The following is a 58,520-nucleotide window of genomic DNA, read 5'->3' as shown; positions in this document are numbered from 1 at the left end:
ATCGGGGCCGGGGGGGAAGAACGTGGGGGAGGGGCAGGGTCTGGGGGCAGCGATCGGGGTCTTTCTGGGGGGGAAGTGGAGGGAGGGCAGGGTCGGGGGGCGGAGAGAGCGGGGCCGGGGGGGAAGCTGGGGGAGGGGCGGGTTGGGGGCGGAGAGCGGGGCTGGGGGGGAAGCTGGGGGAGGGGCAGGGTCGGGGGGCGGAGATCGGGGCCTGGGGGGAAGCGGGGGGAGGGGCAGGGCTGGGGGCGGAGAGCGGGGCCTGGGGGGGAAGCTGGGGGAGGGGCAGGGTCTGGGGGGCGGAGAGCGGGGCCTGGGGGGGACGCTGGGGGAGGGGAGGGTCTGGGGGACGGGGGCCTGGGGGGGAAGCTGGGGGAGGGGCAGGGTCTGGGGGCGGAGAGCGGGGCCTGAGGGGGAAGCTGGGGGAGGGGCAGGGTCTGGGGGCGGAGAGCGGGGCCTGGGGGGAAGCTGGGGGAGGGGCAGGGTCTGGGGGCGGAGAGCGGGGCCGGGGGGGGAAGCTGGGGGAGGGGCAGGGTCTGGGGGCGGAGAGCGGGGCCTGGGGGGAAGCTGGGGGAGGGGCAGGGTCTGGGGGCGGAGAGCGGGGCCTGGGGGAAAGCTGGGGGAGGGGCAGGGTCTGGGGGCGGAGATCGGGGTCTGGGGGGAAGCGGGGGGAGGGGCAGGGTCTGGGGTCAGAGATCGGGGTCTGGGGGGAAGCTGGGGGAGGGGCAGGGTCTGGGGGCGGAGATCGGGGTCTGGTGGGAAGCTGGGGGAGGGGCAGGGTCTGCGGGCGGGAGATGGGGCCCTGGGGGGGAAGCTGGGGCAGGGGCAGGGTCTGGGGGCGGAGAGCGGGGCCTGGGGGGGAAGCTGGGGGAGGGGCAGCGGTCTGGGGGCGGAGATCGGGGAGGGGGGGGAAGCTGGGGGAGGGGCAGGGTCTGGGGGCGGAGATCGGGGCCTGGGGGGCAGCGGGGGGGAGGGGGGCAGGGTCTGGGGGCGGGAGAGCGGGCCTGGGGGGAAGCTTGGGGAGGGGCAGGGTCCTGGGGGCGGAGATCGGGCCTGGGGGGGAAGGTGGGGGAGGGGCAGGGTCTGGGGCGGAGATCGGGGTCTGGGGGGGAGCTGGGGGAGGGAGGGCAGGGTCTGGGGGCGGAGATCGGGGTCTGGGGGGAAGCTGGGGGAGGGGCAGGGTCTGGGGGTCAGAGATCGGGGTCTGGGGGGAAGCTGGGGGAGGGGCAGGGTCTGGGGGCGGAGATCGGGGACTGGGGGGGAAGCTGGGGGAGGGGCAGGGTCTGGGGGCGGAGATCGGGGCCCTGGGGGGGGACGCTGGGGGAGGGGCAGGGTCTGGGGGCGGAGAGGGAGAGCGGGGCCTGGGGGGAAGCTGGGGAGGGGCAGGGTCTGGGGGGCATGGAGTCGGGGCCTGGGGGGGAAGCTGGGGGAGGGGCAGGGTCTGGGGGCGGGAGATCGGGGCTGGGGGGGGAAGCTGGGGGAGGGCAGGGTCTGGGGGCGGAGAGCGGGGCTGGGGGAAGCTGGGGGAGGGGCAGGGTCTGGGGGCGGAGATCGGGGTCTGGGGGGAAGCTGGGGGAGGGGCAGGGTCTGGGGTCAGAGATCGGGGTCTGGGGGGGAAGCTGGGGGAGGGGCAGGGTCTGGGGGCGGAGATCGGGGCCTGGGGGGGAAGGTGGGGGAGGGGCAGGGTCTGGGGGCGGAGAGAGGGGCCTGGGGGGGAAGCTGGGGGAGGGGCAGGGTCTGGGGGCGGAGATCGGGGCCTGGGGGGAAGCTGGGGGAGGGGCAGGGTCTGGGGGCGGAGATCGGGGCCTGGGGGGAAGCTGGGGGAGGGGCAGGGTCTGGGGGCGGAGATCGGGGCCTGGGGGGAAGCTGGGGGAGGGGCAGGGTCTGGGGGCGGAGATCGGGGTCCTGGGGGGAAGCTGGGGGAGGGGCAGGGTCTGGGGGCGGAGATCGGGGCCTGGGGGGGAAGCTGGGGGAGGGGCAGGGTCTGGGGGCGGAGAGCGGGGCCTGGGGGGGGAAGCTGGGGGAGGGGCAGGGTCTGGGGCGGAGAGCGGGGCCTGGGGGAAGCTGGGGGAGGGGCAGGGTCTGGGGGCGGAGATCGGGGCCTGGGGGGAAGCTGGGGGAGGGGCAGGGTCTGGGGGCGGAGATCGGGTCTGGGGGGAAGCTGGGGGAGGGGCAGGGTCTGGGGGCAGAGATCTGGGCCTGGGGGGGAAGCTGGGGGAGGGGCAGGGTCTGGGGGCGGAGATCGGGTCCTGGGGGGAAGCTGGGGGAGGGGCAGGGTCTGGGGGCGGAGATCGGGTCCTGGGGGGGAAGCTGGGGGAGGGGCAGGGTCTGGGGGCAGAGATCTGGGCCTGGGGGGGAAGCTGGGGGAGGGGCAGGGTCTGGGGGCGGAGAGCGGGGCCTGGGGGGAAGCTGGGGGAGGGGCAGGGTCTGGGGGCGGAGAGCGGGGCCGGGGGGAAGATGGGGGAGGGGCAGGGTCTGGGGGCGGAGAGCGGGGATGGGGGGGAAGTGGGGGGGGGCAGGGTATGGGGGCGGGAGGCGGGGCCTGGGGGGAAGCTGGGGGAGGGGCAGGGTGGGGGGCAGAGAGCGGGGCCCGCGTGGGGGGAAGGGTGGGGGAGGGGCAGGGTCTGGGGGCGGAGATCGGGGCCTGGGGGGGAAGCTGGGGGAGGAGCAGGGTCTGGGGGCAGAGATCGGGGACCTGGGGGGAAGCTGGGGGAGGGGCAGGGTCTGGTGGGCAGAGATCGGGGCTGGGGGGAAGCTGGGGGAGGGGCAGGGCTGGGGGACGGAGATCGGGGCCTGGGGGGGAAGCTGGGGGAGGGGGCAGGGTCTGGGGGGCAGAGATCGGGGCCTGGGGGGGAAGCGGGGGAGGGGCAGGGTCTGGGGGGTGGAGAGCGGGGGGGCAGGGTCTGGGGGCGGAGATCAGGGCCTGGGGGGGAAGCTGGGGGAGGGGCAGGGTCTGGGGGCGGAGATCGGGGCCTGGGGGGAAGCTGGGGGAGGGGCAGGGTCTGGGGGCAGAGATCGGGGCCTGGGGGGAAGCTGGGGGAGGGGCAGGGTCTGGGGGCAGAGATCGGGGTCTGGGGGGGAAGCTGGGGGAGGGGCAGGGTTTGGGGGCAGAGAGCGGGGCCTGGGGGGGAAGCTGGGGGAGGGGCAGGGTCTGGGGGCGGGAGATGGGTCTGGGGGAAGCTGGGGGAGGGGCAGGTCTGGGGGCGGAGATCGGGTCCTGGGGGGAAGCTGGGGGGAGGGGCAGGGTTCTGGGGGGGAGATCGGGGCTGGGGGGAAGCTGGGGGAGGGGGAGGGTCTGGGGGCGGAGATCGGGGCCTGGGGGGGAAAGGGGGGGAGGGGGGGTCTGGGGGCGGAGATCGGGGCCTGGGGGAAGCTGGGGGGGGGCAGGGTCTGGGGGCGGAGATCGGGGCCTGGGGGGAAGCTGGGGGAGGGGCAGGGTCTGGGGGAGGAGATCGGGGCCTGGGGGGGAAGGTGGGGAGGGGCAGGGTCTGGGGGCGGAGATCGGGGCCTGGGGGGGAAGCGGGGGAGGGGCAGGGTCTGGGGGCGGAGATCGGGGCCTGGGGGGGAAGCTGGTGGAGGGGCAGGGTCTGGGGGCGGAGAGGGGCCGGGGGGGAAGGGGGGAGGGGCAGGGTCTGGGGGCGGAGAGCGGGGCCTGGGGGGAAGCTGGGGGAGGGGCAGGGTCTGGGGGCGGAGATCGGGGCCTGGGGGGAAGCTGGGGGAGGGGCAGGGTCTTGGGGGCGGAGATCGGGGCCTGGGGGGGAAGCTGGGGGCGGAGATCGGGGTCTGGGGGGAAGCTGGGGGAGGGGCAGGGTCTGGGGGCGGAGAGCGGGGCCTGGGGGGGGAAGCTGGGGGAGGGGCAGGGTCTGGGGGCGGAGGAGCGGGGCGTGGGGGGGAAGCTGGGGGAGGGGCAGGGTCTGGGGGCGGAGATCGGGGCTCTGGGGGGAAGCTGGGGGAGGGGCAGGGTCTGGGGGGAGAGATCGGGGCCTGGGGGGGAAGCTGGGGGAGGGGCAGGGTCTGGGGGCGGAGAGCGGGGCCTGGGGGGGAGCTGGGGGAGGGGCAGGGTCTGGGGGCGGAGATCGGGGCCTGGGGGGGAAGCTGGGGGCAGGGGCAGGGTCTGGGGGCGGAGAGCGGGGGCTGAGGGGGAAGCTGGGGGAGGGGCAGGGTCTGGGGGGCGGAGAGCGGGCCTGGGGGGAAGCTGGGGGAGGGGCAGGGTCTGGGGGCGGAGATGGGGGCTGGGGGGGAAGCTGGGGGAGGGGCAGGGTCTGGGGGCGGATGACGGGGCCTGGGGGGGAAGCTGGGGGAGGGGCAGGGGTCTGGGGGGGTAGAGATCGGGGCCTGGGGGAAGCTGGGGGAGGGGCAGGGTCTGGGGGCGGAGATCGGGGTCTGGGGGGAAGCTGGGGGAGGGGCAGGGTCTGGGGTCAGAGATCGGGGTCTGGGGGGAAGCTGGGGGAGGGGCAGGGTCTGGGGGCGGAGATCGGGGCCTGGGGGGGAAGCTGGGGGAGGGGCAGGGTCTGCGGGCGGGAGATCGGGGCTGGGGGGGAGCTGGGGGAGGGGCAGGGTCTGGGGGCGGGGAGAGCGGGGCCTGGGGGGGAAGCTGGGGGAGGGGCACGGTCTGGGGGCGGAGAGCGGGGGCCTGGGGGGAAGCTGGGGAGGGGCAGGGTCTGGGGGCGGAGATCGGGGACCTGGGGGGGGGAAGCTGGGGGAGGGGCAGGGTCTGGGGGGCGGAGAGCGGGGCCTGGGGGGGAAGCTGGGGAGGGGCAGGGTCTGGGGCGGAGATCGGGGCCTGGGGGGGAAGGTGGGGAGGGGCAGGGTCTGGGGGCGGAGATCGGGGCCTGGGGGGGAAGCTGGGGGAGGGGCAGGGTCTGGGGGCGGAGATCGGGGTCTGGGGGGAAGCTGGGGGAGGGGCAGGGTCTGGGGTCAGAGATCGGGGTCTGGGGGGAAGCTGGGGGAGGGGCAGGGTCTGGGGGCGGAGATCGGGGTCTGGGGGGAAGCTGGGGGAGGGGCAGGGTCTGGGGGCGGAGATCGGGGCCTGGGGGGAAGCTGGGGGAGGGGCAGGGTCTGGGGGCGGAGAGCGGGGCCTGGGGGGGAAGCTGGGGGAGGGGCAGGGTCTGGGGGCGGAGATCGGGGCCTGGGGGGAAGCTGGGAGGGGCAGCTGGGGCGGGAGCCGGGGCCTGGGGGGAAGCTGGGGGAGGGCAGGGTCTGGGGCGGAGAGCGGGGCCTGGGGAAAGCTGGGGGAGGGGCAGGGTCTGGGGGCGGAGATCGGGGTCTGGGGGGGGAAGCTGGGGGAGGGGCAGGGTCTGGGGTCAGAGATCGGGGTCTGGGGGGAAGCTGGGGGAGGGGCAGGGTCTGGGGGCGGAGAGCGGGGCCTGGGGGGGAAGGTGGGGGAGGGGCAGGGTCTGGGGGCGGAGAGCGGGGCCTGGGGGGAAGCTGGGGGAGGGGCAGGGTCTGGGGGCGGAGATCGGGGCCTGGGGGGGAAGCTGGGGGAGGGGCAGGGTCTGGGGGCGGAGATCGGGGCCTGGGGGGGAAGCTGGGGGAGGGGCAGGGTCTGGGGGCGGAGAGCGGGGCCTGAGGGGGAAGCTGGGGGAGGGGCAGGGTCTGGGGGCGGAGAGCGGGGGGCGGGGTCTGGGGGGGCGGAGACCAGCGCGCGGCGGCCGGGCCGCTCCGCCCCGAGCCCGGCGCTGGCGGCCTCCGTAAGCGACTCGCTAAGTTTGTCCTTCGGCGCAGCCCGTCCTGCGCGTCGCCCTCACCCGGTCCGTCCGCGGGGCGTTGCTTAGCGACAGGGCCCGCCCCTGGCCCAGCGCCGACGCTCGTTGGCTCCGCGCGTTTCGCCGGCGAGGCCGCGGGGACCGGAGCATGGAGTGCGGAGGCGACCGGAAGGTGCGAGCCCCTCCCCCCCCGCTCCCGCCCGGGAGCCGCGGCCCGTGACGTGACCTTGTGTCTCCCCGCAGAGGCCGCGCGAGGAGCCGGCGGAGGGGTCGGGCCCGTCCGGGGAGGACGATGACGGATACGTGCCCTACGTGCCGGTCAAGCAGCGGAAGCAGGAGATGGTGACGGGGGGAAGGGCCGGGCGGGAGTGTGGGGCTGGGGTCTGGGGCGGGTGTGGGGAGGGGGGGTTGGGGTTGGGGCGGGGGGCCGGGTTGGGGCGGGGGTCTGGGGCAGGTGTGGGGAGGGGGGGTTGGGGCGGGTGTGGGGAGGGGGGGCCGGGTTGGGGCGGGGGTCTGGGGCGGGTGTGGGGAGGGGGGGCCGGGTTGGGGCGGGGGTCTGGGGCAGGTGTGGGGAGGGGGGGTTGGGGCGGGGGTCTGGGGCGGGTGTGGGGAGGGGGGGCCGGGTTGGGGCGGGGGTCTGGGGCAGGTGTGGGGCGGGGGTCTGGGGCGGGTGTGGGGAGGGGGGGCCGGGTTGGGGCGGGGGTCTAGGGCTGGGGTGGGGAGGGGGGCCGGGTTGGGCCGGGGCGGGTGTGGGGAGGGGGGGCTGGGTTGGGCCGGGGGTCTGGGGCGGGTGTGGGGAGGGGGGGCTCGGTTGGGCCGGGGGTCTGGGGCGGGTGTGGGGAGGGGGGTCCGGGTTGGGGCGGGTGTGGGGAGGGGGGGCCGGGTTGGGCCGGGGTGGGTGTGGGGAGGGGGGGGCCGGGCTGGGGGTGGGGCGGGGGTCTGGGGCGGGTGTGGGGAGGGGGGGCCGGGTTGGGGGGTGTGTGGGGAGGGGGGGCCGGGTTGGGCCGGGGCGGGTGTGGGGAGGGGGGGGCCGGGCTGGGGGTGGGGAGGGGGGGTTGGTGTCATCACCCCCAGTTGCCGTGGTGCTCGTGGCCCCAGTCCCGGCTTGTGAGCGCTCTGCCTCTGGGCATGGGCCGCGGGGGGCTGCCCATAAGAGGTGGGGCTGGTAGGTTCAATTCCACACCCTGAGCAGAGCCCCTGTGGCCCCGGGCAGGTCGCTGGGGCTGTAATGGGGATGGCATCATGGTCCCGCAGGGCAGATTGCAGGGGGCCATGTGGGTGGATAAAGGGGGGGTCTCCTCCCCCCCAAGACTGACCTTCCTCTTCTCACTGGCAAGGGCACAACGGGGCAGGGGAACTCTGTCTCCTGTAACGGGGCCCATGTGGCTTCTCTGTGCTCCCACAGCTGCAGAAGCTGCTACAGATGCGCAGGAAGGGGGTGCTGGAGGAGGAGCAGAGGGACAGTAGCAATGAACACCGAGGTGATGAAGATGATATTCCTCTGGGCCCCCAGTCCAACGTCAGCCTCCTGGACCAGCATCAGCACCTTAAAGAGAAGGCGGAAGGTAGGGCTGGCAGGAGGAGGAGGGGGTCCCTTAGGGTGGCTTGTGGCTGGGGAGTAATCTGTGGGCAGCACATAACTCCCTTTCTCGACCCTCCACAGCGCGCAAGGAGTCAGCCAAGGAGAAGCAGCTGAAGGAGGAGGAAAAGATCCTGGAGAGCGTGGCAGAGGGTCGAGGTGGGTCGTGCTGGGATTGAGGGCTGCGGGGGAAGTGGAGTTGGCTGTGAGGTGACTTTCACTCTTCTTCCCTGCCTGTTGCTGGCAAAGCGACAGAGGGAAAAGGTGACAGTGCTCATGCTGTCCTCATGTGGAAGCCCAGCCAGCTGGTGTGGGGTTCAACAGTCCCAGCCTCTCCCTAGCTCCTGCTGCTCTCTCTGGAGAGAGTGAGTCATGCTGTTCGGAGTTGCTGACCCAGCAGGGCCCCACATGCACAGAGAGGGACAATTCTCCACCACTTCACTCCTGTTCTGGCTCCCCCAAACATCCTTTGTCCTGACTGCCTCACTGCTAAACCTCTAGTCAAAGCCACGTGCCCAGCTGACCTTGGCCTAGCTCTCAAGAGCTGGCACTGATCCTCCGGTCTGTGTTTTTGTGCAGCTTTGATGTCCGTGAAGGAGATGGCAAAGGGCATCACCTATGACGATCCGATTAAAACCAGGTGCGCTCCATGGGGATACATTGGCTGTCAGATTGCAGCAGCTTTGTGCGAGCTGAAAGAAACTCTAGGCGGTGTGAACTAGTGGTTTGAGCCCTAGATTGGGGATTGGGAGCCTTGGTATTATTTTTGGAACTGGCAGCTGGGTGTTTGGACAAGCCATTTCCTCTGTCCCTCACTTTCTCCATCTGTAAAATTCGGGTGGTGACCCTGATTTCTTTTGTAGCAGGCTGTGAGGTCCCTAGCTGACAGTGCTATAGAAGAGCTAGGTATTGTCACTTACTGCACTGCAGGTCACACTGGGGATCCTTCTGGTTCATAGTGGGAGCAAATGCTCCTGCAAACTGCTAGCCCTGGGCTAAGTGCTGAGCCTTAGGGGGAGCCCCAGTGAAGGAAGCAGGAACTGAATCTCCCCACATACCAGCGCCATGGAACCTGCCTTCTCTGCTGGAGCCAGCTTTAGAGGTTCCTCCCTGGGCCTTAGTTGTGGCCCTGAAGATGCATGGCCATGGAATTGCCTGCGAATTCTCTCTCACTGCGTACTTGTGCTCCACACTGACCTGTCATTTCAAAATGGCTAGGCCATGCGATTCCAGAGCGAATCTCAAAAATGTGACTGATGTGGTGCTGCCTGCTTGACTCTGCAGAGAGCCTGAAAGCTTAGCTCGGAGAGTTCTGACCTGTCCCAGTCTCTTCGTTCGGGTTCCCATGGACCCACAGTTCTTTGGCTGTGAAAGCTGGCATTTTCCCAAGATGCCCTGGGATTCATCCTTCTGCTGTAGCCAGGTGCCAGCATGGTGTGGTAGTGTCTACTGTGTATATTGTGGTAACACACAGGGGGCTCGGTTGTGGCTCAGAGCCCCATGGTGCTAGGCTCTGCCCACGCACAAGTTTTGTGTGTCGGGCCCTGCTTGCAGCTGATCCTTGCTCCGCAGCCATCCTCAGCTGTGCACATTGTTCCATGAGTTGGAGCAGCAGGGCTGGGGCCCGGTCTCCAGATGGGGAATTGGGAAGGCAGACCCATGTGCTGGCGATCTAGGCAGCCTAGAGAGCAACGCAGCACCTGAGGCCTAGATAGGCTGCTGAGGGCTACAGCTTCTTCCCTGGCCTGTGGGGGGACCAGGCCCCATGGGGGGTATAACAGAAACATGGCCATGGGAAATACTCCTCAATAACTTGTACCCTGAGCCTCGCTGGGAGCGAAGGATATTCCAGCCTTGGCCATGGAATTAGCGGTTGATGCTGTAGAGTGGAGCAGTTGCTTCCATTGTACCCCAGTGCACATGGGAGCCAAAGCGCCAGACGGTACCTGGCCATTCTGCTCTGTGGCTGACAGTTCAATTACTCTGCTCTGGAAGTGGGCCCTGTGGGTGGGCTGTGTCCCCTCTTCATGGATGGCCCCAGCTTTTGCATTAGTGCCACTGGAGCCTGGAATCCTGGGGGGCTCGGGGCTCTGTCTGGGGGATCAACGAGTACGCAGCTGGGCCAGTCCGCCTGCCGCCTGCCCAAGCAAAGCAGTGTTGAGCTCTGGGTGCGTCAGTGAGTGCAGCTCAGTCAGTCTGGTTTTCCTGTTCCTTGCTGAACCTCCTCCCCCGCCCTCTCTGCAGCTGGAAGGCGCCGCACTACATCCTGGGCATGTCGGAGGCACGGCACGACCGGGTGCGCAGAAAGTACCACATCCTGGTGGAGGGCGAGGGCATCCCCCCACCCATCAAGAGCTTCAAGGAAATGAAGTTCCCGGCAGGTGACTTGGGGGCAGGGAGGAGTTGTTGGGGGGAGGCACCTTGGTGTGTAGTACCTGGAGGTCATAAATCCGATTCAGGGATCACAACCAGGCCCCCTCTGAGCTGCCGGTCCGGAGGCAAGGCCTGGAGGGGTGGGGAGGAGAGGAGATGCCACTGATGAAATAAATACTGTTGGCAACTGGATGGAGGGGAGGTGGGTCACAGCCCTATGTCCGGCCACTTTTGTGCTACTAACACCCCTCTCCCCCAACATTCTGTTCGCAGCTATCCTGAGGGGCCTGAAGAAAAAGGGAATCCAGCAGCCAACTCCCATCCAGATCCAGGGTATCCCCACCATGTGAGTGCTGTCTTCCCCAGCTCTGGGAGCACGGCCAGCAGGGTGAGACGGACACCCTGCCCTAGTGATACACTGTCCGCCTCCTTCCTAGCAGGGCAGAGCCCTGGCTGGGAACGCACAGGGTCTGGCACAGGGCTCCTCGCTGCTTCGGAGTCTCTTCCCGCTGACCCCCTCCCCATGTCTCCTGCAGCCTGTCCGGCAGGGATATGATTGGCATTGCATTCACTGGCTCAGGGAAAACCCTGGTGTTCACGCTCCCCGTCATCATGTTCTGCCTGGAGCAGGAGAAACGGCTGCCATTCTCCAAGAGAGAGGGACCCTATGGGCTCATCATCTGCCCCTCTGTAAGTGTGCTTGGCTCACGCGGGCAGGCCTGAGCCAAGGGTTTGCTTGGGCAATGTTGGATCGGGCATCAGCCAAGAGAGGCGGGTGTAGTGGGGGATAATGGACTCTCCTCTCTCTGTAGAGGGAGCTGGCCAGGCAGACCCACGGCATCCTTGAGTACTACTGCCGTCTGCTGCATGAGGACAGCCTGCCTCTGCTGCGCTGTGCCCTCTGCATCGGGGGCATGTCCGTCAAGGAGCAGATGGAGACTATCAAACAGTAAGTCCTGCTCCAGAGGACCCGTGGGCAGTACTCTTCCCTTCCTGTGTGGGCATCCCCAAGAGGATTGTACGCCGCAGCCTGTCTCACTGGGCGCAGCATCTCCTCAGGCCTGCTTGGGTGCCAGGGTTCTGAGCCTGCAGCCTCAGGACCCTGCAGGAGGGGATCAGTCTGAGGCGAAGGTGAGAAGGCTGGGGTGGGGGCTGGGCAGGGTGCCTGCCAGCAGCATGCGGCTGAGGGGTGCGGTGTGGGGTGCTGGGTCCCTGGCGAGGTGGGCAGCTCGCAGGGCCCTTTCTCCCCTGCAGCCAGATTGTGCAGGAGCCCTGATGCCTGCCTGTCCTCTCCTGCAGCGGTGTGCACATGATGGTGGCTACCCCGGGCCGCCTCATGGACCTGTTGCAGAAGAAGATGGTGAGCCTGGACATCTGTCGCTACCTGGCCCTGGATGAGGCCGACAGGATGATCGACATGGGCTTCGAAGGAGACATCCGCACCATCTTCTCTTACTTCAAGGTAGCTGGTGGGTAGGGGAGGTGTGGGTGCAGGGCAGCCGGTGTCCTGAAGGGTTTAATTCCCTTGTTTCCACTCCCTGGCCTGGCCCACTCAGGAGCCTGGAGGTGCGTGTTGCCAGCACAGCTTTCCACCTGCCCGGGGAACGCTGCGCCCAGCTCCCGGCCCGGGCCTCACTGGCCGCTGTGGAGCGCGAGGGTCCTGGCTGGCAGGGCTAATGGCTTCCTTGTCAGGTCCCAGCTGCTCCTGCCCCAGCCTGCCTCCTGCAGCTTATCACTGTGGGTAACAGCTCTGGCCTCCCAGCTTAGCACTGTATTTCTGCCCTGTCTCATGCCTGCTGTCCCATGTGCCCCTCTCTTGGGGCTCTGATCGTACCGTGTGTTGCCTCAACCCTGCTGGCACAAAGCTGTTCTCCAAGGGCCCTTGTGTAGGGAGTCTGGGGTGCCTGCCAGCACCCACTGGCTGTTGCTGAGATCAGCTTACCCCATTCGTTGTACTGGCTGAATGGCCGTACTAACCTCTCTGCCCTTGGCTCTCGGTCTAGGGCCAGAGGCAGACCCTTCTCTTCAGTGCCACCATGCCCAAGAAGATCCAGAACTTTGCCAAGAGTGCCCTGGTGAAGCCCATCACCATCAATGTGGGGCGAGCTGGAGCTGCCAGCCTGGATGTCATACAGGTGAGCTCCCGAATGCCCTGTGCTGGACCCCAGCGTGGCTAGGTCCTGGTGGCCCTGCCAGAATCCACTGTCTGCCAGAGGGATTTGCTCTGGGCTCTGCGACCTGTGCCTCCCAGACAATCCCAGCCCTGTGCGTATTCTCCCAGCTCCTGCTCCTCTCTGACTGGAGCCCTGTGTTTGTGCTCAGGAAGTGGAGTACGTGAAGGAGGAAGCCAAGATGGTGTACCTGCTTGAGTGCCTGCAGAAGACCCCGCCGCCCGTGAGTACTGCACACCGGCTGCCCCAGCAGCTTGTCGGGGGAGGGAGGGACTGTAGCTGCGCCTTCCGGTGGAATGCAGCCCTGATGCAGGCCAGCTCTTCCTGGCCCTGTGCCCCACCAGAGAGTAGGGGATAAACGAGACTGTGCTCAGGTGCTTTGGGGTCCACAGCACTCCATGCTGTGCCCAGGCTCTCAGCTGCAAACCTTCCAGCCAGCGGTTCTGCTGTAAGGGCACTGGTCAGTCCTGTGCAGCGCAGGGGTCTCTGTGCTGACGCTGGCCCTCTGGCAGGTGCTGATCTTTGCGGAGAAGAAGGCTGACGTTGACGCGATCCATGAGTACCTGCTGCTCAAGGGCGTGGAAGCGGTGGCCATACATGGAGGGAAAGGTCAGTGAGAGCTGCTCTTGTGCCCCGTGTCACACACGGGTAGCCATCCCAGCATGCACTGCTTTGAGGATCCCAGGCTGAGCACAGGGAGAAAGCCTCAATCAGATTGGCTGTGTTTGATGCCAGTCAGGTGCATCCCCAAGGGATTGGTAGCCAGGGCCCTGAAGTGCAGGGGCTGGAAAAGCCTTGGATGGGAGGTGTAAGCAGCTTGTCACCGAGAAGGATGCTGGTGACTGGATCCCTGCAGATGGATCCTTCCCCGTGCAAAGGCTCCCCCAGAGCAGGGTGTTCGACAGCCTGGCTGGCACAGGCTCCCCCAGAGAAAGTTAGATCAGGCCTTGCCAGAGGAGGTCCCCTTGCAGTGAGGGGCATAGGGCTTTTACCAGGGGAGCTGATGGACTCACCATTGTTTCGAGTCTGGAACGTGAGACTAGATGGCTTAAAAAGTTACGCTTGAATCCAGCTTCTGGGGGAAATCCCCCAGCCTGCATGCCTGGAGTGTTGCGCTGTATGGTCATCGCGGTCCTTTCTGGCCATGGACTCTGAATTACCCTGTTCCCCTACCTTCCCATGGCCCATGAAGGGGGTGAGTTGCATGCATGGCTCAGAACCCTGCCCCTCTGCATTAAGATAATGACTAATCCAGTCTCGGGCTTCAACTGGTCACCTGTGGGGGTCAGGCAGGAGATTTTTCTGTTGGTGCACAATTGCCTAGATGTACTCTGGGGTTTTCTCACCTTCCTCTGGGGTGCCAAGGATCGGCCACAGCTGGAGACAGGGCACCTCCCAGGTGGACCAGTGCTCCAAGGTGATGTCTGCATGCCAGACTGGTGGGTCTTGCTGACATGCTCAGGGTTTGGGCTCAAGAAGGAATTTCTCTCTAGGTCAGATTGGCTGGGAACCAAGGGCTTCTTCACCTTCCTCTGCAGTGTGGGGCATGGCCTGCCACCTGGGCAAATCTCACCAAGTCACTTCCCAGCTGCTGCAGGGGCCTCAGGTGCTGCTGACATCTCGCTGTCTCTTCTTCTCAGCCTGTGGCTCACAGCTGAGTCTTAAAGCATTTCAGTCCTTGGGCTCCATAGAGGGGTGTTTGTGAAATGCTCTGGCCTGTGAGACGCAGGAGGACAGACCGGATGACCTAACGGTCCTGTCTCTGAAACTCTGCAGCACCGACTTGACAACAAGAACCTCTTCTTTTGGTGCAATGCCTTCCTGTCAGACGCTTGCATGGGTGGGGTCAGTGCTTAGCCTCTTTCCCAGTGCTGCTTTCTCACGGATCGTTTTACCATCTTGCCCATCGTTTAGTTGTGTTCTCCAGGGCCCAGCTCACCCCACCCACATGTGCACCAGCTACGGGATAGCTCATAGCTGGCTCTCTGGGCCTTGCAGCTGCGCTCATCTTCAGGCCGGGCTGCTCGCCAGCCTGCAACCTTGGCGCTTGCTTGGGCACCCTGCCCCCATGCCAGTTCACTCCATGGCCTCATGCTGGGAGCATGCCATGGAATCCAGCTTACTGCCCCAACAGGAGCTGGGGAGCAGGAGGCAGAGGCAGGCGGGGCCGGGCAGGGCAGGGGTAGGAAGGCAAAGCATCAGGGCCCCTGGCAGCAGAAATGGTGCAGTAGAGAGTGTGAGATGGCAGGGTGGGATCCCTGTTCAAAGCTAGCAGTTCTGGCTCTCAGCAGACTGAAGCAGGTAGTGCTGCACCAGCCTAGCCTCTGTTCGCATTCCCCAGCCGGTTGCCACAGCCCTACGGCTAGAAACGTAATGGCTTTGAACGAAAGCAGGGTCTGTGGGGCCCTGAGACGCATTCTGAGGAATGCCTGTAGGGCAGTGCTGGGAAGGGACTAGGCAGTCCAGTTCCCAGGCCTCTGCTTTGAATCTGGCCCCAGCTCCCTAATGTGACGAGCTGTTCTGGGCTCAACTCCATTTGCCATGGGCCACGGCCAGGCAGGTCACCACACCAGGGGCAGGACCGAGGAAATGAGTGAGGCTTCCTTGGACCGGCTGCTCCCTCAGGCCCCCCATGGAACCCTGCCATGGTGTCTGACCCACAGGGCCCCCTGCCTCTGGTGCATGGGGGAGAGATCTGACTAGTTCTTGATATATCACTCTGTCCATGCCCCTAGTCTGAGGTGGGTTTGGGGGCGGGGCCCTGAGCTGGCAGAACTGGGCCTGCTCTAACCCTCTGTGCTGGGCCCTTCAGACCAGGAGGAGCGGACGAAGGCCATCGAGGCCTTCCGGGACGGGAAGAAGGACGTCCTGGTTGCCACCGACGTAGCCTCCAAGGGCTTGGATTTCCCAGCCATCCAGCACGTCATCAACTACGACATGCCAGAGGAGATCGAGAACTATGGTAGGGCAGAGGGCCCAAGGACGGGGGGAGGGAGGTGAGCCAGGCAGAGGTGTTACCCACACAAAATTCTCTGTTGTTCGCACGTTCTAGGGCGCTCACCTTTACGCAGTTCCTAGGGCTCCAGGTGAAAGGCTCAGGGCTCTACCCCTCCGTGGGCTCTGTGCAAACACGCTTTCCCTGTGGACTCGGGGCTTAATCTTTTGCTGGTTTACAGGGTCTTTTACCAGTGAAAGAGCCTCTCACAGTAATATCCTACTTAACCTCTATTTATTAACAATCACCAAAACAATGCACATGCTACACATACGATGCTTGCCACTCCCAGTAAGACAGAAGAACTTTTCTTGATGGCCAGTCAGATCAGGTCCATCTGGGGGACTCCAGTTTCTGCACGGTGTCATTGGGAGTGTTGAGGTCTGGCAGCTCTGATCTTTCGGGCTGTGTCCTGGAGTTGTTCCCAAAGAATGTCCTTTTGGACCCCAGTTTATATAGTGAAACTTGAGTCCTGCTTAGCTGTACCTTAAACAATCATTTTACTAACCAATCCTAACAAATTGAAACTAAAATCTCTAACCTATTCTACCCCACCACCTAAATTAATTTACACATAGCAAAATTAATTACGTAGCAGACAGAAACAATCGAAGAACCAGACAGAGATCATACAGACAAACAATAGGGAAGTGGGGACCATAATGATAATACAAGAAGAAATGAGGATTTCACAATTCCAGCTATTGAGAAGTGATTTCTTGCCAGGCAGACATCATCAAACTAAGTTTTCTTTAACCATCTTAAGATCTGTTTCTTTATCTGGTGATGGGGGTACTGTTCTCTTTAACAGCCTGATATGACATTGTTTTAGTCTAATTTAGATGGAAAGTGAGGATGTGACTCCTGCTTCTTAGCTAATGGCTGCTGCTTTTTTTAACCTGGCTGCAGAGGAAGGCCTTGCAATATGGCTACAGACAAAGGCCTTATAGAGGCTGAGCAAGGCAGATTGCTTTGCTTGCACTGATGGCTCGATTCAGGGGTGGGAGGACAGGTCCTTGGGCCTGTCCCTGCAGTGGCTGGACTCCATGTGGAAGGCAGTATCCTTGGGGTGGGGAGTTCCCCCGTCTGGGTGCTCAGCTGGATTCCTGCCTGGCTCTGCGGTCAATGGCCTGGGCCTGACTCTCTGTTTCTCCCCATAGTTCACCGAATTGGGCGTACGGGCCGCTCAGGGAACACCGGCATTGCCACCACCTTCATCAACAAGGCCTGTGGTGAGGGGCATGCGGGAGTGGGGCTGTGGCTGGCTGCTGTGCCCTTTGGATTTGCAGCAGTTGGGCTGAGCTGAGCCAGGAGTGTCTCTGCCCTGCCCTGGAAGCTTGCCCCTGGGCTGGGCTCAGCACTTTGAGGGGAAACCTCAAGGAACACCCACGTGCTGCAGAGAGTGGGCTGGGGCTCACTAGGGGGCACTCCCAGCACAGGCAGGGCTGGCCCCATGTGGCCCAAGGAGCAGGGCGGGTGACTCAGTAGAGTGGGCTGCTGTCCCTGAGACAGTGCTGCCCCGATGCCCATGCTAGGGGGTGCTGTGCTGCCCTGTGGGGTTTGCTGGCACTTACGGACTCCTCTTGTCCCCAGCTTGGCTGATTTCTCCCCCCCCCCCCCACCCCCACGCGCGCACAGTCTCAATTGGAGTGAGCATTGCCCTCTGTCCTGCTGTGACGCCCAGATCCAGTGAGCCCTTGTGGGGTGGGCAGAGCTGTCCCAGGCCAGGCTCAGTTCTCATGTTCCTCTCTGCCCCAGATGAGTCCGTGCTCATGGACTTGAAGGCGCTGCTGTTGGAGGCCAAGCAGAAGGTGCCCCCGGTGCTGCAAGTGCTGCACTGTGGGGATGAGACCATGCTGGATATTGGAGGTGAGGGTGTCATCAGCTCCCAGTGGCCCTAGGGGACGGGGCAGGGGGTGGGAGTGCCAGAGCACTGCTGCCTGTGTGGTGGTGCAGACACGGAGGAGGCAGGGCACTCTGGATCCCTACACTGCCCGGCTGGCAGGCCACTCCTTGGGCAAAGCACCCAGAGCTGGCACATCCAGGCCTCGGGGGGGAGGGATAGCTCAGTAGTTTGAGCGTTGGTTTGCTAAACCCAGGGTTGTGAGCTCAATCCTTGAGGGGCCATTTAGGGATTTGGGGCAAAAATTGGGGATTGGTCCTGCTTTGAGCAGGGGGTTGGACTAGATGATCTCCTGAGGTCCCTTCCAACCCTGATATTCTATGATATTCTATGAAAAGCCTCGGCACTCCCGGTGGTTGGAGCATTAGTCTGCAACTCCCTGCTCTGCCATGGTCTGGGGCTCAGCTCCCCATGTGATGGGCTGGCCCTGCCTCGGGGGGGTACTGGGCTGGGGCTGCTTCCCCCTGTGCTGTAGGGTATGTGCACTGTCACCACCACACCCCTGGCAAGCTACCTCTGACCCCACTTGCTCCATTGCAGGCGAGAGGGGCTGTGCCTTCTGTGGGGGCCTGGGCCACCGCATCACCGACTGCCCCAAGCTGGAAGCCATGCAGACCAAGCAAGTCAGCAACATTGGCCGCAAGGACTACCTGGCACACAGCTCCATGGACTTCTAGCCCAGCTTCTGGGATGCACTGCTGCCTGTGGTGTGTGCTTGCTGGGCCAGGCAGGAGAGTTCCCCGGAGCCCAGCAGCCTTAGCAGCTGGTCCCGCTTCTTCCCAAGAGCATCTTCTGCAGGCAGGTCCATGTCCCTTCCCTCTGGGCTCAGGCATGTCGTGAGGTGCCGTGCTGTGTGGGCCGTGGCCAGTGCTGCTCAGCCAGGCGCCGTGATTCCCTGCTCGGAGAGGAAGTATCGGTGCTATGCTGCAATGGCCCGTTACGTCAGCCAGTGTCAACATGCAGGCATGGGGCAAGCCAGGCCCCCAGCCTCTCACAGGCTCTGCAAAGCCCCTGAGCCCAGGGGAGCCATGGCCAGAAGCAGGAGCCAGAGGCAAAGCCCAGCCCTCATCATGCGGGGCTGGGCCCAGTGGCACCTGCCGAAGGCCTGGGGTTCTGAGGGGCAGCTGTGCTGGCCCCTGGGTGGTGGCTCACCTCACACGAGTTGCTCTGGGCTGGAAGGGCCCTGAGGCACTGGCTGACCCTCTGCTGCGGGCCAGCCCAGTGTGGTTGCTGGCTGCGGAGGAGTTGGGCGGCGGGGCACCGTCTCCAGGCTTGACTGTCTGAACCCAGCAGCCTCATGCAGGCTGCCGCTGTCTCTGCCATGCTCGTTCTGACCCATTGGTCTCCCTGGGGGACGTTGCTCCCCCACGCTGCCTGCCCCACACACCACAAAGGGGAAGTTACTGAGAAAGGAAGTCTCCCCGCACACTCACTCCGCTGCAGCGGCCACCACTCCCCATTACTGGCACCGCTGCCTTCTGCACACAGCCCTGCCAGGTCGGCTGGGCCCATGGAGACCCCCGTGAAGGCCGGGATCCTCTATGTCCAGCACTTGAAATTTGGAAAGGTAAAGGGGGGAGGGGCTGAAAGTGTTGGGCACAGGAGTGCAGGGGGAGGGGTGGTTAGTCTTCAGGCCCAACAAAGCGGAGCGGGAGTGGCCCCTGGTCACTGCCCCAGGACTGACCATGCTGTGTCTGATCTCAACCCCTGCTGGCCCCAGGGCACAAACTTCAGGCTTTGGGGCAGGGGGGCTCACCCAGGCAGCCCCCCTGTGTTACTGAGCCACGCCTGTCCCAGCTCTAAACTGCGTCATGTGAGTAACTCACTGAAATGTTAATAAACAGACTTAAAACAAAATTCAGAGCTTTGGGAGGTGGGGAGTTTGAACAGGGAGTCCCCCTTGCTATGTGCTGGGGGGAGTGGGGCACCCCAGGGAGGCACTGTCTGCTGGGGGAGGCTTGGGACCCCTATGGACCCCTTGGCACCCCCAACCTCTATGGCAACAGAACTGGAGGTTGTGATTGCTGCAGGGAACTATGGGAGATACAGCTGGTGGGAGACAAAGGGGTCACCTCGCCCTCTGCCCCTTTGCGCTGTCTCTGGGGAAGGGCTGCTGTCGCGGGTTCCTGGGGGCTAGATGCTGACTGCTATCTGAGGCTGAGGCTGGGGCTGGTGAGTCATGCTGGGCAGAGGGGGAGGGACAGGTTTCAGGTCAGGTCCCCAGAAGTCTTTCTGCAATGAGTGGGTGCAGGATCCCTCCTGGGCAGCTTCACCAATGTGCCTTGACCCTACTGGGGCACTGGGGACTCGGAGTAACAGCAGGCTTTGGGCGGGGGTGCCTAGTGGCTACCAGGGGGGCCTGTGGGCACAGCTTCCTCCAGGCCAAGTTCCAGGCTTTGGGAGCCGGGAGTCCTTTCTGCAAGGCAGCATCTCAGCTGCATGGCAGCATTGCCATGTACTTGGCTGTCCAGGCCCATGCTGGGTTTGTCCTTGGCCCCTCCTCAAGGGAGGGCTGGGGCTGTGGAATATGCAGCGAGCTCCCTGGTTGCCCAGGAATACGCCTGCCCCATGGAGCAGTGTGGGGAGGTTTGGGACAGGCTGGGGCCTGTCCCTTGGGCCGCAGGAATGCTGCACTGCCCCAGCCTGGCCCTTGGGCTCTGAGAGCCCCTGGGCTCGGCCATGCAGCACCTTGAAGGTAACGGCAGAGGCAGGGTCCTGACTGGGCAGCTTTGGCTGGGTCCCTGTCTGTGCTAACTGATGATGGACCCCTCAGCTGTGTTCTCTGCCCCCACCCCAACTGTGCCCAGTGTAGTGCCCCACATGCATGAGCTGAACAAAGAGCGGGGAAATTCCCCCCTTTGGGAACGGGGGGGGACTCTGTGTGCACATGGGAACTGCTTGTAGGGGTATAGATACCCGTGGGGAGGGGGCTTAGCCACTCCCCACCCCACCCCAGAAAAGTGTAGGGTTTGCATGATTAAAAGCAAGGCTGCTTTGGGAACAGCTTGTTCTATTACAATGGGCAAACACAGTTTGGCTGGGAGCCAAATTCCTCGCTGGGGGGCCGCTGCTGTTTTATTTATATGTAGTGCACTTCTTCCCCCCCCCCCATTGAAAAAAGCACTCTGCTCCCCTGCTGGGCTGGTATTTATGGCCTGGTGGGTGCTGCGAGCCAGGCTCACCTGCCTCTATCCCATAGTCTCTGCTGGGGCAGGCCCATGGACCCAGCTGCTGCCACACTGTTCTGTCCCACACCCCTGGGGGTGGGGGGCGCTCCCTCTCTCTTTCTCCCCTGCTGTGCTCTGGCAGGCCAGGTGCTGGCTGATGCAGACCCTCCCCAGGGAGGATGTGGCTGCTGCTGGCTCCGGGGCCTGGGCTCATGCAGCAGATGTGGGGCTGCTATCGAGAAAACAAGTGGCTCAAAATGGCTTAATTTGCATCAAGCTCTGGGCTAAAAACAGCCCCAGCAGCCCAGCCCAGTCCAGGGCCAAGGCGTAGCTCTGGAGAGGGCCGCTAGTGGGTACAGCAGGGAGCCCAGAATCAGGACTTGGGGCCTATCTTGCCCCATCGCTGGCTCGCTGCGTGGCCCCGTCTGGGTCGGGGAAGCCAATCTAACTGCTGGGGGCAGCTGTGCTGGCTAGACACTAGGCTGAGGCTCGGAAGCCTGTGGAATTGCCTCTTCCCCCACATCCTGCCCCATGGTGTTCATGACCCTGAGGCTCCAGGTACCTGCCCAAGGAGCGGATAGTCCAAATGCAGAGTAGGATCAGGGTGTCTTTGCAGGAGTGGGCCGTCCTCCAGCGCCTAGGGGCTGGGAAGGTGCCAAATGTCAGCAGGGCACCTGCCCAGTGGGCCCTCCCCGAACCCTTCTGTCTCCTGCTGGGAAAATCAGTCTGAAATCAACAAGATGAAACTCTCTAAAGACAAGTGCAGATTACTTCACTTAGGATGGAAAAATCAAATGTGCAGCTAGCTACCAGCTGGGGATTAAGTGACTAGGTGGTAATACACTGAAAAGGGTCAGGCCTAGCATGGATCATAAAGTGACTTGAGAGTCCCTGGCGTGATGCAGCTGTGCAAAAGGCTACTGTCACTCTGGCTGTATTAACTGCAGACAGGAGGTGACTGTCCCACTCGGCTGGGCCGCGTGAGGCTGAAACGCTGTGTCCAGTTGTTGGAGCCGCACTCAAGCGAAGATGTGGACAAATTGGAGAGACCAGAGGCAGCAGAGCAACAAACACGATGGAAGGTTTAGAAAATCTGCCCTGTGAGGAACGATTTAAAAAACTGGGCATTTAGTCCAGAGAAAAGCAACTGAGGGGGCACCAATCTGGGGAGGGCTTTTCTAAAGGGTGCTGTCTGCATGTCTGCTGAGGCAGGGCGAGGACCAATGGGCTTCAGACTGAGGGTAGGTAGCAGGAGAAACTGCCTGACTCTCCGGGTTGGTCAGCGCTGGGCCAGGTGGCCGGGCCAGGCTTTGGCATTCCTGGGGTGGGAGGGTTTTAAGACCATTTTGGACAAACCCATTGGAGGGGCCCGCTTGACTGAGTCCTGACCCGGTGCGGAGGCCTGGACTTGTGGCCCTCTGGCAGTCCCCTCCAGCCCTCATCTCTATCCGCCCCACCCTGCTCTCTGCCACCTCCTGCTGGCTGCCCCATGGGCACCAGGGGCAATTTGCATTGCTTTGTGGGCAAATAGGGCTGTGCTGGGAGCCCCTGGGGTGAGTCGTGCCCTATCTGCCCCCCCAGAAGTCCTGGAGGAAGGTGTGGGCGCAGCTCTTTGCCACCAACCCCTGTGGCATTGCCCGGCTGGAGACATGCGAAGTGCGGGACGATGGCTCTGGGCCAGAAAAGGCATCCCTGCGGAGGTGTGAGCGCCGGGTCATCCGGCTCGCAGACTGCGTTTCTGTGGGGCCCGCTGATGCCCACAGCTGCCCCAAGGATACGGCTGCCTTCTGCCTGAACACCATGGAGAAGAGCTACGTGCTGGCAGCCGAGCAGCGGGACGGGTGGATAGCACAGCTCTGCCAGCTGGCCTTCCAGGTACTGCCCCAACCAGCCCTGGGTACCGCTCCTCAGCACATGGGCTGACCCACCTAAGCTCCCTGGGCAGCGCCAGGAGACCCGGGGGGGTCTGATGGGGTGGGGCTGCCATAAACCAAAGCAACACTCCTGTGCTGGCATGACTCCATCTGCAATGACCTCCCAGATGCCATCATGACCTCGCCTGCACTGCCTCCTCCCCCTGGGTGCTGGCACGGCTCTGCATGGCCCCCCAACTCCGTCCACTCCCCCTGGGCGCTGGCATGGCCCCCGGCCCCTCCCCTGGGGGCTGGCATGGCCTCTGCCACAGGGAATCATATTTGGGTGCCAGGAGGGTGCAGCCTCTGTGTCCATGGGCAGGGAAGGGCAGGTGCCTGGGGGGGCTGCAGCTGCTCTGCTCTCTGCTTTCAGTGCACTAACGAGCCAGCACCTGGCAGCACCAGGGACCCCCCTGGACCCGATCTCCACGTGGAGGAAAACACCCTCTACTCATCCTGGCAGGACTGTACGTACAGCAGGGCACCATGTGGGTCAGGCACAGGGACCCCAGCAGAGGGGGAGGGGCTGGGAGCAGAGGACCTCCCCCCAGTCGGCTGGAGGGAGGCTGGAATTGGGGGCCTCGGAATGGAGGGGGAGGGTCTTCCTGCATGGGGTGCTTGGGGAGAGCAGAATGGCTGGAGATGTGGCTGGGGGCTGCTTCGGGCCGGGCAGTGATTCTGGCAGGGGGGATGCAGTGGGGCTGGGCAGTGAGGGGGGGAAATGCAGTGGGGCTGGGCAGTGACTGGCTGGCAGGCAGGAAGGGGGACACAGTGGGCCGGGCAGTGACTCTGGTGAGCAGGGAGGAACACAGTGGGGCCAGGCAGTGACTCTGACAGGCGGGAAGGGGGATGCAGTAGGGCCAGGCTGTGGCTTGGGCAGAAGGTGGGATGCAGTGGGGCCGGGCAGTGACTCTTGTGTGGGTTCGTTTCCCTGCAGTGAACGAGTTCCTGGTGCTGGTGCACAAGACGGATGCCTCTGCCAGGTGTGGCCTGAGTGGGCACTATCTGCTGGCTGCCTTGCCCAAGGGACTTGTGCTGAAGACCCCCCAGTCCCGCCAGTCCCTCCTCACCTGGCCCTACCCCTTCCTGCGCAAATTTGGCCATGACAAGGTACTGAGCTGCCTCCCGCAGGGGTCACCTCTGCCCTTGCAGTGCCAGGGGCCGCAGGAGCACCAGGGCAGGCCCAGCCCCGCCGTCTGCCTGCTCCAAGCCTGCATGGGCCCCTTGGGAAGACCCGAGCTCTCCGGGCAGGCGTCCATGGCCCAGCATCCCAGGTAACGCTGCTGTCTGCTCCCTGCAGGCCCTGTTCTCCTTCGAGGCTGGCCGCCGCTGCGACTCAGGTGAGGGCATCTTCACCTTGGCCACCAGCCGGGCCACTGAGCTGTGCAACCTCGTCTCCGCAGCCATCGCCCGCCAGAGCAGCAGCCTTCTGGGCAGGAGCAGCCCCCAAGCGCCGGAGCCTCTGGGCTCCAGGCAGGGAATGGAGCCCAGGCTGTGGAGCTCCCAGAGCCTGGAGGAAGCACTGCCGCCCTGGGCCCTGGAGGGTGCAGGGAGGCCATCCCTCCCTGTGGGGCTTTGTCCAGAGAGCGGACAGGCCCTGCCCTGCACCCTGGAGTCGGGGGGCTGTGCAGGGACAGGAGCTGAGCCCCCCATCGTCTATGCCTCCATCCACAGAGGCCTGCAGCCCCTGCTCGAGCCCTGGGGAGAGGCCAAGATGGAGCAGGGAGTGGCCAGGGCATTCTGTGGGCAGGGGCTCCGGGTTTCGGAGCATCTCTATGAGAACCTCTACACGCTGGGCCGCTCCTGCTCCGTTGAGGGGGAGGGGTCCTCATTCCTGGGCTCCAGGGGCTCCCCGGAAGGGAGCAGCACCGACCTGGCCCCCATCTACGACAACAGCTGCATGGTGTCCAAGCGCTGGAGCAGCCCCCTGGCTCCCAGCACAGGGCCCAGCCCCTCCCTGGAGGCCCAGTACAAGCAGCTGCTGGACCAGGAGGGGCAGGAGCGAGGCGAGGAGGGGGAGGAGGATGCTCTAGTCAGTTCCCTCCCTAGGGCCACAGTTAACAGTGGCTTCAGGAAGCTAGTCACCCTCCTAAGCCACAATGTAGCCCCCAAGGTGCCTGGCAAGAGCTCCAGCACCCTGGACAGGGCCTAGCCCCCCTGCTGGGCAGCTTCGGGCACAGGCTGGCGGTGAGGGTGGCATGCAGCCTGCAGCTCCCCCTACACTGAGATTCACCCTAGCCCTGATCACACGGCTGGGTCAGCCAAGGCCAGCCCCTAGCTCTCCCCTGCCCTGCCTGAGCCCAAACCCCGGGAGAGAAGCTGGCCCAGGACTCCTGGGTTACTCGGGCAGGTGCCTGGGTGAAGCTCAGTCATTCCAGCGGGATGGTGGCTGCTCCCAAGCCTGGCATAGGCTGACTTTGCCCTTGGCACCTGGGCCCCTCTGCAGGGACAGGGACAGATTCTGCCCAGACCTGACCTTCCCCTTTGAAGGTGGGGGAGGGAGGGACTGAGCCAGCGTGGCCTCATGGCCCTATGCTGAGGGCATTGTCAGGGCCTGGGGCTCTGTCGGGTGAATGGGCAGTGCCCGGTGGGTAATGGGGAGGGGTGACCCTGCCAGGAGGGTGGCCACATGGCAGCTGCCTGGCACAGACTCCCCAGCCGTGCTCAAACGGCAGGGGAAGGTCGGAGTGTAGCTGGGGGCAACACTGGCGGGAGCAGTCGGGAGGCAGCCTGGGCTCCCTGTTCTAATTGCTCCACTGCCCACAGCTAGCAGCCAGTGCACCCCAGGTGAGCTAGGAGCAGGCAGGCGGTGCTGGCGCTAACACTGCAGGGGAGAGTGGCCACCAGGGGCAGCCCAATGTCCCGTCCCACCCTGGGTCCTGTCGGCTGCCAGGGGCCAGCGCCGGGCACTTCAGAGGGAGTGAACAGAACAGGGTGAGTGTGAGCAATTCGTACCCTGGATTCCAGCCCCAGGTGCTGGCAGTCAGAGGTTAGGGCACCTGGAGAGTGGGGTTGTGTCCCTGCCCATCCTGGCTAACAGCCTTCAATGGACCTGTCTGCCATGAATTTACCTAGTTCTTTTTTCAACCCTGGTATAGTTTTGGCCTTCACAACATCCTCTGGCAAAGAGTTCCCCAGGCTGACTGTGCGTTGTGTGAATAAGTACTTCCTTTTGTTTGTTTTAAACTTACTGCCTGTATGAGAAGTAAATAACACGTCCCTAGTCACTCTCTCCACCCCAGCCATCATTTATGGACCTCTCTCCTCTCCCCCTGAGTCCTCTCTTTTCCAAGCTATGCAGTACCAGTCTTATTAACCTCTCCCATGGCAGCTGTTCCAGATCCACAGAGGAGGTGTCCTGGGTGCCTCTGGCTGACTCCTTGCAGAGGATGGGCCCCGGCCTTCAGTTGCCAGGATACAGAGTGTCGGCCATTGTCTGGGTCTAGGCAGCATGACCCCTGCCCTCTGGGGTCTCTGTAAGGATCACACACCATTGTCCCAGCACTGAGATACTTGTGCAACACAGAGGGGAAACTGAGGCACACACCATGTTCATACAAAACATTAAAAAAGCTTCCCCTTTGTCACAGGAGGGCATTTCGGGGGGCCAGGGTAGGGTGGGATGGATCTGCCTTGTGCTGCACCTCTCCCAGCAGCTCGGGACCCCACCCAGGCTCTGTCCCATGTGGGTCCCACTTGCTGGTAGCTTCCCGCACCAGCCACTGTGGAGCCAGCAGGGTTCATCCTGCGGTGGGTGGCTTCTCCCCAGTGTGTTCCACTCAGCCCAGGAGGAAGCGGGCCCTGCTGCAGGCAACAGTGCAGTGCTGGCATCTCCGCGGCTGGGCTGGGCACCACAAGCACAAGCCTTCTCCAGCTGTTAGCTCCGAGTGGGCGGGAGCTGCTCCCTGAAACCTGAGCGCGGCTCAGGAGCAGCCGGAGCCGGGCCCGCCTCTTGTGGCACCCGGAACCTGGGCCCCTTGTGCCCAGCAGAAGGAGGCAGCTGCCCAGTTTGCCCGACAGGTTCTGCACCTCTTGAAGTGGGAGAGGGTTGCTGGGGGCCAGCTGGAGCCCAGCTGGCCAGGGAGGCAAAGGGGCCGAGCCGCGTCAACGTTTTGCCTGAAGCACGGGGATGGTGGGGGCAGCTGCCATGCAGCCGCTTTTGCTCCGGGGATGTGTGCCCTGTGCCGTGAGCATGCAGGAGCCGTGGGGGCACACAGGGCTTGGGCCCAACTCTGGCCTGCAGAGCTGCCAGCTGCTGGCAAGACTCCCAGTCAAGCTGAGCCCAGCCAGGTGGGTGCCTTGCCCCCGGGAGCTGTGCTGGGCCACGCCGCTGTGGGGGGCAGGCAGCACTGAGCGCTCTGCCAGGGCACTGCTTGCAGTGTCAGGTTGCCATAGGCTGGGGTCTGCTCTGAAGTGGCTCTCTGGGGTGATGCAGGGGCTCCCCTGTCTGCTCTGTGGATGGGGGCTTGCTGTGGGTTCTCCTGGGGCCTGGCTTCTAGAAGAGGTTGCTGGCCACAGCAGGGTTGGCACCGACACGGACTAGTGCAGCTTCTTCCTGACATGCTCTGTGGCTCACAAAGGGCCTCTCGCTGCACTCTGGATCTCATCAGGGCCGGGGCACGGCCAGGGGACAGCCCAGGCGGGTCCGGTGTCTGGGGCAGGGCCTGGTGCTGTGCCCAGGGGGTAGGCATTTCCTCTCCGCCCTCGGGGATTAGCTAGCAAGGGGAGCTGCTCAGCAAAAGGGGGTTTCCTGGGGGACGGCGGATTCGTTGAACACCAAATACTTAGTGGCAACATATCAGGTTTGTTGAACTCCCTGTGACCCACAGACCGGACTCCAACAGTGGATCCTCATGCCCCGGCTCCTGGAGGGCTGCAGGGCCAGGAAGCCTGGTCGTCCAGGGTCTGCAGCTCCTGGGCCAACCCTGGGGTTGGGCACAATGGGGCTTCCTGCTCCCCCCAGAATGGAAATTCTGACTCCTGACCAGCTGACCCCCCTTTGGTGCTGCCTGGCCCCTCGCCCAGCCGGGCCGTGGCTCTGGGCAGGGCCGGACATATGCCTTCCTGCCCTAGGGTTGCCAACTTTCTACTCACACAAAACTGAACACTTTTGCCCCGTCCCTTCTCTGAGGCCCTGCCCCCACTCACTCTATTCCCCCCTCCTTGTCACTTGCTCTCCCCCACCACACACTGATTTTCACTGGGCTGGCTCAGGGGGCTGGGGTGGGGGAGAGCTCCAGCTGGGCATGCAGGTTTTGGGGTTGGGCCAGAAATGAGGGGTTCAGGATGCAGGAGGGGGCTGGGGCAGGGGGATGGGGAGCAGGGGCGTTGAGGGCTCAGGCTGGGGGTGCGGGCTTTGATGTGAAGCTGGGGATGAGGGTTTGGGAGTGCAGGAGGCGGCTCCAGGCTGGGGAAGGGGGTTGGAGCATGGTGGCGGGGGGCTCAGGAGTGCAGGTTTCAGGCGGTGCCTATGTCAAGCAGCTCCCAGAAGCAGCGGCATGTTCCCCTGTCCAGCTCCTACATGGCAGAGCGGCCAGGTGGCTCTGCTACAAGCTTCCCCATCCACAGGTGCCGCTCCCGCAGCTCCCATTGGCCGCAGTTCCCGGCCAATGGAAGCTGCATGGTGGTGCTTGGGGCAGGAGCAGCATGCAGAGCCCCCTGGCTGTCCCTACATGTAGGAGCTGGAGGGAAGACATGCTGGCTGCTTCCCCGGAGCCGCACGGCGCGGAGGCTAGCAGGGAGCATGCCAGCCCACTGCGCAGCACCGGCAACCAGACAGTCACTGACCGGAGCTGCCAAGATCCCTTTTCGACTGTGTGTTTTGCTTGAAAACCAGACACCTGGTCGCCCTTCCTCTCACTGCCAAATAATGGGGTGGGGCCCCTGGGCTTTGGGAGCCCTCAGGGAGTGACAGGTGCACTGAGGGGCCATGCCCCAGATCTCTGCCCCCCACATCTGGTGCAGGGGTGTCAGCGGCTGGGAGGCAGGAGCTCTGCAGTTGGCCCTGCTGCACGGGAAGCTGCTAAAGGCAGCAGGTTCTGACAGCTCAGTTGCACCAAGGGAACAGGCCTAGGCGCCAGCAGCAAATGCTCCTTCCCCAGCGGCCCCGGCAAAGCCCCCTGCTCCCCACAGCTTGTTGGGTTCTTGTTCTCTGGCAGCTCCTAGGGGCAGCCTGGCTGGGCTCTGGTTCCAGGGCTTCCTTCGCGGGGGCTCCTGGGGCTGTTCCAATGCAGCACGCAGCCTCTGGGCAGGCAGGGGTTGGGCACATGGTACAATCCCCCTCTCCTCAGCAGGGGCGCAGGAGCCCAGCCAAGGATATGGGGGACTCTGTCCACTCAGAGCGGGCCCAACGCTGAGGTCTGAAACATCAGTCCCCAAGGAGCTGCCCCAGGACACCAGGTGGTGAACAGGAGGAGAGGGCTGGGTCTGGGTCGCAGAAAGAAGCCCACACGATCACTCAGAACAGGCATGTGCACAGCTGGGGCCTTCCCTAGGCTGCTGCTGTGATTGTGGCTCATCAGGTGGGCCCTAGGATGAGCTGAGGGGCTAATGGGCAGAGGGTGCTGGCTTGGCTGCCTGGGGCCGCAGGAGAGCACTGGCTTGTGTAAGGATGTTGGATTCAAAAAGGTGAGAGCAGCTTTTCAGATTAGGCTGTGGAGTTCCTGGGTGCCTGTGCAAGCACTGTGATCCCTCATGTGCAACAGGCAGCGCGTGCAGGCAACCTTCAGCCATGCGGCTGGCACAACTGTGCAGCAAGTCCACCGCATGCCTCTCAACACCTTGGCTCCATGTTTCCCTCCTCTGCCTTGGAGCCAACACGCAGCACTACCAGTGAGGTCCTGCTCCTGGCCCCGGGTTACGAGAGCAGGCGTCGTCTTTCCCAGCGTGGGACCACAGCCCCCATTAGATCGGAGTGACCTCTGGCTTTAAATGGAGGCCAGAGATTAGCATGAACAACAGGGCCAGAGCATGGAACCAAAGAGAGTGAAATCAGGAGACAGACGAGTTCTGGGGCTAAGCTTGGAGCGACCCTTGGAATGCCAACATGCTCCAAGGTGAGCACTGGGCTAAAGTAACAGACACCAACCCTGGGTAACTGGGCCCCGGGGCAGCAAACTTTTGGCTGTCTAGGAAACTCCTTCAGCAGGGCTGGCCTAAGGGCTGGTAAATGGTGCCAACGTCACCGGCTTGTTACAGGGTATCAAAGAGTAAATTGGGAAAAAAGGTCGCTTCTGAGACCAGACCAACCAACTCCCTGGCATTAGCCCTTTTGTAAGGAGCTTCATCAAATGCTTAGCAATGTTTTGTTACTGATGGGTTGTTACTGATCGCTTGGCACTGAGGCTTTGAGGCATGTGTATAAATACCAATTATCTTTGGATTTACACCACAAATGTACGTCATGGTAATGCCCTGCCTGACAATCATGCCAACACCTGGCCCTTTGGGCACTGTAAGTGCCAGTGTAGAGCCCTTGCTCAGGAGCAGATGGTTATTTACAGATTCACATTTTTGGTTGATCACCTTTAGGCTTAAGAAATGCAAAAGGTTTGAGGGGAAAGGGTGATGCCTCGTGGGGTGGGGGTTAACAACACGAATTAGACTAGTTATTAGCAGTGAGTAGAGGGGTCTGCACAAAGTGGAGGGGAGGTCTCTCCCCAGCTTTGGTCAAACACTCAGTGCTCGCCATGCACCCCCAGAGACATGGCTCCAGGGTGGATTTCGTCCTTCCTTTGCTTTTGCTGGACCTGCTACTTCTTGTAACCCCCTCCCCCTTTGAAACACTGGTTATTATGGTGCCAGATGGTGTAAGAGGGAGCCTGAGGCCAGTGCTGGGAGGTGACTGGGCAGCGTTAATTGGAAAATGAAAACTTAGTTTTGGAAGAAACTTTGAAATTTCCGAGTTGCTCCATTCTGAAAAGTTTGAAATGAAGCGACTCTTTGACACGATGGGTGAATTATTTATATTACATGTAGTGAAATATTTTGCCTTCAGATAGTGTTTTCCAGTAAATGAAAAATATGTCATGTTTTGATAAATGTGTCTTTTTTTTCTTTGCAAAATTGAAAAATATCAACGATTTTTGGCAAAAACACATGCTTTTGAGAAATGGCCATTTTCCCAAGAGAATGTCTTCTTTGCAAATTCTGCCCAGCTCTAGAAGGGAGTGAAAGGAAGGGGCAGTGCAGAGAGCTTCAGGCACAAGAAGAGAGAGGCTGTTCCAGGAGGAACAGGTTTAATGGGCAGCAGGTTTTAAACAAATAAAAGGAAGTTCTTCTTCACTCAGCGCACAGTCAACCTGTGGAACTCCTTGCCTGAGGAGGTTGTGAAGGCCAGGACAATAACAGGGTTTAAAAGAGAACTGTATAAATTCATGGAGGTTAAGTCCATTAATGGCTATGAGCCAGGATGGGTAAGGAATGGTGTCCCTCGCCTCTGTTTGTCAGCGGGTGGAGATGGATGCCAGGAGAGAGATCACTTGATCATTACCTATTAAGTTCACTCCCTCCGGGGCACCTGACGTTGGCCACTGTCGGCAGACAGGATACTGGGCTGCATGGACTTTTGGCCTGACCCAGTATGGCCGTTCTTATGAGGGAAAGGAGGGGCACAGAATGTGGGGCTCAAGAGGGGCACAGGGAGAAGAACTGCGATTTGGGGCAGAACTGTTTAGGGCTTGAAGCTGAATCTTGCACTGGATGTGGGAAAAGGGGGGTGATAAACTGGCAAGGAAGGTGCAGCAGTCAAGGGGAGCGCTGTCCCTGCTGCCAGAGCTCAGGGGGAGGGGCTGGCGTGAGCCAGGAGGGGTGCCCAGCCGGGCCCCACCAGCTTATGCGCCGTGCACGGGGGAAAGCCCCCCTGCCGCATTAACTGCCCCGCCCTTAAATCTGTGATGTGAGAAAGTGCCTGAGTTTGTAGGGAGCCTGGCTCTGCGGCCTCCTAGGCATTAAGTCTGGAGCCCAAGGAGGGTAGGGCCGGGTGCAGGAGGGAGGGGCTGGGCGGCAAGTTAGGGGCCGGGCTAGGGCAGGAGGGCGGGGCCTGTTGGCCGTGCAGGCCCCTCCCCCGGGGGAGCCTGTCCCCGCCCCGCGGCGCTGCCCGCGGGAGACGCGTTGTCCCTGCAGAGCCCAGGTCTGGACACCAGGGGGAGCCCAGCGGCGGAAGGCTGAGTAGCCCCGCGCAGGCGCAAAAGGCGGTGCGTGAGTGTGTGCGGAGGCTGCGCTGATTGGCTGACGGGGCGGGCTCGCCCCGCCCCCTCGAGGTATACAAGAAACTGGGCGCGGCGGGGTCTTGGCCAGAGTGAGTCTGCCCCGCCCGGAGCCGGCGGCGCGAGCAGGTGAGGGGGGGCCCGGCTCGGCTCGGCTCGGCTCGGCCCGGCCCGGCCCGGCCCGGCCCGGCGGGCTGCGCGGGGGGCGGCTGTTCAGGCCCCGGGTTCCCTCCTTTTAAGGCTCTTCTTCGCTCGCCCGCTCCCTGAGCGCTGCAGGCGGGGACAGGCGCGTCTCGGCCCGGGCTGGGAAGGCGCCGAGCGAGCAGCCCGCGTGTCTGCGGGGCTCCGCTGGGCCTGCGGCCGTTCCTGCGGGTCCGCGCTTGGGCCCCGCGTCTCTCGGGGCCCCCGCTGCCGCGCTGGGCGGGGCTGGCTCTGCTGCGCGGCCGCCGCCCCGCGGTTCCCCGTGCCGGCCCCTCTTCCGCCAGCCCGGCGGTGCCTGGAGGAGCCAGTCGCCAGGCCCAGCCCTCGCCTCCCTGGGAGGTTCTGAGGCGCCACCTGCGCCGGCCCTGTTCCGGGCCCTTGTCTCTGCCGGCCTCCGCCTCCGCTGGTAGCTGCAGCGGCTCTCCAGGATCCTTCTTCCTGCTGCTTGGAGGAAGGAGCCTTTGATTCTTTCCACGGGCTGTACGGCTCTTGCCCCGACTGTGCCCCTCCGGATTTCTGGCTGCTGCCTGCCCGCCCCAGTGGCATCTGAACGCACTCGTGCCCGTTCCCCAGCCTGCCTGACCCAGTGAACCGAATGCCACGGGAGTCTGGCAGGAAGCCACAACGGAGACCTGGTGGTAGAGGGCAGTGGGTAGCTCTGTCTGCGTGGGGGTGCCGCTTTTGCTGGCAGTGCGAGGGGTGTTGGCTTCAGAACGGGGCTGGGGGGCTGGGAATGGCTGCGCAGCTCTTCCAGTGCGGCAGGGACATCCCCACCCCACCCCATCGCATCCTCCACACCGAGATCCCAGCGCACAGAGCCAAGACTCCTGCTGCAGCCTGTGGCAAAGGGCCCTGCTCAGGCATGTTGTCCTGTGGGCTCAACCCGGCAAGTGGGGAGGGCTCAGGCTCCCCACCTCTTCCTTGCCCAGCACATTCCTCTCCCAGTCCCATGGAGATGGGTTTTAAGCTGCAGCTGAACTCCTTGGAGGGGAAGGAAGTGGGGTCTGCTGGCAAGGGGGTCTCTGGGGGTGGTGGGCTCTGGAGTGGGGGGAGCAGATTGGGTCTGAGCACAGGTGGTTGCTGTTTTGCCCCAAGGCAGCTCCTGTGGGGGGTGAGGGATCCCAGCCCAGAGCTGGTTTTGTCTGCTTGCTTTATTGGCCAGCACAGGGAATGTCTGACATGAAGCAATCGCTCTGGAGTATCCCTCCCAGCCCAGATGAGCAGCCAGAGAAACATGCCGGTGTCATCTTACATGCCTTATATAGCCTGCAAGCTGCTGGGGAGAGCTTGGGGGAGGGTGGCTGGATCTTGCCCATCACCTACCCATGGGGTCAGTGGGGGTATGGAGCTAGATTTGGGGGCCAAGTTGCCGTCCCTTGGTGCTGGCCTCTCCCTGGGTTGGGAGGGAGAGGAGAGGCCAGAGGCCTTGCTCCAGCTCGTGCCAGGTGAGGTTGGTGGTGACTCCTGGAATTGAGCAGGGTTGGGGCTGGTCCCAGCCCCCTGGCTGGCAGCTGTGTAGGGACAGGCTGTCCTGCAGGCATTCTCTTCCCTGTGCACACTGGCAGATGGGATTGCTCTTCTCACCTGGGTGAAGTCTGTCTCCCCTGTGATCTGCCTGACCTCAGCATTGGGGCTAGTGGGTGTCAAGCAGGCTCCCTGGCAGTGCTTACTTAACCAACAAAAAGGTTTCCAAACCCTGTTGTCACTGCCAGTGTCCCGAGTAACTTGGGGCTTGGTGAGTACCATGGGCACCTGGCTGCAGGGGCAGTGGCTTTGTAGCTGTGTGCTTGCTGCAGGGATGTGCGTGGCTGGATATACAACCTGCTCAGTGCCTGTGAGTGATGGGGGGGGGGGGGGCCCTCTGACTCTGAGCCAAATGCTGAGGGAGGGTTGGATCTTCTCCCTGTGATGACTTGACCTAGCTTGGGATCTCCTCTAGCAGTGTCACTGGGGAATCTCCCCCATGCTCCCCAGGAGTAGCCATGGAGGCAGTGTGTCTTAGATAGTTGGGACTGGCCCCCAGAGGCGGGACTGGCCCCAGGAGAGCGCCCTGGCCCCCTTCTCTGCTCTCCTCGCTCTTAACTGCCTCAATCTTCTCTTCTAGCTTCAGAAATGAGCAGCATGGACTCCTATAAAGTGATGCTGGATGGACCAGCGCCCTGGGGATTCAGGCTGCAGGGGGGCAAGGACTTCAACATGCCCCTCTCCATTTCCAGGGTAAGAACTGTGGCAGAAAACCTCTGGCCCAGCCATGCTGTGACACTCCTCCACACCCCGGCCTGGAGCTGCTGGAGGGCCATGCTGCTGCATTTGGGTATTTGTCTGCATTGCCCAAGATAAGCTGAGGTCGCTGTATCAAGGTGCCTCCCATCTAACAAATGGGCCCTGAGCAATGGGGGGAAGGGGGACAACCCTGCTCTTATGCCCTTCTGTGCCCAGTGTGAAACAAGTGGGGATATGCTGCCAGTGAGGTGCCCTGGGCATAAGGCAGCTGTGGAAGTAGGAGATGCCACCTGGGCTGTGTGGAGGGGCTGGTGGGCCATTGTCAAGACAAGGCTCTTCTCCCAGACCTGGTCCCATCTGTCTGGTTAGGGGGAAGGGGCAGCTCCTCTCCTGGAGCCTGTTGCCTGGTCTCTTCCCTTCATGCCTAGGTTCTGGTGTCCTCAACAAGAGCAGTGACTCTGGACATCCTGCCAGTGGGTCAGGGTCTTGGTGTGGTGGCTTCCATGCCAGGCTGATGCTGAGGGGCTGCCTTCCTGCTTGGATGTGAGTCACTTGCTCCCAGCTGGGCCAGCCTGGAGCTTGGAGGCAGGGTGCTGCTGTGGGATGAACTCTCCCCAGTCTGCCTGGGGGCTGGGCTCTGTTCCTGGGGCAGGCCCAGGCCTTGAGATAAGCGGCTGAAGTGCTGTAGGGCACCGTGCCTGTTTGTTCTCAGCTGCTTCCTGGGGACTGTCCTGCAGAGCCACCTCCTCTCCTGGCTCTTGGCAGTCTGCCACAGGCCACACTTGGAGAGTCCAGGTGCTCTGCCCTGGGTTCCCTCTCACAGCCCCTGAGCCCTGGATCTGTACCCAGCAGCATTGGTGCTGACTTCAGGCTAGCTCCTATCTGTATGCTTGCCCCATTGGGAGGGTGCTGTGCTGTGTGCAGGAGGGCTGTCTCAGTAACATAGGACTGCACTAATTCCTGAGCTAGGGGTCAGTGGGCTGCCAGTGAACTCCAAGGTGGGTGAGACCACCCCTCTAGAGCCATGTGCTCTGTGTCTTAGCACCATTGGGGTGGCAGTATCTGGAGGAAACACCTTTGTATGTTGGTGCCATTCCTAGCGGCCAGGTGCCCCATCCCACCCTGTTTTGTTAGAGGCCAAGGACTGCACTCCCCTGTGGCCCAGGCTGGCCCGGAGCGGTACAGGGGCCGACACTGCAATGGTTGCGACTCGGCACCTAGCACAAACGACACCCCTGCCTTGCCATTCAAGACTCTTCAGGCCAGCTCCTTGTGCCAGGCCCTCTGGTGGGGAGGGATTCCACGGCCTTGCGAGCGACCCCCGTGGGTCCCAGGCCTGCCTAGGCACAGGATGCTCATGAACCTGTCACTGGATCGTTGGCAGATGGCCCTGGCCGTGGAACTGCCTTATAAGCCTTGGAATGTGCTGCCATGCCGCTGGATGGAGGCTTTCCCAGTATGCTGGAGGCAGGAGCAGGCTGTGTGAGGGCTCCCTCCTACGTGTGCCAGACAGCCTGTGTGTACCGCAGCAAGCCTGCTGTCAGGGTGAGGAGGGGTCTCTGTCTGGGCCCCTGCTGCCCCCGCCCTGTGGGAGCTCACCAGCAGCCCACTGGACCTGCAGGCGCTCGGGAGGCTCCTTGCAGAGACAGCCTCAACTTGTGTTCTAGGTCAATGTCTCTTGGCTTGCTGCCTGCGCTAAATGGGGCCTGCCCAGGCAGAGGGGTCTGCAGATGTCCCCTGAGCCCCCTTCCCACACAGCCCCCCCTGCCGTCTGTTCCAAGGGGCCCTACGCTCAGTGGTGAGCACAGCCTGGCTCAGCTCCTCTGACCGCCTGGGGGAGGAGGGTTTCCTGAGCGAGCCTCTACTGTTCCAAGGGGCCAAAGGGCCACAAAGGCAAAGCTGCAGGGATCTCCTCTTCCAGCCAGCCTGGAGGCTAGTTCCCAGCTTGTGGGCAGTCAGCCCCAGGGTTTGGGTTTGAGCCTGGAGGAGTGTGGTGCTGATAGAGGTGCGCTTCCTTCTGGGACATGTTAATCCCAGGCCAGGTGCTGGGGCCAGGCAGGCCAGCTCAGTGCCCCAGACACTGTCTTTAGCAACTCCCCTGGGCTGGAGGTGTGCTACTCAGGAAGACTGGGTAGTGCAGGTGGGTACCATCACAAAGGTCTTGTTTGCTGTCCGGCCAGTGGAAGGGAGAGCCTGCCAGAGCCAACTGCAAGGGACTAATGTAGATGAGACCAGGTACCCTGTGATGTGGGTGCAGCTGGCACTACACTGCTTGTGGGATAAGGAGCAAAACTAATGTGTGGGGATGGCAGGGGCCAGCTAGACTCCTCTGTGGTCACCAAGAGGCTCCCTTTACTCCAGAACCCCTCTCCTGTGCACGCAGCACCTGGCTCCCCTCATGGCGTGGCTGGGTCACCCCCGCCAAGGGTTGCAAGTCTTGGGTGCGGTACTGGGGGCTGTGGGTATCTTAGAGCAGCAGGGAGTGCAAGTGGAGGTCGTGGGGCCAAACCTGCAGCTCTGTAGGGACTGGGAACTCCTCCCCCATCACAGATCTGCAGGATTACGCTTGTGGGCCCTGCTTTGCAACAGGCTCTGGGAGGAACCTTCCAGTGGCCAGACCCCAGAGCATGGGTCTTTCCCTCCAGGGGGAGCTACATGGCTTCGCTGCCTCCTGAGACTGAACCTCTCTGGGCTGCAGCCCCTGCTTTGCACCGTGCGCTCTGGGCAGCACCTCCAGCTGAGACGGACCCTGGGGAGACTTGCGTGCTCTTCTGAGTTAATGCACCTCCCCTGGCATTGGCAGTGATGTGCAACAACCATCGCTGTTAACTGGACATAGCCTAGGGAGTCTAGAGACATGAATGGTAAAGCACAGTCCATTCTGGCCAGCCCAGACCCCAGCCAAGCTGTAGAGAACCCCTCAGTTCAAGCTCCATCTGTCCAAGCTGGGATCTGACCAAGGAGTTCAGATGGAGCGGGAGCCCTGACTCCTTCCAGCACCCACTACTTATCCCCCATCTCACACCCTTCAGTTCTCTGATCTCAAGCTGGGGGATGTGGTGTAGGGGAGTCAATCTCCCTCTGGGTTGTTGGTTGTGAGGAATCAGTGTCCTGGCCCCTGGATTTGCTGTTGTCTTCTCAGCTGACCCATGGTATGGGATTAAGGCTCAGACAGCTGGGTGACACCCTCCCCAATGTGTCTCAGCCTGTCCAGAGAGCAAACTGTCCCCTTCCACTCACTGGGGAGCACTGCTGCACTCAGGGAAAACTGAGGCGCACACACAGGCCTCATAAAAACATTACCAAATATTCTCACTCATTGCCCTGGGAAAGGAACTCTTGCTGATGAGGCAGAACCTCTCTGGAGCGGCTGGCTTGTCACCATAGATGGGTGCACACAGAGGCATGTGACCTGGTGGGCAGGTAGAGGAGAGCTACTGAGGTGCTGAAGGCAGCTCCCACCCCTTCTTCTGAGACATCCCTGCTCCTCATCCTCAATGCTGTAGTGTCGGTACCACCCCAGTGCCCTGCCCCTTCTCACTGGCTGCCAGCTGGCCTAAGGGGTGGCCTCCGCTTGCACTGACAAGTCCTCCAGGCCAGCTCCCTTGGTTAGCTTGGGAGGGAGGCTGAAGCGGAGACTAGAGCAGTGGCCAGGTTCTTCCTTGGCCCCTCAGTGCTGCCTACCAGCCCATGTGACCACTGTCTTTCAGAGTTCCCCTTGCCTGTACCTAGGACTGGTGCTCCTGGGCCAGGGGGACTTTTTCCACCTCTTGTGAAGAAGCATGACTCCCTTATCCCACCCTCTGCTGAAGGGTAGGTGCACCTTGTGTCGGGGGGGGGGCTTGGCTTGTGTGCCCCTTGGAGCCATCTGTGGCCCATGCAATAAGAAGCACTGCTTTCTCCCTGGGTGCCAGCTTGCTCTGATCTGTTGCTGATGCCCTGTCCCTCAGTTTCATGCCCCTTTCCCTGGGTTCTGTGACAAAGTGAGCCCAGCATTCCTGCTTCTCCCACCTGGCAGCTTGTTGCTGGGCTGGTTGCCCTTCGCAGGCCACCTGTAACTGAGCCGGTGTAACTCCCCAGGCATGGCGTGGTCCCTGCAGGAGGCTGGGCTGCTGAGCAGCCATTCACCAACCCTGCACAGTGTGTGCTGGTGGTGGTGGTGGGGTGCAGCCCTGGGGCAGGGGCTGAAGACATTGCACTGCGGGTGCTGATGGCCCAGCCTGTGAGGACCAGAGAACACCCACCCCCAGCACTTGTCCCCATGGGCCATGAGGCCTCCAGTGGCTTGGGGTTCGAGGCTTGTCTGGGCTCACTGACTCACCTGCAGCTTGGCTCTGTGAGGGCCTTGCCTGTAGCGACTTCACTCCTTGCGGTGGGTGGGCTCTGGAGCAGGGCTGCTGCACCGGTAGCTCTGGCATGAAGGGAGGTGGCTGCTGCCTCTCCTGACCCAACCCCTGAGGCCTGTTGGGTCAGCACTGAAGGGGAGAGGCTGAGGGAGGGGAATAGGGAGCTGAGCACTTGCTTGATGGGCTTTAGTGCTGCAGGGAGGAGGTGGGTGTCTTGTTATGCTCCCCAGTTAATGAGCAAGGGCTCTGGTTCCCCTCAGGCCAGATGTGGGTGACTCCACTGACATGGGGGGCAGCAATAAGTGGGTCACAGCCTGGGCTCTGCCTGGTGGCCCCATGCTTACATGGTGCTCGCACTCCATGATGACATCTCCCTCAAGGCAGGCCTGTGGGTGCCTGAGTTGAGGGGCCAGAGCGTCCTCAGACCCAGGCACTTCTCCATGTGCATGTGTGTGCTGGGTGAGAGAAGGGAGCAGGTGGGGCACTCTGGCCTGGCTGTCTCAGCTGTTCCCAGGCAGTGCTGGGGAGGGGAAGGAGAGATGCTGAGGTCTGATACGGAAAGGATAAAAATATGCCCTTGCTGTCAGCAGGGTGGGTGTGCCAGGACCTTGGGACGCTCCTGGCAAGCGGTCCCATGACCCAGGTGACTTTCCTGGGCTGGAGAGCTTGGGGGAGGGAGGGGGAAAATCCTGGACTCCTTCCTTCCCCCCCCCCCCAGTTCACTCAGAACTTGGTGCAGCAACTCCTCCAGGACGCAGGCATGTGGCCGTCTTGGGTGTCTCCCACGTTGGCAGAGCTGGTGGTGGCTGCAGGCGCAAAGTGCCCTGTGTGCTCAGCATGTGCTGAACAGGGGCCCTCTGCCTGAGGAAAGTCATGGAAGGGAGGGGCTGGCAGCATGGGGAGTGCAGCCATTTTTGGGAACTCGCCCCACTAGGCAGGCAATGGAAGACTAGACTTCCTCCAGCATTGTAGCCTGGACAGAGTGCCAGGCCTGGCTACCAGGCCTCCCCTTGCCATGCCCATCCAGCACAGCTGTGCTGCGTGAGGAGCCTGCTAAAAACTTCCTGCCTGGAGTGGAGAGGTGGGAGCTCTGTGTGTAGTTGGGGAGGGTCCTGGCTAGCTTGCCCTGCTCTCGGCAGGAGCAGGGACCTTGCACCTCCCCGGCACAGCCTGGGCTATGCTCTCCCTGAGCCAGCCCAGCCCTGGAACCAGCTGCTGTCCTGGGTGCTGTGGGAGACCCCTCCCTGTGGCTGGCAGCTGCTCGGCTCTCGCCCCAGGTAGCAAAGGCAGGCTTGTGCCCATGTTGCCCAGCAGGGTCCCTTCCTTGCCACTTTGGAGGTCCTGATGCTAGAGTGCAGTCTGATTTCCAAAGCCCTGCATGGGTCTCTCCCAAGCTCCCCCATGGGCTGAGGCTGGAGAGCTCTGGGTAAGGGCTGGTGGGTGGCCCTGTGACAGTCTTGTCCAGGGTTGGGCTGATGCCTTCAAGCCACTTCACTGGCCCAGCCCAGGCGGCTCCTGTTGGGCTGGGACATGGCTTCCCTCAGGGTGCCCTCCCTCTGAAGCCCCATGGGGCTCATCTGCACTGACATCCCACTACTGCTACCAGTGGCCCCGATGCTTACTCCTGGCAGCAGGGGAATAGTGCTGGGGTTTGGACCCCCTGCTTGGGCCGGGCCTGGTGTCCAGTGCAGCACATGGCTCTGTCAGCATGTAGTGTTGCGCAGGAACTTTCCCCTGCGGCTCCTCGAGGGCAGGGCATCCTCTCCTGTTCCTGTGCAGGGGGGGGGGGGTCTGGTTGGCAGGTGGGATTTTGCAGCCCTTGGCATGGCACCATGAACATAAAACATATAAGGACTCAGACAGGCTACTGTTGAGCTGGACTGGAGGAAATATTTGGTCCGAATGCAGGGCCCGTGAGCTTCCCACCCCAGAGGAGCAGGAATGGCTCCAGGCCTGTGTGTCACCGCTTGTCTCCATGCCAGCATGCTGGAGCTGTGATCGGGTCACTCTGGGGCAGAAGGGCATGGCAAGTGCAGTGCAGCAGCTCCCAGCACCCTGCAGCTGGCAGGCTTGGTGCCCTGGGAGGGGAGCCCCCCCTCCCCGCCCATCCAGGCAGCTGAGGCAACAGGAAGGGGAGGGTGTGGCTTGGAGGCTTTCCTGCTGCTGGACTGAGGGAGTTGCTGCACAAGCGGGTGGCCGATCTTATTGCTACAGTGCCTTTCTGAGACTCTTGTGCATGTGCCCGACTGCCCCATGGTCTCTGGGGCAGGGAGGGAGCAGGGCCTGCTTTAGAGATGTCCCCCTGTCCTCCACCCTGGCTGTCCACTGAGCAGAGTGTGCCAGCTCCAAGCTCTGCTCTGGACTCGGGGGGAGGGGGCGCTGACCCAGGGGCCCTGCTTTTGGGGGTTTGTGTGACTATAGCCTGGCTGGTTCTGGGGGCCCCTGCGGGTGAGGCCTGGCTGCTCGCCCAGCCCCTGGGCCGGGCCCTGTGCGGGACTGGGAGTAGAGGAAATGTTGCCGGAGCTGAAGCAGTGTTAATGTCTCCCTGCGCCAGGCTGGGTATTGCAGCTCCATGGCTGGGGATGAGGTAATGTCTCTGCCTGCTGCTGGAGGAAGAGGTATGGGATCAGCACAGCAGGAGAGAAGCTTCCTGGGGTCTGCCTGGCTCCTCCCGCCCAGACACAGCCTAGGAAATGCCTGTGGTTTGCAGTTCTACAGGGGAGCGAGTGACACATGGGCTGTGTTAGGGAAGGCTCTGACTCGCTTCCCTGGCCCTCCCCAGGCACCCTGGCCGGCACTATGGCTTCTAGCGCAATTCCTGCCCACGCTGGGGCCGGTTCCTTTGCTGGGGGGCCTGCAGGATGGGAGGTGCCTAGTTTCCCCAGTGAGCCCTGCACACAGCCTCTGCCCTGGGAGCGTGGGACCCTGCAGCTGGCACCAGCTGGGAAAGGCGCACGCCCCTACAGGCCTAGCAGGGGCGGCAGAGGAGGGGAGAACAGCATGGTGGGCCGGAAGGGACTGAGTCCCCAAAATTTGTTCTGTAGCCCTGCCTCCTCCGTTCCTTGTGTGGCGTGGGCAGGGGGTGCTGGAGTTCAGCAGGCACTGCAAACTCCCCTCCTCAAGTCACCGGGTTGTGCAGGGAGCCATGAGTGGCCCTTACCCCAGGGCAGACTGCCCCTTCCCCTAACGCCTTCAGCCCCGCTGCTGCCCTCTCCCCTGCTGTGTGCAGGGACGCCAGCACTACCGCAGATCTGGAACTGCGCTGTCTCCCTGTCCCTGCCGGCGGAGCGGCACTCGTGCCCCCTGGGAGCAGGCACGAGGGCTGCTAGTGCTAGGCTCGGAGCGAGTGCTGCCCACCCCGGAGGTGGAGCCAAACTCCAGCTTTTCCCAGCCCCGCTGCCCCTCCACTTGTTCCGCACCTTTGAGGTTGAGGATGCTTGGCACCTGGGACCCCCAGGGACTGGCTTTTTCTGATCAGAAAGCTGTGGGCTGTGTGGGTAGCCAGAGGTCTCACCCAGGGTGTGACTTGTATCTACACTGGGTTGGGTACATGCCCCGAACTGACCAGCTGAACACAGTAATGGCAGATGTTGCTTGTTCTATTCATCTGAGGTCTCCAGGTCAGACCACATCCCACAGCCTTAACCCTAACACCATCTTCCCTCTTTGTGCCTGTGGTGAGGGGAAGGTCTTTGTATTCACGTTCTGGAGCATGGATGCTTTCATTAATGGTGACTTGCAAAGGGGTCTTAAAACCCCCGGGGGTTGTGCTGCAAACACATAGTCAGTGCATTGAATGCCTGGATCTGTGCTTGTTGTGAGGCACCGCATGGGTGCCGGAGCTGGGACTTACAGCTTTCCCCGGGATTTCCAGGGGAGGACAGTTACTCCTGTAAGGAAGGCCTGCTAGCAGAGATGCTCAGAGCAGTGGGAGAGCAGACTTCAGAGTTGCCTTGGCACTCCATTTTCAACCCAGGTCCCTGGCAGCTTGGGGGTTACAGGCTGTTACAGCTGCTCTGCTGCTGTGTCAGGAGTGCGGGGTGCAGTGCGGAAAGCTCATCTCCCGTTGAGAGTCCCTCACTGAGAACAGGCTGCAGCAGCCTGTTCTGGGTGTGACACCCCTGTCGGTTACAGCAGATGTGACATGCAGGCCCATGGGCAGGGGCCGGGATTAAGGCTTAGAGCTGTTGAACTAACACTTGGAGGGTTGGCTGAGTCTAGTGGTGCTTGTCCTGGAGATCACTGACAGGGCTGTAGGAGGGGAAGCAGCAAGTGCTCAATTCCAGATCCAAAGCAGCCCTCAGAAGCTGGATCCAGGGCCTGCCTAGCCCAATCCAGCGCTGCAGCCTCCCCAGCTATAGGCATTGCCCTGGTCAGTGTGGAGGTTACATTGGTGGTGGGGGAAGGAGCCCAGTCAAGAGCTATGCGTTAGCAGCAAGGGCAGGACCAGGAGACAAAGCAGCCCTGCACCGGACTGGATAGTGTTGGAAGATGGGTATCTCCTAACATGGTGGAGGGGGCATGGGGCGGGCTGGCTGCGAAAGCAGCACTCTCACTAGCCCAGATGCATGCCTGTTACCCAGTCCCAAAACATCACCACCTCTGGGGTGGAAGACAGCCGCTGTTAGTGCACAGCCAGGCCCCCTTAGGCCTGGGAATACAGGGCGTTGTCCAGCTGGAAGAGTTCGGGGAAGCTGGCCCTGGCTGGCTCTGGAGTTGACAGCCTTCCTCTGGCGCAGTCAGGCTCTGGGCTGGGGAACATCGGGGCACTCGGATCAGGTGTCCTCAGGGTGTTCGCTGTAGCTGAATCACAGGACTCCTGAAGCACGGTGCCTGTAGCATCCACGAGGGCTGTGGGTGGCTCAGCCCTGTCCTCCCCTTCCCCTGTAGCATCACTCGCTGGTGCTTGGGACTGTATCGCCCCCAGCAGCACTGCTCCCTGCAGTGCCTGTGTCCTTAGCCGCCTCCCTCCCGCACTGTCCTGCTCCCAGGAGCAGCTCTGGCTCTTGGGCCCGGGGCACGGTCTACGGGGGCTCTTGCCACCCGTCCCAGCAGCTCCCATCATTCCTGGGGAGCTTGTGCCATGTGATTGACTCTTGGGCTCTGCCCTGCAGCTGACCCCCAGTGGCAAGGCAGCCCAGGCTGGTGTGGGAGTGGGCGACTGGGTGCTGAGCATCGATGGGGAGAACACCAGAAGCATGACTCACATTGAAGCACAGAACAAGATCCGTGCCTGTGGAGACCAGCTTTCCCTCAGCCTGAGCAGGTAACGCCCACGCTGCTATCTCACCTGGGACAGGGACCCACACAGCCCACGCTTGGTCCCCTCCTTAGCCCCCACCCCAATCCCGATGCTCAGGCCCCATGCCACAGGGATGGACTGCCTCACTCAGAGCCTCCAGGTTTGTCCCCCACCCCACAGAGCTTGTAAAGAGCCAATGCTTGGTTTGGCAGAGCGATCTGGCTGGGCCCGGGTTGGGGAGGGGGAAGAGCCCAATCTGAGACAGGTCTGGTCTATTCACCTCAGCGCCATCTGTTTTCCTGCAGAGTCCAGTGCCTGCTGGGGAAGCCACCCAAGGTATGTGCTGCTCTTATCCCCGTGGGCGCCAGCTCTGCCTTGTGCCGGGTAGGGCTGGGGGTCCCTGTTGCTTTGATGGCAGAACTTGTCTGTGGGCCCTTTCTGGAGGCTCTGGAATTAGCTCCAGGCTGCTCTTGGAGGGCACCAGATGCTGGGGTTCCTGGTGGCAAAGGCATGGTTGGCTGTGGGTCAGGGCAGATGCCAGTCACCCCACTCCAGAATGTAGGAGGGGTGTAGCTGGGCATTGTGACCTCTGACACCTCCCTCCACAGCAGGCCAATGGTCATCCCACAAGTGCCTGGCCATGCGCCTCCCAGCGCAGATCCTGCTGGGAACTAGGGCTTTGGTCTCATCTTGCGGGGGCCGGCTCAAAGTGCCTTCCCTCTGAGGGATGGGGGCGGGCAGGGCTGGACCCAGCCATGAAGCTGCCTCTCGCTTTCAGTATTTGCACACTGCCTTGGAGTTTCCCTGGCACTGGGCTGGGTGGCTTCTGGGGGCAGGGCACTGGTGCATGGTGTGGGCAGGTATCGTAGTGCAGCGCATTAGTGGTCTGCATGTCCCGCGGGGCCTGCATCTGAGTGAGTTTGGCCAGGTGTCTCAATCCTTGCCACTAATTCTTTTCAGCTTGCTATTGTGCCCCTCACCCCCATCTGGACCCAGTTCCTGGGCTCACAGCTTCCCTTCATCCCCCAGGGCATGGTGCTGTTCTGTGCCCCTTACTGGGTGCCAGGTGGGCACAAAGCAGCACCTGCTAGAGCCCAGAAGCAGCTGGTGGCTGAGTGCCACCACAGAGCGCTCTCCAAGGTGCCAGAGGCTGTCACCCTTGGACACACCTTGAGGCCAGGCATGGGCCTGGCTTTCTAGCATGGCTGCCCCACGGGGCTGCCAGGTGCTCCTCGCATGCTGCCTGATGTGCAAGCCTGTGTGCTGTGTTTTGTCTCCCGCTCAGGATTCACTCCCCTGCTCTCAGCCCCCGAAATATAACTTCGTTCCTAGCACCACCCTCAACAAAACAGCACGGCCCTTCGGGGCCAGCCCCACGCCCAACTCGCTGCCTGGGCTGGTGACGAAACCTGTGACGTACTCGGCCCCTGCGCCCGCCTGCACCCCCCAGCACAATGGGTATGTTGCTGTCCATCTCGCTGCGCTGCAGGCCAGGCCTGGTCGCTCCTGCCCTGAGGCCCTGCCTGCGTCTGGCCGTGCTGCGCCCTTGCATGTCGGATGTCTCGTGTGCGTGCCGTGAGAGCCCTGCGAGCCGGGGCCGCTCGCTGGCGGGGCTGGACGGGCACCCCTCTGGGGAGCAGCACCCAAAGCTGTGGTGTTTCAGTGACCCCTGGTGGCTGGTTCTGGGATTGAACTGCAAAAAGCAGCACCGGAACACACACACAACCCCCGCCCCCCCCGCACACCTCGTTCACGCAGAGACTGGCTGACCTTCCTCACTGGCCATGGGCTCCTCCCTCTCCCCTTCTTAATGTGGGCTGGGCCCTCTTTGGGAGGGGCCATGTGGGTTCTGGCTTCCAGACCTCTCTGAGGAGCCTCGGGGCATGTTCAGCAGAGCCCAGCCTGGAGCCTTCCTGCCACCTGACTCTGGGCTATTGCTGGTTCCCCCTGCACCTGGCCAGCTGCTGGCAGGGTACCTGAGAGTCCCCAGGCGTGGACTCTCCTGCCCATCTGGGCAGGGCAGAGGAGCTACAGGCAGGGGCTAACCCCACCCCAAAAGGGGACAGGCTGTTCTGTTGAGCTTGGTGGCTTTTTTGTGCCACCTCCACCAGCATGTGCCTGGCCTGTCTCTCCTGGGCATGCTGAGGGTGGGGGTGCGACAGGGTACCCCCATGGCTGAGTTGCCAGAACTGGTGTAGGGAGCTCTGGGGACCCCTGAGCGTGGCCCTCATCTCTGCACTGAGCAGTTACTTCGCCAAGCTGGGATCCTTTCCTGTGTTCCACCAGGAGCCTTGGCTGCAGAAAGCTGGCCGGCCAGCCCCTCTCAATCTGAGAGCAGCCTAATCCTGGGGCCCTGACCCAACCCAGAGGAGCATGGGCTGGGGAGCGCCCTTGAACTAGGTGCCCCAGAGAACCCCCTTGCCAGGTCTGGTCTGTAGTGGGGGATGTGCTGTGATCTATTGCTGACTCTGCCCTCTGGGGCACCCTCTCCTCTGGCCTGCTCTGGGGCAGATGGCAGCCAGAGCTGGCCCGGATGGGGTCTGGGTGTAGGGAGGGTTGGACCTCTCTGTCTGGCTCTGCGCATTTGTTCTTGTGGGTGCAGTGGGTCTAATCTTTCTTCCCTCCTTTCCTCTTCTCCCTCTCTCTCTCTCTCTCCTCCCCGACTCTGCAGGTGCAGAACCCTGACAAGTCAGTAAGCCTTTTTCCTCTGCTCCTAATCCCCTGCATGCCCCTCCCCTTCCTTCCCCCCAGAACGCTGGGCTGGCTAGCACCCACGTGCCCCCCACATCGTTGGGCTGGTGTCCACTCCCCTCTGGTCTCTAGAACCATCTTGCTGCCTTGTTGTGTTCCTCCTCTCTGCTCGGGGAGGTGCCTGTGGCTTGCTGGGGGGAGGAGCGGGACTTATGGGCTGTTTCCCCTATAGCCATCCCCTCCCCCAGGCATGGCTCAGGAGCCCTTGGTTCAGCCCCAAATGCCATGCTGGAGTGTGGCTGGGTGGTGGCCCTGTGCGAAGGGAGGGTTCCTGGCTGAGGGGGTGCTCCTTGCCCAAAGGAGGAGATTTCAGGCCTAGCTTGAGCGCTGGGGGCAGCAAACTGTAGCTAAGGGGAGATCCCGATCCAGCAACCGCACATACTGCCTTGGCTCAGCCTGCTGCCTTTCCCCAGAGCTGGTGCCCAAGCTAATGGCTATGACCTTGAGTAGGGAGCTGGCATAGAGCCAGGCAAAGCAGCTGCCTCCTCTGGGAGCATGGTGCTGGCTCAGGTTAGGGCCTGGCTGGGGCAGTCACAGGGCAGGGGGCTTTCTGGCCACTCCTGGCTTTGGGACCCTGATGCTGTTCAACCCCTCTGCAGCCAGGGGCAGGGGTCTGCAGAGAGCAGCTGGGTGTCACTGGCTGGTGGCTGTGGGAGCAGGAGGGTATCCCTTGCCCAGGCATGTGCTCTGTAACCTGCAGGCAGTGGAGCAGCCTCTGCCCTGGAGAGCTCACGGCCCAGCATGGAGCAGGCTCCTGGGGCTCCCTCAGCACCATGGCTGCCAGCAGAGGCCTTTCCCTCGTCCCCTGGGGGCTCTCACTTGGCTCTTCCTCTGCGGTGGGATTGTCGCCTGACTCATTCATGCTCTTGTTGCCTCTCTCCTGGCCCCAGGGTCGGTGCCAGCCCCAGCCCAACAGAGGGGAAAACTCAGCCCCGTGGAGACCTGGGCCGCTCCTATGTGGAGGATGAGTAAGGGGGGGAATCTGTGTCTGTTGCTAATTGGCATGTTGAGCTGTTGTGTTCCTGGGCCCTGAGCTGCTTGCCCCGAAGGGAAGGTGTCAGCGGGCTGCCAGGCCAGCAAGGAGGCATGCACGGGGATGTGGCTCGTGTGTTGGCTCATGTCCAAGTGATGTGGGGTGGGGGTGCTCCAACCCCTGTTGTGGGTTACAGCATGGGAGGGACACTTGGGGTTTTGCTGGCAGGCCCTCCCTGTCCTGCGTGACGTGGGGTGGGGTGTGCCGTGCGCGCTGGCTGAGCGCCCTGCCCTTCTGTCTGCGCACAGGCACTCTCTGCGGCTAATGAGCCCCCCAGTCGGCCTGCCCAATGACTCCAGCAAAAAGCGGCTGATTGAGGATACGGAGGACTGGCAGCCTCGTACTGGCACCACCCAGTCCCGCTCCTTCCGCATCCTGGCCCAGCTCACGGGCACAGAGTTCAGTAAGTGCCTCCCTCTGGGTCCTGGCACGTGCGGGCTGATGGACTGGACATCAGGCATGGGTTGGCCAGCAGCCCTGCTCTGATGCTGGGACTGGACAGGCCTGGCATCCTTCTTGGCTGGGGCCTTGGGGTGGCTTGTGGCCTGCAGGGCATGGAGTAGCTGGTCTCTCTGCAGAGCTGGTGCAGACGGCTCTTGGGCAGCCCGCTCCCAGCAGCGTGCCAGGTACTTTTCCCATTCTGTGGGCCTGCTCCAGACCAGTCCCTGCTGCTCACGGAGTCTGGCTGACTCCGCAGGCGCCTCAGTCTAGCCCTTGCAGCGCAGCTGGCTGGGGCAGGAGTGGCCCACAGGCTCCAGGGGAGCTGGTTGCTGGGGCCAAGGGATGGTGCTTGTGGGCTTCCTCCTCCCCCCCTTCAGGGCGTGTCCAACTGTGACTGTCTCTTCTCTCCTGCTGCTCTCAGTGCAAGATCCAGATGATGAGCATGTTAGAAAAGCCAGGTAAGGGCTGTGGGCACTAGGGTTTCCGCATGGGTGCCTGTCTGGGGGTTGTCCCTGCTGCCCTGGACTCTGCCACTCCTGGCCTTGAGGTTAAACCAGCCTTCCTGCTGGCAGGCCCCTGGCCTGGCCTTTGCCATCTGCAGGCCCTTGTGCTGCCTTTAGCCTCCGCTGGAGGGGCTGCTCGGGGGTCCTGGCGATCACCGTCCCCGGTTGGTTGCATGATGTCACGTGGCTGCTCTTTCTTGTCCTGATTTCAGCTGATGGAGCCTCTTCCTCCCTCTGGCACTAACCTCTCCTCCTCCTCCTCCTCCCTCTCTGTCCATCTCCTTCCTTCCTTCCTTCCTTCCTTCCTTCCTTCCTTTCAGAGAAAAGTTTGTCACTGAGCTGCAGAGCCCCCGCTACACTGGCCTTCGTGACTGGCACCACCAGCGTTCCGCTGTCTCTCTGAACGTGAAATCCTGAGCAGGGCCTGGCCTTGTGCTGGGAGCCTGCACCTCTCCGCCCTGGGCTGGCTCAGCCACATCACATGTGTTTGGCTGGGGAGGGGCATCCACCTAGCTCCTAAATGTACCTAGCTGGGAACTCCTTGTGCCGTGCTGTGCTGTCTGCTCTGCCTGGGCTGGGCAGGGGCTGGCCCTGGGCAGGAAGCATTGTGTGGCACTGTGCAAGATGGGATGGAGGCTGTCAGCATCGGGGCCTTGGCCTCGGACCCCCAAAGCCACCCACTCCCCAGGGGAGTGGAGGGACTCCATTGCTGCGTGTCCTTGCTAGGCTTCCCCAAGAGCCCCAGCCTCTGGGGTGGCTGCATTGCCCTTGCTCTGCCCAGCTAGGCAATGGGAGCTGGGACTGCTGCCTGGAGTGTCCCCTGGGCCTAGGTTCCCACAGTGAGCCTGTGGCATTGAGGCCAGCTGCGTCCTGTTCCCATGAGCTGCCAGGCTGAGTAGACTGCTGTTCCCAGATGCCCTCTGGCTGTGTTCATGGTGTGAGGGCCTGGCTAGCACCCAGCAGGCTGCCCTGGGCCAGGGGCTGCTGTCCTGCCCTGCCCATCGCTGGGGCTGTGTCCTAGCTCCCGTCAGGCTGGGGGCTGACAGTAGAACTCCTTCCAGTCTGGGGAAGGACTGCAGTACCTGGGCCCCTCCTGCCATGTATGCCTCCCCCAAGCCTGGTAACAAGGTCTGAGCGGGGTGGCCTGTCCTCTCCCTTTCAGTGACCATGGGCTAAGCTAGGTTCCTGTCGCCGCTGTCTCCTTGCTTACCCAGACTAGACAGGGACCTTAGGCTGGAGGGTGGGTCTAGACTGAACGTCCCTCTTTCTGGCCCAGCAGGGGTGACCTGGTGCATGGCGGGTGGCCAAGGGCTCTGGGAGCAAGGCCCCTGGGTTCTGTGCCATGGTGCTGGCCCCTCTGAGCCCGTTGCCTCGCTGTGACAGGCTCGCAGTGCGCCCAAGTGCTGATGTGATGTGACTTCAGTGGGCTGAGTGTTGCCTCCCCTGGGCTGGCTGAACCCCCTGCTGGGGAGTGGCCTGGCTTGGCCATGTGGGCTGTGGCAGGGCCCTGGGTCTGCCCAGCACAGCTGCTTGCTAGATCCGTCTGTAGTAAAATAAAGATTCCTGTTCTTGTAACTGGCTCCTAGTCGTCTTTGCTGCCAGGAGGGGTGCCACCAGGGCACCAGCTGCCAGCTCTGCAGTGGTGGCCTGGGGCGCCCTGGGGTCTGCAGCCCAGCATAATGCTGTGCCAGCTCTGGGGCTGAGCTGTAGCAGCTGGGGGAAACAGCTCTGCTTTGCTGTCTGCAGAGCCTGGCCGCCTTCCCCTAGTGCTGGCCCCTGACCTGCAGCAAACCCAGCTCCAGTGCACCATGCAGCTTGCATAGGCTGCTGTCCATGGACCCCTCTGGGTTGCTGGCCCAGGTCCCTCAAGGGTGGGCATTGCTGCAGGCTGGGGAACAGGGCTCCTGGCTTTTCCACTCCTGCTTGGTGTAAGGCACAGCTCCAGCCGCCAGTGCTGCCTTTGGTCCTCCAGGAGGAGCTGAACCCAGCTGACCCGGGGCCTGGGGATTGGCCACTGTGGGCTAGCTGGAGAGGCCCTGGATCCTGGAGTGAGAGGTGAGGAAGGGGTGGCACTGAGCCACTGAGTACTTCTTCCCTCCGCCCTGTTGCCTTCCCTAGGCCTAAGCTGAGAGCTGCAAGGCCAAACTATCAGCTGGGGGCAAGCTCGCTGGCCCCCCTGGAAGGACCTATGCATTCTGCTCATCCCTTGCCGGAGGCTGGGGTGGGGTCTGTGGCTGCTGGTGCCTCCCATCACCCCTGGCATTTCCCAGCAGGGCTGCAGCCAGCTGGTCTGTCCTTTCAGGCATCCTGCTGGTGATATGTCTGTGTGTGGGCATCCTGCTGGCTGGGAGCTGTCAGGGGATGTTGGGTTTGCCAACAGGGAGGAAGAAACGGGAGTCCAAGAAATACTGCCTTGTGGGGGGGGCTGGACTAATGGGTAGAGCAGCCAGTGGGCTGCTGCCACCCTTGGGCTCCTTCTCCATACTCGTTGGAGCAGCAGGGCCTGTGAGGAGGCAGGACTGGGCCATGGCTACTCCAGGATGAGTGTGGGACTCCCCCAGAAGTGGGGGGGGTTGACCCCCAGGGTGAGCTGGCAGGCTGGTCCTCCCATGACCATGGGGACTCAGCATGGCTGCTCAGGGCACCAGCTGTTCCAGGGTCCGTCCTGCGGACTCCTCACATGCCTTGACTCCTGCTCCTTACCCACCGCCCATTGGGCCTGGGATGTGAGCGGGAAGTGCCCCAGCTCTGTGATACTGGGTCACTGACTAAGCAAACCAGCCACCAGGGGGTGCTGCTACACAGCAGGAGGGGGGGTGCCTGGCCTGAGCAGTGGGGGCTTTGCCCCTGCTGGGGTAGGAGGGAGCCAGGCCCTGGGCTCTTGCCCCATCCAGGCCTGTGGCCAGCTGGCACCTCCTGTGGGCAGGGGTGGGTGATGGCCAGCTGGCAACTGCATTAATTAGTTGTTCTGTAGCCAGGTGTCTGGGCTGGACCTGTCTTCGGTGACCATGCTGAAGGTGGAGCCTGATCACGGTAAGCAGGGGGTGCTGGGGATGGGCACTGCATGGCGCTATCTCTCCCAGCTGTGGGGCAGAGTGAGCTCTTGGTGCCCCAGTGGGGTGCATGAGGGGGGGCCTGGGCCAGGGGCTAATCCTTGCCTGCCCCTCAGAGGTGGGGCTGGGGGGCCTGTTTCCAGGCTCTGCCCCAGGCTAGCAGGTCGCAGCTGTTGAGGGCTCTGCGGGTTTGTATCACCTGAGAATCCCTCTGGGGCCTGTTACAGGTTCTGCAGCCCCCAGGGCCCCAGCTGCTCCAGGCCCTGCCAGCCGCCCGCCCTGGGCTGTGGATCCTTCCTTTGCTGAGCGCTATGCCCCCGACAAGACCAGTACCGTGCTGAGCAAGCACAGCCAGCCGGCCATGCCCACGCCCATGCAGAACCGCAGCTCCATTGTCCAGGCCGTGCAGCAGCCCCCCGAGGGCACCAGCAAAACCCCCATCTGCTACCAGTGCAACAAGGTCATCAGGTGAGTGGAGTGGGGCCCCTCCGCCTAGCCTCATCTCTGCCATGCGCAGGGCTGCTGGTCTCCTGGGAATGGCCCGGCAGCTCCCGCTTCCTGAGGGAGGAATGAACCTGGTGGGCTGTGGGGGGCAGCTGGCTCATGTAGTGCTCAGAGCCGTCCTGTCCGGCAGGTGCACATGCTAACTCCTCCCTTCCCCTGCCTCCAGGGGACGCTACCTGGTGGCCCTGGGGCATTACTACCACCCGGAGGAGTTCACATGCTGCCAATGCAGGAAGGTGCTGGATGAGGGGGGCTTCTTTGAGGAGAAGGGCTCGGTCTTCTGCCCCAAGTGCTATGACATGCGCTATGCCCCCAGCTGTGCCAAGTGCAAGAAGAAGATTGGTGGGGTGAGTCGTTGCTGAGTGTCAGCTGTGGGGGGGGGGCAGCGGGCTGGGCAGGGCACAGGGGGGCCAGTGGGCGGCACGGCTGACGTGGCGTCCCTTGCTCAGGAGATCATGCATGCTCTGAAGATGACATGGCACGTGCAGTGCTTCACTTGCGCCGCCTGCAGAACTCCCATCCGCAACCGTGCCTTCTACATGGAGGAGGGGCAGCCCTACTGCGAGAGAGGTAGGGGGTGTCCTGGCCCTTTCCCCACCCCAGGGATGCTGGGATTGCGGCTGCCCCGTGCTCCCATGGGCTCTGTGGCCCTGTGGCCTCGCTGTGGTGCTGAGAGCTGCGTGGGGCAGGGAGAGGAAACTGTGGCCACTAGTTAGTGCTCCAGCCCCCGAGCTGCCCCCCGCATTGCCAGGGACTCTCTGAGCTGCTGCTGCCGGGGCAGAGGGCAGGAGCCAAGTAGGCAGCAGCTGAGCCAGATGCCCTGCAGTTTCTGCCCTGGCAAAGGCGGGGGGCACCCTTCCCCCTACAGGGGACCCCCCCATCCTCTGCTGCTGGCCTGGCCTCTGATGGTTGCTGGGCAGTGCCAGAGCTCCCAGGTTGCCATGGTGATGACAGTGAAGTACCTACATCAAAGCAGAGTGCTGCACGGCATCCTGGGCAATGGGGATCCCCCATTCTGCAGACACTGGCTTTCCTGTAATATTCCCCTGGGGGGGCAAGGGGCTCTTGGAGATGGGATTGGCTGTGCCAGCCCTCGGCAGCGGCAGCAGCTGCAGTGAAATCCCCTTGGCAAAGCGAGCGGGGCCAGGGGACAGCAGCACACACAGACTGAGGGGAAACGCACATGGGGACGCGCTGCTAGCTCCCGGGGCCCCTTCAGCAAACCTGGTCTCAGGGCTGGAGGCTGGCTCAGGAAAGAGCCAGGGCTGGGCTGGCAGGAGGCCACGGGTTGGGACTGAGGGGCGTTGGCAGAGCTGTTACAATGGGGCAGAGGATCGCTACCCACTATCTGAGCATTGGGCCCCAGTTAGAGCCAGTCACAAATAAAAAACGCCCCCCCATGCCCCCTGAAAAGCAATCTCAGGACTGCCGCATCAGTCCCTGTCCAGCTCTCCCAGGGGGGTGCTCTGGGGAGGCCCGTCTCAGCCCGCTCTCTCCCCAGACTATGAGAAGATGTTCGGCACAAAATGCCGTGGCTGCGACTTCAAGATTGATGCTGGTGACCGGTTCCTGGAGGCACTGGGATTCAGCTGGCACGACACCTGCTTCGTCTGTGCGGTAGGATCAGCAGGGCGGCCCCTCGCTATTGCTCACCCTGAGACGATGGGGCTGGCCCTGGCCAATAAGGGCCTAAGCCCCTGCCAGGGAGAACTCTTCGCTGGTGGTGGTGTGAGCAGGATTGTGCTGAGCTGGTCTGTGTTGGGGAGCAGCTCTGGCTGCCCTGGGCCTCTGACCACATATGCCCTCTGCCCCCCAGAGTGCTGGGGCAGGTCTGTGCCAGGCATGGGCAGTGTAATTGGGTTTGGGGGGGGAAAGGGTGTGGATGGGGTGTTGCGAAGGGAGAGCTGGTCTTTCCCTGTTGACCACCTGCTCTCTCCTCAGATCTGCCAGGTCAGCCTGGAAGGGAAGACGTTCTACTCCAAGAAGGACAAACCCCTCTGCAAGAGCCATGCCTTCTCCCATGTGTAAGGGGAGGCTCCAGCTGCCACACCGCACACGTTGGCCCTGCATGCATCTCTGTCTGCCCCTTCTCTCTTGCTCCATGGGGCCCCAGGGAGAAGGGGTTGGAGCCACCCCTCCCTTTGCCACCTTTGGCCTAGGCAGCACCTTGCTCTGGCCTACCTTTAGAGGCAAAGCTGAGTTTGCTGCTCTCTTGACCCTCAATGGCCTGTCTTCTGTCTGGACTATGTGCCCCCTGCCCCTCTGGTGGTCTCAGCTGGGCCTGCAGGGGGACCAGGCTCTTCTGGGGCCACCTGTCCCCTCCTTTCTGTACCCTCAACCAGATGAGCCAGGCACCTCACCTGGGGGCTGGACCTATCCCATGCTGAGCCCAAGGGTGAGAGAGGCTTGCTGGAGCAGGGCTGCTCTGACCCTAAGAGGTGACCAGCCTTGGTGCCAGCTGGATCTATCCTCCTTCCCCCCGCCACCCCCCCCCCCCGGCCATGCTAGCTGGCTGGAAGCTGTGGTGTGGGTGAGGGAATCCTGCAGGGATGCTCCGTTTCCCCCTTACCAGGGGCCATGGCTCAGCATCTCCCTGGCCTTGCTGCAAGCCCCCAGGCTCGCTGTGCAAGGAGCCCTTACTTCATGGGCAGGACACTCATACAGTCCCTGAGCCCAGGCCTGCTTGGTGCCTGTTCTTGGTTGTCCTGGAAGGAGCTAGTCCACACCAGCCACATGGCCACAGCAAAAACTACTGGCCTTGTTCCTGCCACCGCACAGCTGCTATCCTACCTGGACCACACACCTGTCCTGGCCCCACAGCCCCATGCTGGGGCCTGTGCTGAGAGGTGGGGTGGGTCTCTGCCCCTGTGCTATCTGGTGCCCTCTGTGAAGGCTTTTCCCAGCTCCAGCCCTACAGTGTGCCAAGCTGAGGCAATAGCAGACTTGCTGCAACTCTGCAGACAGGGAGGTGAGGGGAAGCTGAAACCTGTATGGAAGAGGAAACCCTTCACCCTGCCTGCAGAAGGTGCTACTTCACTGGGGGGGCTGCGGGGCAAGAAGCTGGGCCCTCTACGAAACAGGCATTGACGGCCCATGACCTGGGAAATGAGTTTGCTGGCAGCTTGGCCACCTTACCCAGAGCTGCCCTGCCTGGGCGGGGCGGTGCCTGGTTTAGCCACGGTGCTTTTAGTGCCTTAATAAACGTCTCTGGCAAGTGTCGGCTGCCCTGGAGCCTGTGGTTATTGCAGAGCATGGGGCAGGGCCTATGTTCCTTTCAGAGTCCCTCTCTGAGCCTTTTGCTGAAGGTTTCTGTTGCTTTCCTGGGGGAAATTGCCATCCATCCTCCCTGCTGCCTTGTCCTGAGCCAGGCAGGACTAGACCCTCTGCTGAGCATGAGATTCTGCAGGGGAGGACAATCACCTACTGCTGCTGAGTCCCAGGGGGTGTCTGCCACCAGGGCCTCCAGAAAGCCAGGGCTCAGCCCTCTGGCTCGGTTGCACCTTGAAGCAGCTCGGAGCCAAACAAATTCAGGCTTTCAGCGCAGCAGCTACCCCAGGGAGCAGAGGAGGGGAAAGGCCCCAGGGGACTGGGAAGAGCAGTTTGCTAAAGGGGTAAAACCAAGAAGTCTGGTTGGGCAGCAGCAGCAAAATGGGGGAAGCGGGTTGCTGGTTCCCCAAGTGCAAAAGGAGCAATTCAGGCTGAGGCTGTAGCTGAGAAGAATGATTCCTTTGCATGAGGTGTCCCCCCTGTGGATGGTTGAGACACCTCCCTCCCACCTGCCCTTTCCTGGCAGCAAAGGGAGCGAGGTATTGGGCAAAGAGAGGCCAGGAACAAAACTGATCGTTTAAAATGCAATAAGTCACCAGGCCCCCATGGCTGGGTCCAAGCCAAGCATTCGGAGAGCGTAAGCATGAATTAGCAGAGCTGCTGCTCCCAAACCCAGGGATTCACTGTAAGAACAGCTCCTACCCTCAAGGACTGGAGGGTAGCAATGTACCTAGACTTCAGCCAGGGTTCAAGGGGGATGGGGAATGGCTGACCACTAAGCCATAGCTCTGGGCCTAGCGAAGGACTTGGAATCATAGAATCATAGAATATCAGGGTTGTGAAGGGACCCCAGAAGGTCATCTAGTCCAACCCCCTGCTCAAAGCAGGACAAGTCCCAGTTAAATCATCCTAGCCAGGGCTTTGTCAAGCCTGACCTTAAAAACCTCTAAGGAAGGAGATTCTACCACCTCCCTAGGTAACGCATTCCAGTGTTTCACCACCCTCTTAGTGAAAAAGTTTTTCCTAATATCCAATCTAAACCTCCCCCATTGCAACTTGAATGAGGATTAATAATCAAATTCTGGGTAGGTCATGCTGTGATAGGGTCTAGCCAGCAGGGGTTCTGTAAAGGAGAAAACTGGCTAATCTATGAGGATTTTTGGCTGTGGTGACACTAGTGCATGACGGAGAATCAGCTGACGTAATTATTTAGATTTCAAAGACCTTTGCTAAAGTTCCACGAGAGGCTAGTAAAGAAGCGAAGTGTTCAGGGAGTGAGAGCTTAGTATTGTTACAGAGCAAAGACTGACCAGGAGACAGCAGCCAAGAACAAGGTGGGGGATGGTCAATTCCACATTATAGCAAAAGGTTAAAGGTTGGGGCCTGGAGTTTCCTGACTAGGTTAGGTCTTGTGTCCTAGATTTGCTAATGGGGTGTGTTAAGCTGATTCCCCCACTCTGGCACTTGAGTGCAGAAGGTGAGGGCCCTCAAGGACTCTAAAAATTAATACTGGCCACTCCAGGCTTGTATTAAACTCCCAAGGTTACAGCTTCTCTCTGAGCTTGGATGGGTAGACGCTGCCACCACCCAAGTGTAGAACCCCTTTGAGAGCCCAGGAAGGCGCACTTGAGAATTCCTTCCTGTGGGGTACCCTCAATCCTTTTCACACACCCCACCCCAGGGAAGAGCTGAGAAAGCTAACCCTGCCCCCATTTTTCCCCCACCAGCTAACTAAAAACCATGTGCACAACCTCTTAGAGATGGAAATCCAATTTTGTTCTTAAAAAAGGTAAATTATTTTTTTTTTTAAAAAAAAAAAGAAAAAATACATTTGGAAACAGGCATTTGCTAGATTTAAAACAAAAAACACAACCCTCCAACGATTAAGCATCAAGAATAGCTCTCTTGAGGTCCAGCTGAAAGGTTACAAGCAAAACAAGAGCAGTGGGGTTAGCACAGAGGAATCCACAACCCATAAAGAAATAAAAGGGACCTAATTGTGTCTTCCTAGAAGTTTCCTGGTCTACTTACATATCTGGGGTTTTAGATGAGTAGTTTCTAGATATGATACTGATGATTTTTCATACTTAACCCAAGCTTCTCACAGCATAACTGCTCTATTAGCCTCTCTCCAGAGAACAACAACAGACAGACAAAAGGGAGTCTTGGTTTCAATTTTAAAAAGTTCTAGTCTTCCCATTGGCTCTTTTGGCCAGGTGCCCACTTACTTTCTTTTACCTATGCATAGCAGTGAGACTTTTTAACCCTTTACAGGTAGAGCAATTAGAGAACAGCTACTCAGAGGGATTTTATAGCTACTGGCTGAGTGGGTGTCCATAAAAGGGAGCTACCCCCCCTTCATTTATCACAAGCTGGAAAGGGGGTGAACAGACAGCTAGCAACATTTGCAATGACACTATTCAGAGAAGATTGAGGAACTTCAGGGAGTCCTGAGCAGGCCTGAGGAATGGGTCACATGATGGAAAATTAAACTAACGTTGAAAAAGGAAAATAATGCAGCTTAGAAGGAAAAATTGGAACTGCTCAGCTGGCTTACAGGGGTCTAAATTTGCTCTCAGCTCTGAGAAGGACCCTGGGCATTACTGCTGCTAGCTCAGTGGAGACCCCTGCTCGATGTGATGCTGGGGGCAAAACCACAAATCAGGCTGCGTAAAGAATGGACTGGAAACGAATCTGGAAAGTACAAGGCTGCTCTGTAACTTGCTGTCCCACTGCAGCTGGCTGCTGTGCCCAGTACTGGTCAGCCCAGCTCCAGCAGGACATTGCAGCCCCAGAGGAGGGGCAGTAAAAAGTGACATGACTGAGCCAGGCTCTGGAAAACTCTTTTCTGAAGTGAGTGAAAAGATTAGGATTGTTAATCTTAGAAAGGAGACAAGTGAGGGCCCCTGATGAAAGTCTAGAGCAGGTGAATTAGGAGCTCCTGTCTGAACATGACAAGCGGAGGCCTTCCAATGATGTTGAAAGATGGCAAATTCAAAAGTGATAGTAACACTTTTCCAAACAAAGTGTGATTAGCCAGTGGAACTCATTGCCACAGGATGTCATTGTGGCCCAGAACTTAGTGAGAGCCCAAGAGGGGCTGGCCATGCATACGGATAACAGGAGTCGGCAGAGCTATAACAACAGTGCAGCCAGAGTGGGGAAGGGTAAACCTGCACTGAGGGACTAAAGCAGGCTCTGGTAGGATGAACAAAGAGAAGTCCTTGTGGCACCTTAGAGACTAACAAATTTATTTGGGCATAAGCATTGGTGGGCTTGAACCCACTTCATCAGATGCATGGAGTGGAAGATACAGCAGCAGGTATAAATACATGAAAGGACAGGAGTTCCCCTACCAAGTGTGAGGTCAGTCTAATGAGATGGGTTTCAGGGTAGCAGCCGTGTTAGTCTGTATCCGCAAAAAGAAAAGGAGTACTTGTGGCACCTTAGAGACTAACAAATTTATTAGAGCATAAGCTTTTATGACAAAAGCTTATGCTCAAATAAATTTGTTAGTCTCTAAGGTGCCACAAGTACTCCTTTTCTTTTTGCGAATACAGACTAACAGGGCTGCTACTCTGAAATCAGCAGGGAGATATGACACAAGGAGGAGGGAGTGTTGACCTGGGAATGTGGCAGGGGAGTTTCACTGGGGATGGGAGACCTGAGAGCCTGTCACCTGAGCCAGAATGGGGAGGGGGAGGTAACACCTCTGCCCGGGAAACTGGACAAAGACTGCAGGAGAAAGCCTGCTGGGGGTGTTTTGGTTTCAATTTTGGGCTGGGTGGTGGAATGCAGGGAACCCCAGGGCTGGGGTCTAAGCTCCCTGCTCCCCCCAGAAGGACTTGACTGAGGGGTCCTGGTGGTACCCACAAGCTCTGTTTTAGACTGTGTTTCTATTGTCCAATAAACCTTCCGCTTTACTGGCTGGCTGAGAGTCACAGTGA

The 58,520-nt window shown here is 61.8% G+C and overlaps 2 protein-coding genes across 34 annotated transcripts; both read left to right on the top strand.

The window, feature by feature from the left end:
- The first annotated feature begins 5,623 nt into the window (after window positions 1–5,623).
- Window positions 5,624–25,385, top strand: DDX41 (DEAD-box helicase 41). 4 transcript variants are annotated; one of them, XM_043491491.1, is made up of 18 exons: window positions 5,716–5,874; window positions 5,946–6,044; window positions 7,108–7,267; window positions 7,366–7,440; window positions 7,861–7,921; window positions 9,526–9,662; window positions 9,928–10,000; window positions 10,191–10,344; window positions 10,467–10,603; window positions 10,954–11,116; window positions 11,658–11,789; window positions 11,977–12,048; window positions 12,338–12,434; window positions 14,638–14,787; window positions 15,981–16,052; window positions 16,579–16,689; window positions 17,264–18,290; window positions 21,472–21,608. In XM_043491491.1, the coding sequence occupies exons 1-17, from the start codon at window positions 5,851–5,853 to the stop codon at window positions 17,398–17,400; spliced, it is 1,854 nt and encodes a 617-aa protein (XP_043347426.1). In that variant the 5' UTR covers window positions 5,716–5,850; the 3' UTR covers window positions 17,401–18,290; window positions 21,472–21,608. The 4 variants fall into 4 exon arrangements, with proteins under 4 accessions (XP_038269612.1, XP_043347427.1, XP_043347426.1 ...); XM_038413684.2 differs by lacking the exon at window positions 21,472–21,608 and having other exon boundaries at window positions 5,624–5,874; window positions 17,264–18,580; XM_043491492.1 differs by lacking the exons at window positions 14,638–14,787; window positions 21,472–21,608 and having other exon boundaries at window positions 5,715–5,874; window positions 17,264–18,580.
- A 1,069-nt stretch (window positions 25,386–26,454) lies between these two features.
- On the top strand, window positions 26,455–54,523 carry PDLIM7 (PDZ and LIM domain 7). Of its 30 annotated transcripts, none has more exons than XM_038413179.2 (15): window positions 31,035–31,138; window positions 33,315–33,427; window positions 42,894–43,045; window positions 43,327–43,357; window positions 44,307–44,479; window positions 45,693–45,713; window positions 46,663–46,740; window positions 47,054–47,208; window positions 47,668–47,704; window positions 50,724–50,782; window positions 51,030–51,270; window positions 51,473–51,653; window positions 51,756–51,876; window positions 52,808–52,923; window positions 53,248–54,523. In XM_038413179.2, the coding sequence occupies exons 2-15, from the start codon at window positions 33,323–33,325 to the stop codon at window positions 53,332–53,334; spliced, it is 1,557 nt and encodes a 518-aa protein (XP_038269107.1). In that variant the 5' UTR covers window positions 31,035–31,138; window positions 33,315–33,322; the 3' UTR covers window positions 53,335–54,523. The 30 variants fall into 30 exon arrangements, with proteins under 30 accessions (XP_043347423.1, XP_038269107.1, XP_043347401.1 ...); XM_043491466.1 differs by having other exon boundaries at window positions 52,764–52,923; XM_043491475.1 differs by lacking the exon at window positions 31,035–31,138 and adding an exon at window positions 33,862–33,976 and having other exon boundaries at window positions 52,764–52,923.
- The last annotated feature ends 3,997 nt before the right edge of the window (window positions 54,524–58,520 follow it).

Source organism: Dermochelys coriacea, chromosome 8 (genome assembly GCF_009764565.3).
Source record: "Dermochelys coriacea isolate rDerCor1 chromosome 8, rDerCor1.pri.v4, whole genome shotgun sequence".
NCBI classification, from domain to species: Eukaryota; Metazoa; Chordata; order Testudines; family Dermochelyidae; genus Dermochelys; species Dermochelys coriacea.
This window is presented reverse-complemented; position numbering and strand designations above follow the sequence as displayed.

Bases quoted from the DNA above. Each gene is read 5' to 3' on its own strand.
- PDLIM7 (XM_043491466.1), top strand. From the start codon at position 33,323: ATGAGCAGCATGGACTCCTATAAAGTGATGCTGGATGGACCAGCGCCC. The intron at 45,714-46,662 runs GTAAGCCTTTTT...TCCTGGCCCCAG, and splicing joins TGCAGAACCCTGACAAGTCA to GGTCGGTGCCAGCCCCAGCC. The intron at 51,877-52,763 runs GTAGGGGGTGTC...CAGCTCTCCCAG, and splicing joins GCAGCCCTACTGCGAGAGAG to GGGGGTGCTCTGGGGAGGCC.
- DDX41 (XM_043491491.1), top strand. From the start codon at position 5,851: ATGGAGTGCGGAGGCGACCGGAAG. The intron at 7,922-9,525 runs GTGCGCTCCATG...CCCTCTCTGCAG, and splicing joins GACGATCCGATTAAAACCAG to CTGGAAGGCGCCGCACTACA. The intron at 12,049-12,337 runs GTGAGTACTGCA...GCCCTCTGGCAG, and splicing joins TGCAGAAGACCCCGCCGCCC to GTGCTGATCTTTGCGGAGAA.